The sequence below is a fragment of the Saccostrea echinata genome, unplaced genomic scaffold (assembly GCF_033153115.1).
Source record: "Saccostrea echinata isolate AGI-Se365-2 ecotype Australia unplaced genomic scaffold, CSIRO_AGI_Sech_v1 ptg000030l, whole genome shotgun sequence".
NCBI classification, from domain to species: Eukaryota; Metazoa; Mollusca; class Bivalvia; order Ostreida; family Ostreidae; genus Saccostrea; species Saccostrea echinata.
The window spans coordinates 3,463,846-3,534,930 of NW_026889779.1; the positions used below are offsets into that span (position 1 = coordinate 3,463,846).

General features: G+C 33.5%; 8 protein-coding genes across 10 annotated transcripts in view; 5 read left to right on the forward strand and 3 right to left on the reverse strand.

The window, feature by feature from the left end:
• Positions 1-387: 387 nt before the first annotated feature.
• On the reverse strand, positions 388-8,368 carry LOC133196111 (uncharacterized). Its single transcript, XM_061332050.1, has 8 exons — positions 8,210-8,368; positions 7,282-7,467; positions 6,588-6,644; positions 2,115-2,320; positions 1,784-1,982; positions 1,242-1,331; positions 986-1,099; positions 388-724 (listed from the first exon to the last, which is right to left on the reverse strand). The coding sequence occupies exons 1-8, from the start codon at positions 8,366-8,368 to the stop codon at positions 461-463; spliced, it is 1,275 nt and encodes a 424-aa protein (XP_061188034.1). The 3' UTR covers positions 388-460.
• Positions 8,369-9,411: 1,043 nt separating this feature from the next.
• On the forward strand, positions 9,412-16,437 carry LOC133196220 (heat shock 70 kDa protein 12B-like). Its single transcript, XM_061332133.1, has 4 exons — positions 9,412-9,732; positions 10,980-11,210; positions 11,347-11,503; positions 15,129-16,437. Exons 1-4 carry the CDS (start codon positions 9,412-9,414, stop codon positions 16,196-16,198), a joined length of 1,779 nt encoding a protein of 592 aa, XP_061188117.1. The 3' UTR covers positions 16,199-16,437.
• A 3,532-nt stretch (positions 16,438-19,969) lies between these two features.
• On the forward strand, positions 19,970-31,138 carry LOC133196112 (neuronal acetylcholine receptor subunit alpha-7-like). Its single transcript, XM_061332051.1, has 8 exons — positions 19,970-20,173; positions 25,458-25,502; positions 25,612-25,721; positions 25,981-26,042; positions 28,758-28,926; positions 29,762-29,981; positions 30,142-30,238; positions 30,386-31,138. The coding sequence occupies exons 1-8, from the start codon at positions 19,970-19,972 to the stop codon at positions 30,826-30,828; spliced, it is 1,350 nt and encodes a 449-aa protein (XP_061188035.1). The 3' UTR covers positions 30,829-31,138.
• Positions 31,139-32,459: 1,321 nt separating this feature from the next.
• Positions 32,460-34,871, forward strand: LOC133196221 (uncharacterized). Of its 3 annotated transcripts, none has more exons than XR_009722296.1 (2): positions 32,460-32,891; positions 34,357-34,444. XR_009722296.1 is itself a non-coding variant. In XM_061332134.1 (2 exons), exons 1-2 carry the CDS (start codon positions 33,953-33,955, stop codon positions 34,742-34,744), a joined length of 450 nt encoding a protein of 149 aa, XP_061188118.1. In that variant the 5' UTR covers positions 33,753-33,952; the 3' UTR covers positions 34,745-34,871. The 3 variants fall into 3 exon arrangements, 1 of the variants encoding a protein (XP_061188118.1); XR_009722297.1 differs by having other exon boundaries at positions 32,460-32,895; positions 34,357-34,422; XM_061332134.1 differs by lacking the exon at positions 32,460-32,891 and adding an exon at positions 33,753-34,014 and having other exon boundaries at positions 34,357-34,871.
• Positions 34,872-40,956: 6,085 nt separating this feature from the next.
• Positions 40,957-44,999, reverse strand: LOC133196222 (small ribosomal subunit protein uS2m-like). The gene is made up of 3 exons (XM_061332135.1): positions 44,921-44,999; positions 44,410-44,598; positions 40,957-42,392 (listed from the first exon to the last, which is right to left on the reverse strand). Exons 1-3 carry the CDS (start codon positions 44,997-44,999, stop codon positions 41,746-41,748), a joined length of 915 nt encoding a protein of 304 aa, XP_061188119.1. The 3' UTR covers positions 40,957-41,745.
• A 1,419-nt stretch (positions 45,000-46,418) lies between these two features.
• LOC133196223 (uncharacterized) lies at positions 46,419-52,332 on the forward strand. Its single transcript, XM_061332136.1, has 7 exons — positions 46,419-46,716; positions 47,719-48,001; positions 48,455-49,024; positions 49,222-49,316; positions 50,053-50,278; positions 50,491-50,670; positions 51,439-52,332. Exons 1-7 carry the CDS (start codon positions 46,480-46,482, stop codon positions 52,305-52,307), a joined length of 2,460 nt encoding a protein of 819 aa, XP_061188120.1. The 5' UTR covers positions 46,419-46,479; the 3' UTR covers positions 52,308-52,332.
• Positions 52,333-53,016: 684 nt separating this feature from the next.
• Positions 53,017-58,374, forward strand: LOC133196224 (uncharacterized). The gene is made up of 10 exons (XM_061332137.1): positions 53,017-53,347; positions 53,830-54,109; positions 54,866-55,025; positions 55,119-55,293; positions 55,552-55,674; positions 55,814-55,925; positions 56,114-56,217; positions 56,394-56,613; positions 57,306-57,395; positions 57,558-58,374. The coding sequence occupies exons 1-10, from the start codon at positions 53,105-53,107 to the stop codon at positions 58,268-58,270; spliced, it is 2,220 nt and encodes a 739-aa protein (XP_061188121.1). The 5' UTR covers positions 53,017-53,104; the 3' UTR covers positions 58,271-58,374.
• An 11,768-nt stretch (positions 58,375-70,142) lies between these two features.
• LOC133197118 (zinc finger protein Gfi-1b-like) overlaps positions 70,143-71,085 on the reverse strand; it is a 4,108-nt gene continuing 3,165 nt past the window's right edge. The window contains exon 4 of the mRNA XM_061332968.1: positions 70,143-70,734. Coding sequence (XP_061188952.1) covers positions 70,484-70,734 — 251 coding nt within the window. The 3' untranslated portion in view covers positions 70,143-70,483. The remainder of the gene's footprint in view (positions 70,735-71,085) is intronic.

Consider the following 71,085-nt stretch of genomic DNA (forward strand, 5'->3'; position numbering starts at 1 on the left):
AAGGATGACAATTGTAAAAACTAAAAAAAAAATCCTTGAATTGATTCTTACAGTTTTAAAAAAATCCACCGAGTATATTTCATACTCTATTTGGATTGAACACATTCTGTAGTCATGAAATGAATCACTCGGACGGAAATTGCGCTAAAAATATTACTATGCAAATTAAATGATATGATTGGTTCACCTTTTATATAAATAAACATCAATTCATATCTTTGTTGATTTTTTTAAATACATGTACTTGAAAAAAAAAATGCAACTACAAACCAAGTGCGTGCAATTTAAAGTAGTAAAAGCTACACGTACTTAGCAGAATATCTGATTTAAAAAAATGGTTTCTTTCTTGCATCAAACATTAAAACCATATGAAATTACGTTAATATTAAATGGGGGGAAAATTGACAAAGTTTTTAATATGGACTTCATATACATTGTTGATTGGCAGTAGTAAAAAGCATTACTGAGGAAGAATAAAGCCTTTTGATACAATTGGTCCACCATTATACAGGTGTAAAGCAGGCCAAACACAAACGAGTGCGACATTGCCTTTCTTGCTGTAGTGTTTGAATGACTTTTCATCTATTTTTTCTCCGTTCTTAGCAAAGTTTAGGGTCATTGGCGGATCCTGTACGACCATGTTCCACGTGAGTTCTACCAGAATGTCCAGATAATCAGTAAGTCTTTTATCACGTGTGTAGCTCTCCTTCTGTTTTCTAAACGCCTAAATGAAGTAATTAAAAGTCATTCTTCATTTAGTCTTAATTTGTGTTTCATCTTAGCAAATACATAAAAACAAAGCGAAAAAGCAAGAAAGTACATGTATAACATTGGAAAGGTTTGTGACGTTACGAAACACAATTATTTGTGTTATCGATATCTGTTTTACTGAGGTATTTCATTACACATAAATATGTTTTACTAATAGGCATGCATACAACTCTACTTCAGAATGAATAAAGAATAATAATCCAGATGTTCTTACTATTTGAAGAGATTTGACTGACTGTTCTCCATATTTTTTCAAAAGGTCATTAAAAATAACATTTGATCCTGTTAAATTGACATCTTTTGGTTCTTCTGCAGTTGACAATGATGACTGAAAGGTTGAAATTAAACTTTACACAATGTAGAGTATAACTTCAATTTAGTAAGATTGAAAAAATATTTTTCTATACCATGTATACACTTTTATAATTGTTTTATTACTTTTGCGCGACATACTGTCAAATAAGACCTACTTGCAACGGGTTCCTGATCACCTCGGCTGTTCTTTTCACTAATTCGTTTCTCATTTTATCTTTAGTCTCATCAGAAAATTTGTAACATTCCTACAATATTGAGATGTATTGTAACTTGTATTGCACATACAGTAATGTCACGTAGAAGCATCACATTTCTCTAGATTATCTTTAGACCATTAAAACTTTTTTTCAAACTTGCTGATGTATATTTTTTCACATTGATGTTTTTATAAGATTTCTATCCTAATACTTTTGGTGAAAATAAACCTCTTCCAAGAGAGACAGAAAGATAAACGATGAATAAAATGATAATGCAACAGAAAAATTAAATTATTTTATTTGAATTTTTTTTTCTCAGTCAACAAAAGTGTGCCATTGATTTTTTGCATTGCTGTTAGAGGGATAAATATTCATCCTTCCTATTGGTACCAGTAAGTAATTATACCTGATAAATAGTCACCCTTCCTATTGGTACCAGTAAGTAATTATACCTTAGATAAATAGTCACCCTTCCTATTGATACCAGTAAGTAATTATACCTTAACTAAACGTGCTAGCTCCGTAACTACGGTTTCCTCTGTCTTTCCTCCTACTTTCAATGCTTCAAAAGCCTCTGACCATTGGTCATCATACACTAAGGAAAACTTCTCTCCAATTTTAGTTGGTCGATTTTTATCACTTAGGTCAGCTATATTTGGGTTTCCCTGTGTTAATTGTTGACTTGCATATCTGCTTAATCTGCAGAATTTTGCTGATATTTAATGACAACCAAATACAAGAACACTAATTTGTTCTTGCTGTAATATACATAAGGGAATATGTATCATTTTAACTTTTTAGTCATCAGATCCTACCTATAATGGTTATTACCTTGTTGTAAGTTCTTCAGTTTGTTGCTTTTGTTCTCGTACTGTTTCTCTGAGTTTTTCGTTTTCTTCCATAAGTTTAATATGTTCAATTTCTTCTCTGAATTGTTGCTTTTGTTGTTGTGTCTCACCATTTTCAATTGTCTGAGATCTAATGCGTTGACTTGGTCCTTTATTATTTCCATTGCCTACAAGTCCTGAGCTTTGTCTCTGAACGTAAAAATTTTTATATATCAGTTATTTAAACAAAACAGACTAGGTCAATCATAGCCCTTAACAACATGACAAGTCAATAAACGTAAACATCATTAATTTATTGTTGTGCATAGTGTACATGTAAATAAAGTTTTCTTTTGCTTCTGATATCAGGATCTAATGTTGACCAATGCTGTAGTAGGTTTGAGGCGTTCTATAACTATTGTATTTTAAACAAATATGTAATTGTATCAGGCCCTAGTTGCAATTCCTTTTATGATGTTGATTTATCTTTGGAAAAAGCTAACTTAACTTTGCAAAAATAAACCCCGTTCTCAAAAACATATTCAGTATTTACAATATTAAAATTCTTTCTTTAGGTGCATGTACTGAAAGAGAAAATAACAGTCGCATCAAACGTTGTATTGAATGTACACATGTACATGTAAGTACTTCAAAAGGTGAACCATAACGATCCTTAGGAGTAAAATACTTGCATGGAATTATGCATTCATCTTTTATACACTGTATATGTATTTGAATTTATTACTATTATTTGCAGATAAATAATGGATCATTTTATATGTCATACCATATTTGATGAGAAGAAATTGGAACTCCTTGGTTGGCCTTGTTTGAGGCTTACCGTTGATGCCTGCATTTAACGTTGGATTTTAATTGTTTTATTCAGCTGGTGCATTGAAATTATCAGAAAAAGCCTTACAATACATTTAATGTTAGTAATCTAATCTTTCATGGCATAAATGTATAAATGGATAACAATTTTTAAAGCATATGAAAAGGATATTTAACCCTTTTGCTGCCGTACATATTTCCAGTTCAAATTACGTACAGTGCCGTGACAGTTTTCTATTACGTTGAATCTATGATGTAACATAACTGTGACGTCACAAACAATGTAGGTAACTTAGGTATTTTAAAATGGGTTTTCGCCTCTGCAGAAAATCGTTAAAATAGAGACATTATAAAAGAACAAATTCTACAACGACAGTCCTCTCCGAAAAAAAAATACATTTACAGAACACACAAAATTTTTGCTCAAATAATATTTTTAGTAGATTAGGTAGAGGGTTATATTTTTTTTAAATAAGAACAATATGTAACGTCAAGTACCCGTGGTTCAAGTATATACTGCATAATATAATGATCGCAACACGAGTAAAGTAAAAAATATACAAATGCAGTGTAATTGAAACACAGTGATTCATAAAGAACTACTTATAAGTTTTAGGGATCTACATGTACCAGTGAAAGTACGTGTGTTCTTAAACATGGAAATTCTATCGGACTTGAAAACGGTTAATTTTGGTTCGTACACCTTAAACATATTTTTGAACGTAGATCGACCTTACATATTATCACATGCACCAGGCCCGTAGCAAGAGTTTTGAAAGTCAGGGGGGATCTTCATCTGACAAGCCCCCCCCCCCCCCCCGAAAAAAAACATTGTTCTGAACGCAAAAATCCTATGTCGTATGTTTGGGGGTGGGGTGGTTCTTACTTTTTTTGGTGCACATTAAAAAAATCATTGAATTCGCCAGTGCTTGACCTTACAGCAAAAAAGGGATGTGGGGCAGCATCAAATAAAGATTTAATATTAAAAAATTTAACTCAGAAAAAAGTGGGGTCCCCCCCCCCCGCGCGTTATACGGGTCTGTGCACACTCACACCTTTCCCTGAACCATTTGTATTGTTTTAAATTATTATTATTTTATATTTGTTCAAACGTTTATATGTTGATCTTTTCCTGTCACATTTTGTAATCGTGTTATAAATAATAACCTGTAATACACCGAATAAGACGTACGTTACTTCCAATAGTAAGTTTTCTTCGTCCTTACCACCCTTGAACGGCAACTCGGATGCAATCTGTGGATTGTTTGAGTCAATCAAATGAAAAGACTTTGATTTATTAAAACTTATTTTGTCCTTTATTGTGATTTTATTACAACATTTTTCTACAGTGTTTATGACTTGAATCACAGGCATTTGTTTCTGTAATAATTTTTTGACCCATGGTGTAATAATGTTATTTTTATGCTATGGGTTAAAAAAATAAAGAAACAAGTGCCAGTGCTTTGAATTTGGTGCAAGATATATAAACACCTTCAAGGTCCTTAAAAAATTAAGAAGCATTTCATTTGTTAAAACTAAATATTCCGTCAACATGTAACTTACAATGTGCGTCTACATGTACATGTAAGTAGAAATTGACCTTAAAAAGTATAAAAGTTTTCATATATTTTTAAAACAGAGTACACGATCATGCCAAACATTTTGCCGATCGGCATCACTTAATGTGCGATCCTACAACTGAAATAACATGGTTGATAAATAAAGGACAAGGTTACTATGTATATATAAGTATATTATGATTTTTCAAAATTACAACGGAGAGGTGAGGAACATTTGAGCAAAGGGAAACGTTAATTGACATATCTAATTCATTAGAAATGCCACGCACAGCTGTTAGAAAATGAAGAAATATATTACTACTAGTTTAAGTTACGTTGAGAGGAAATCAAGATATTAGGGGTATTTGCCTGGGGTGGGGGGTGGTACTTGCCCCAATTTCGACCGACAAGATATTTTGCCTACCCTCTGATTGTAAATACCTACCACAATTCTTGCATTAATTTAATCACGAGAAGCATGCGAAAAAAGTATGACCCAGCTAATACCCCCCCCCCCTCCCCCGGCAGTTAAAATCAATAATTCGTGCCTAAAAGAAACGTATCGGTCATTTGAACAAACAGAATGAATGGAATTAATTGGATGGGGACATATAAACATGCAGAGGTTCTATGTCACAGTTGTTTCTTGCAGAAATAAGAGCCGTAATTGCTCAATGGACATAAGCAATCTTCTCCGGCAATTGGCGATGTCATGCACTGACTACATGTATTCCAGAATAGAAGGTTTATCTGTGAAGTTCCTTGTATCTTTGCCGAATTTCTTTGATTATGTGACATGTAATCTGTTGTAATCTGCATTTCTCTGTATAAAATAAACTCTTTGTTATGCTCCTGAGGTTAAAACTTTTTAAAATCGGTCAAATGGCTCTTCAAGGCTTAAATGTTACATTGTTAAACTGTATACTATACAATGCCGGTTTAAGATAAAAAAAAAATATTTACAAAAATTACAATATGATATTGCATTACTAGTATTTTCACGATCAAAACACTAAGTTCTTGTAGGTGATGGTAAATTATTCTCGTGTTTCATTGGAACTTTGATTGCTTGTATAGTTCAGACTAGGATTTAAATCTTGAAAAATTGCTTAATTTCAAATCAGAATGCATTGTTTACATTTTCTAAAGATCAAGACAAATGATTGATTGATTGATTATTATTGTTTAACGCCAAGTCGGCAATATTTCAGCCATATTTCGGCGATCAAATTAAGTGTATTTGCCCATTTATGAAGTTTTAGGATTCTCTGGCGGCCCAAGTGAGCCTACTCTTTTTCGAAAACCAGAGAAACGATCTTTTATGTGCCATGGGGGTTGTTATCCTTGACACGGGGCACCATTTAACGTCCCATCCGATGGACTCAAAAATTTAAAAGTATGTAAACAGTTAAAATATATATACAAAATTCTTAAGTTATATCATTTTAAATTTTGCAGTAAAAATTAGTTTCATGTAAAAATTCTAAAATTGTATAAACATTTATATTTGTAAAAAGTTCATGCATCGTTTGCACATTTTTAAAAAGTCTACTTCGAGAAGGAGAAAAATCGGTACATTCCAAAAGAATATGACTGATAGTTAACGGACATTCGCATGATATACATTCTGGTTGCAATTCTCGAGTGAGTAAATATTCATTTGTTATTTTTGAATGACCAATATGTATTCTAGAAATAATCACTTCGTTTTGACGTTTCATGCCGAAATCAGATGATTTGTTGACTTTGTTTTCTATAGCATAAAGCTTACTTGCATCACAAAATTCCCAATAAATCAAGACAAATGAAATACCCATTTAAAATTCCTTTTCTTTCAGATAATTTTCCAGTAAAAGAATGGTAAAATGATTGATTGTTTTCTTTAACAAGAGGCCAAAATGGCGCGAAACTCCGAATGATGACGGAACGTCATAATCAGTTTTACCTGTGACGTAATGAGTTAACAGTAGGCCCAAAATAGGCCCATGGCACTTAACGTAGTTTTTGAAAATAGGCCCAAAATAGGCCCGCGGCACAAAGAATGTTAATTGCAATGTCGAGTGCAATTATTTCTTAAAACCACGTACCTTTCCTGCGTTAGTTGGTTTTCTTTGCCTTGCAGAGTTAACAACAGATCTGTTATTCTACATATTTACACAATAAATTTATTGTTATATGGGTTAAATTTAGATAAATCATAATTTGTTTTTTTCTTATCTTTATTACTTTATTCAAGAAATAAGGTATCATTTTTAAACATCTATCGGGATATAAATACGAGTTGGTCACGAGATCAAATTCTATAAAGCCCGAAGGGCTTTATGGTAAATTTCATCTCGAACCAACCCATATTTATAGCCCGATAGATGTTTTAAAATGATACCTTATTACTTATATTTACATTTGTGACTTATTCATATTATATATTTGCCTGATTATAATCTTTAACGCGTGAAACGTTTTATTTTTCAAACCTAACGGCACGTGTTTGATCCTCTGATTGCGCGTCGACCCTTTATGACGTCACTGAGAAATTACGTCGAACGTTTATGACGAGAGGAACCCGTGTTTATACGGATATAGATACGCGTTGCTTTTAATAGTGTTATAGAAAAGAAAACATTTGCAAATGTAAATATAGAAAATTAACATCCTTCAAAAAGATTGCCGAATAACTAAATCAATTTAGATCTAATGTAGATAATGATATTTTGATTTACATGTACGTTTAATTGAACACCTTTACTTTACATCACATTTGTTGAGAGAACATGAACTAACCTTAGCAGGTGAAGATTCTAACTTGTGCTTTCGACATTCCAATAACAGTGCATAACTTTTCCATACATCTATTTCTTTGTTTTGAGATACTAAAAAGTCATGTAGACTGCCGAAGTCTTTGGGTTTCTCCAGCCTTAAATGCAAACTTCCTGGCATTTTTTCTATTCTAGTCTTCATTTCTTCGTGCTGTTGAAAAGTTTGAATATTTCGAATACGATTTAAAGAATGCTTCTTGGAGAAGACATGTATAGGCAACGCCTGATGTCCAATCCAGTTATGTAATTGACTTAACATAATAAAATACTGATTAAATTAAATTAATTCGATTTAAAAAAAATACATGTGCATTGCATTTTTTAAAAAAATTATAATAAGAAAAAACAACAACAAAACAAGTTTCTTGATCCGTTCAAACATGCCATGTTAAGATCACATAAATTTATATATTAATTGCAATATGTTCAAACCAGAGAGATCGGAGAGCTACTGTGCCATCCATAGAAAAAAAATGTAATATATTTATTGCGCAAAAAAAGTTGCTCCCGGTTCTATGTTACTTCCCCAAATTCTTCACAAACGCTTGATTTAGTATTGGACCCCTGTAATTGACATCTGCACAAGGCGCGCTGGACCGAATTGTCTTGCCACCCAAAATAGCAGTATAAATGGGCGAAATTTTGGATGGTCTTAATTCAACGTCCAGGAGGGCTATCAACAACGATTATGGGAAATGTTTTGATGTGTAAAAGAATATGTTAGGAACACACGGTAAGTAATATTTTAAGATGGCAACTTAAATATAAGGAGAAACAGTGCACTTTATATAGAATTTTTACAATGGGAGGCACTGTCTCTGGTCGTCCATCCCAATTTTTTCAGACTAGCGAGGTACAGATCTGCAGCTAATTCCATACCACAGTATACTTACAACATCTGGATTGCTTTCCTTCAGCAGTGTAGCGTGATTTGCGAGGTCTTCGTATTCCTGTTTAGCTTTCTTTATTAGCTGTTGATGAACACCTTTTTTATTATGAAGCCTCTCTGCTTCCTCGAGGACGGATTTTATCGTTTTTCTACTCCTTGGCATATTCACTTGAAAACAAAAGTACATGCACCTTTTTACCAATAAGCAATTCACGTATGCATTTTAGAAAATACTTTGCTTGTGCATAACTGTATATGTATATATACGCATGAAGCATTCTATGGCATATAATGATTTCACAAAAAATTTAATAAAATAAACTGATTGATTCTCGATTGCTTAATGCTTAATACCGTTGAAAACAGAAGTCAAATAGATTGAATAGCTTAATAAATTCGTAAATCTGTATTCAGTAGAGAAAGATAATGGGCATTTTGTAAAATTTGCAACTAACAGTGACTAAAGCTTAATACTTTACATCTAGTTATATAATAGAAGTTAGTGAAATGCTTTGCCATTGACGACTTTATATTCATTTACAATAAAAAAGAACATGGATATAAGGACCTTAGGTAAAATATCGTTATTTTGTTTACCTTCAAATAATGATAGGTATACTGTGCGAAATTCCAGCTAGGACGCCATTTGTAAACAAAAATCAAACCGAAAGTAGATAACCATACTGTACTATAAAAATCTGCGTAGCTGAAAATAAGGTTAAGATTGAAAGATGCATATTTGAAGCTTTTTTAAAAAAAAGTAAGATTTTAATTAATTTCATACTTGCTTGCATTTGGATATTAAATGTTATTTCTCTCATATATATTCCACATCAACTGTTTCAAACTTGACTTAAACATTTTTTGGACAAGAAAAAAAAACAAAGAAGAAAACCTAAACAACTTGCCCAAACCTGGAAATCCTATTTCGGGGAGGGGGAGGGTAGTAAGAGACATTTTCTTCTAAAACGTGACTCTCCCCCGACCCCTCTGTATAGATCCGCCAATATAATTGGTAAAAGCATAGACCTAAAGCATTGCTTTAGGTCTATGGTAAAATTGATTAAGTTATAGCCAAGTGACATTGAAATCAGAAAAGTTTTATTTTGATTCGTATTATGTCTAAATGTATTTGATAGAGTTCCATGACTTCCAAGTTGAATTGTTCTCTATGCTTGTTGAATTGTTCTTTATATCTCTTGTAGAATGGCGGACAAACAAAAACTAGGTATTAAAGTCCTTGTAGCTGCAATTGACTTTGGTACAACGTACTCGGGCTATGCCTTCTCTTTCAAAGATGAATACGAAAAGGATCCCACGAAAATCATGGCCAATACAACATGGGTGGCTGGACACAAGAATTTATTTTCTCAGAAAACCCCTACGTGTCTTTTGCTGAAATCTGACCAAAGTTTTCATTCGTTTGGATACGAGGCTGAAGATACATACACTGATCTTGCCAATAAAGAAAAACATCATTCATGGTACTTCTTTCGGAGGTTCAAAATGATGTTACATAATAATATGGTGAGGAAATTATAATATTAGGAATATATATTCTAGTTGTTTTTTTAAATTTATAACATGTATAAGACAAATTTTACATAATACGAGGGTTGTCCCAAAATTCCGTAGACAAGCGTCGTTTTGTAGTAACCCAGTGTCATAAACTAATGAAACTTTCAAAATAACTAAAACTACTAACAACTAATATTTTTAGTGTAAAACATTGCGTAATTACACACATTTATCCTTTTTAAATGAAATAATTCAATGTCTGATGTAAAGAGGCGGCGCAATCTCAAAACTTGCTACTAAAAATCGGTATATAAAATGTGAAATCTTGCAAAAAAGAAATTTCTTGTCCAAATTTCGTGGGATAAAAATGATAGTTTCTCAAATTACATAAATAACTATCTTTATTCCAATTTTAACGCATATGCCTTCATTAATAAGAATGTTTTAACGTTTATTTGCACTGGCTAGACGCTTGACTGTGTAAAAAAAATGACGCCGCATTGACACAGGCGGCGCAATGGAATAGGATAAATTGTAGATCGGAACTTTAATAGAGGTGCATGAGAAGAAACAAATGTTTGGAACACATAGATATACTCAAGTATGTATTATTTGAATGACATAAGAAGTTTTTCAAGGTATATATGGAAAACGAAGCAAATAAAGAGACCAGCCGAAAGAAATAGACAAAGAAATCGTCGTCAAAGCTACACAGTGCAGAAAGACGAACAAAAAGTCCCTCGGAGATAATGAGATTTTTATAAATTATTAATAGATGCATGCAATTTAAACTTTTTGGGCGTATATTTTAATGTTAAGTACATCATAACAATTATAATATTTCATATTTATTTCACAAATCTTTATGTTAAAGTAGAAAATGTGATTCTGATAAGTAATGCATTTTCCCAAAAAATTCGTACCGGTGACGTTTACGTACTTTTTGACGTCGAAGATTGCGCCGGGTGGTAGGACACGGTAACATTAAAATTCCAATTAAACGTACGTTTTTCAAGTAATGATGTTAAAATTTCGTAATTTATCAGCTAAAAACGCACTTTATACACCCACAAAATTATGTAAAGATACCATGATTTCTGCAATAGATATGAACTCAGTTTACGGAATTTGGGGACAACCCTCGTAATGATTTTTTTACAGGATGAAAAAAAACAGCCTAAATTTTAATAATCATGTACAGGTCAAACGAAATTATTTTTTGCATTTAGAGATGTTTCTTTGTAATTACGAATTAGACTTTGAACCGCGAAACAGTAATAGCAGACGACAGCGGCCAAAAAAAGCTCCCCGCCATGACAGTCTTTGCCCACAGCATACGGTATCTGAAAGATCACCTTCTAACCCATCTTAAAGTCAAAGGATTGGACGCCTTGGTCGAAGAAGATGATTGCATTCACTGGGTTTTGACAATACCCGCAATATGGAACGATAAATCTAAACAGTTTATGAGGGAGGCGGCAAAAGAGGTATGCTTGAAATTGTTTATTGTCAGATCATATTTCTTATAAAACGCATGAAAATAAATGATATATCTATTCTGTACCAAAATATAAGTTCAAATTAAAGAAATTGTTAATGAATATATCGTCTCTAAAACACCAGGCAGGTATTGAGAGCGAGAATTTAAGCCTCGCACTGGAGCCGGAAGCGGCAGCTTTATATTGCAGAATGCTACCACTAGAGAGACTCTCCACAGCAAGTTCTACAAATCTCTCCATGTTTCAACCCGGAACTCGCTATATGGTGTTGGATTTGGGAGGTAAGACTTACCAAGATATGTAAAATACACCATTTTTACAAGTTAAATTTATGATTCACAATTTGTTTGCAATGTTCTTGAAAAATTCTTTGTTCTGTTCATTTAACTGATAATTTTTTTATACACATCGAAACGTACAATATTAACAAACTGACGAAACACAAGTTTGTGTGTGTTTAAGGGATTAAGTGATGGAATCCGGGGAAAGGGGGGGGGGGGGCAGACTCATCAGCGCATGTCACGTTGTGTAACAAATTAAAGAAAAGGAAATAAACTTTCCAACAATGACACGTGTCATTACCAAAACCATAACTTCGGAAGGAACTGTAATACAAAATAATGATGTATTGCCTGGAAAAAAGACCCTAATTAATCTGATTTTCTTTGTGACGTCATATTTCTTAAAAAAAATACGCATGAAAGTAAACCTCACATTAGCAAGTTTGGTCATCTATGGTATAATATTTTGTAAGAATCTCATTTTATTTAAAAAGATCCATAACTGGATCCAAAATCTTATGCCCAGTCACATTTATCAAGCTATTTTTCTACGTTTTCAGTTATACGATATCAAGGTAAGAGGAATTGAAAGTGGTAAATCTTTAATTAAACATAAGTTTATATTAGAGAAGCTATGATGGCATATTTATGCAATCCACATAATTTTTGTAATGATAACATCAGATAAATCTTCACATCAAAAGTGATTATGATCAAGACCCTGAATTACAGTAAATTAGTAAATTGTATAAAAAAAAAAAAATGTTTATTATCTGTAGGTCACAGAGATGATCTTTCTGTTAACCATCGTTCGTTGGTCGCTTACTTTTGAACATTTTTAGCTTCTTTGGAACCACTGAACCATTTTCATAAAATGTTGCTATATACCATCTAATGGGGAACAAAAACAGTAAATTTCATGATCTCTTCTTTGTGCCTAAGAGGTGGAGCCAAATGCAATACACGTATTTAAAATCTTCTTTGCTCTTGGAATCAAGTGTGAAGCATGATTATAATTTACAAGAAGTAAGCACTACCAAAATTATGAAAATCATGAAGGGTCAATGATTGAGGGTTCAACATGCAGGGTGGAGTTAACTTGATCACATATTAAAAATACATTATTTATTAGAAAATCTTAATTATAATAAGTGCTCAACCTCTACCATACATGTAATTGTAAAATTCTTGGCCACGGGGTCAATTCTTCAGACTGTGGGGTGGGGCTTAATTGGTTGAATATTAAAAATCATTACATCTTTGTTCTCTACGCGCTCATGCTCATTAAGCAGGCAAACTGTTTCCAAGATTATAATAATACTAAGCCCTCGGCCAAAATTGGAAAAAACATGGTTCATAGTCCCTAGTTTAAGCATCAGGGTGGGGCTTAATTGGTCATGCATTTGAAATACACTACAATTTATTTTCTCGTGTTTGCATGTTATCCATAGCCAGAATTGTAAATTCATAGCTCTTTGGTTCAGTGTTCAGACTCCTGGGATGAGTTTTCAATATATTTGGTTATATACTGAAAAGAAAAAGAAGCGCAGGGTTACATAATATGCGAAAATTGATCATGTCCATTCTATCAAAGAAACACACTCAGCTAGTGTCAGACTTGAATTATCGTTTACTCTCAATATTACAAAAAGCTATGTCCATTAATGACCATTATATTTTCCTCAGTTTGGGTGTCCGATGCTCTACCGGCCACATCCAACTCGGTTAAGACCTAATTTTGACTTATTAAAGCTATATATGGCGTATCTGAGCCAAAAAATAAAAATACGAGATTGAGTGAAGATAACCATGATATTTGTTTTAAATTGTGTCTGTTATTTAAATGCAGAGTCGGTAAATAAATCGGTTATTGTTTAAAATTCTAATATCTTTGAAACGTGATTGATTTAAATTGTGTAATTTACAGTAAAGTCCTATCTTTATATAAAGTAATAAAACAACTAGAAATATCTTTTTTAATTTTAGTTAGTCCGAACTTATAAAAAATACGCCATATATGACTTTAAGCTATTGTTGAAATTCATGTTGATTGTTATTATAAATTAGAAAACTGATTTTACCAGTTCTTAGACTTTGTATTGGAAGACCATATGGAATACGGCACCTTTCTCGTTTACGTTGCATTAAGGCCCCACGGCGCCGCTTCTTTATTACCTGACAACATTCCCTTTTCCCCGTTTGCGTTAAAACAGCGCAAAATAAAACAGTTGGGTTACTTTTTTACGTATGACCAAAATCTAACTGGTTATGATATAATGAAACTCTTGACATCTTTTAAAATCTTCATCATTACTCATGGACAATTTAGCAGGCAAACGTTTTGCATCAATCTGCAGCTAGCCCTGTAAAATATTGGGAAAAAAGTTTATGTTCCCCTGTACAGGGATTAGTCCAAGGGAGGGGCTAAGCTTGTCTTAAATGCAATATGAAGTTACAGTGTACCCTATCTTCATTATACTCGTGAACCTTTAGAAGACAAGGAGCATGACTAAAGATTATAGAGTCCTCATCAAACTATATAATTTTTGTCACTTGAGACCAGTGTTTCAGTTCCAGGTGGGGCTAATGTGGTCATAAGAAACTTATGATATTCATGAACTGTCATTGCTAAGGACTATTGTTAAGTAAACTTGACAAGAAAGTTTTGATTGATCGAAAAAAAGCACATACACAACTGTGTCTTTTTACACAAGCTGTGTAAACAAGCACTCTGAGAGTATTGCATTAGCAATACTAGTCTCCTACCGGCAAAAGTAATATATTAATGTGGCTCCCATTAAAAATTGAAAATGCCATAATTCTTTCAGAAATCATTGAAGCTGACATGAAATGCAAACGTATTGCGTAACTCATCAAGGTAGACTTATATACCAAAAATCATCTCAATATCTGCAAGTGTGTAGAAAAAAAAGGGCGGAAACCAAGTGGGACAGACTGACAGACAGAGGTCAGACAGACAGCTAGACGGACGGACAGACGAGGAGAAAACTTATAGTTCCCTCCGGTTTCACCGGTAGGGGATTTATAAAAAGGAACTTTAAAATTAAAAAAAAGAAAAAGTAAAGCTAACTGGATCAAAATTGTCTAGTGCTAAAGCTAACATTCACATTGGATGATGGCACAACGAAATAACTAGATCAGAAAATTAAGGAATTAGAAAATGCAAACATGCACACAAGATTTAAATACAAATTCATCAAAGTTTTTTTTTTTAATTTTTAACCATATATTCATTTATATCATCATTTTATAAGCATAAGCACGCGGGGCAAGGCGGTTTGACCCCCTTTTCTGAGTTTTATACATGTATATATATGAAAATTACATACTTAGGCCAACTGCCCCTCCTATTTTTGTACCATAATATTTTTTGCCGAAATAAGTTTTTCCCACTACCCCCTACCCTATCTTTAAAAAAGTGGTCCCTTCCCCTTTTTTTTTGTCAAACTATTTTAGGTCTCTTTTTTCTTGTCATTTTTTTTTAATTTTCCCCCTCCACTCTAATAAAAAATACGATGCTATGGCCGATGCCAAAAGTTATTTTTAAAGTTTGATGACTTAAATTTTATTTTTCACCCCATACACAGCTGTAATTTATTTACAGGAGGGACTGTTGATGTAACTGTTCAAGAGGTACTGTCCGATTATACCCTTAAGGAACTCCACAAAGCCAGCGGAGGGGCATGGGGAGGAACCAAAATCGACGAAGCATTTATCCAAATGATTATGGGAATTGTTGGGAGTCCGGTGATGTTGAATTTCAAGAAAAATCATCCTGCCGATAACCTTGAACTTGTTCGGGAATTCGAAACTAAAAAGCGATCAGTGTCCACTAATGTGAAAGAAAAAATCACTTTTCGAATTCCGGTATCCTTGGTAGACATTTTTGAGGATGAATATGATGAAGACTTAAAATCAACGATTTCGCAGACGAGACATAAGGACAAGCTAATGTGGAAAGGAGACAAACTTCGCATGAACGGAGAAATTGTTCATGAACTATTTAAACATTGTTGTGAAAGTATTGTTAATCACGTCAAGGAACTCCTTGTGCATCCGTTTTGCGATGGGGTAGAAAACATTTTAATGGTTGGTGGATTTTCTGAATGCAAACTTATTCAAGAAGCAATTAAAAACAATTTCAAGAATAACAGAGTCATCATACCAGAAGAAGCGGGCTTGGCTATTGTGAAGGGCGCCGTGCTCTTTGGACATAATCCTAAAACGATTGTTTCCAGGAAGACAAAATGGACGTACGGTGTCCAGTCCAATAGAAATTTTGAATCAGGTGATCCTCCAGAGAAAAGATTTAAAGTTGGTGGCATTGATAAATGCAGAGATATCTTCAGCGTCCATGTGGGTGTCAACGAAACAGTTGAAGTGGGAACGCCCCTTGAACCCCGTTATTACTCACCTTTACACAAAGACTCTGATACTGTGGACATTCCAATTTACGTTTCATCTGAGAGATATCCTAAATATACTACCGATTGCACGTGCTCCTATGTAGGAAAAATGTCGGTAGATTTGGAGAAATCAAACAATGATAGGGAAATCGAAGTCAAAATGACTTTTGGTGGAACAGAGCTGATAGTTGAAGCTAAGGACATGGCGTCAGGGAATCCACGTAAGGCCAAGTTTAACTTCCTGGAAACCGATAACTTAACGAAATAACTCACATCAGGGCTAAATTATTTCAAATTGTTTATATAATTCAAACATATTTCCACTGCTAACCCTCTACATTAATTGTTTTTAAATTTGTGTAACATAGAGGTATCACATAGTGTGATGTGAAGGAGAAATCTCAGGCAAGACTATAGCTTTGGTATATTGAATTGAACTTAATACATTGTACATTAGGGAAAACAGCCCTCTAATAACTTTAATTTTTTAAAAATATTCATTTTAATCACGCAGAAACAATCAACATTTTAAAATAATTTCATTTCATGTAGAAATGAATGATTGAAGAATATTAAATGATTGATTGATTGTGTGTTGTTTTATGTACCATTCGAGAATTGTTCACTCATATAGAGACGTCACCATATACCGGTAAGGGCTTCAAATTTAGACTAGGGCCATTGAGCAGTGAGGGTTCTTTATCGTACCAACGTCTACCGTGACACGGGGTCTCGGTTTTTAAGGTCTCATCCAAAGGACCCGCATCTTTCACTTTAAAGTGCCGAGCGCTTGGCGAAGAAACAGTTGCTACCTATATTTTTTAGACTTGGGTCACTCGCGGCCGTGATTCGTACACACGACCTTCTGATCAAGGAGAGAGCGCTCTACCAACTGAGCTACCGTGACAGCTTAAATGATTGAAGAATCCTTGTTATTATTGTGTGTGTGAGGGTGGGTTTGTGTGTGTGTCACCTGAGCCACTGTAAAAGGTGACCTATTGCTAAAACTGGTGGCTAGTGTCGCACGTTAATTTTTGAAGATTTACAACTTCTGCTTAATGATTGATTACATGTAATCTTCTTTACTAGCAAGCATCTACATGACATACTGAGTGAACAGTTCTAACAAGCAAATGTGTCTCAGAGAAAATTGTGAAATTCATTACCCTGTCCAAGGGGTTTTGGCTCCAGGGCAGGGCTGTATGCAAAGAACAAAAAAATTCAAGAATTGTGTCCCCCTCTTTCGGTGTCCCTGTGGTTGGAATGCTATTTTTTATTATAATTAGAATAGCATATTGTATCTGGGTTTTTTTCTCTGTGTCCTGTCTAACCTTTTCTGTCCATCATACGATAATAGATTTTAAACTTTTGAATTAAAGTTACGGCGAAGATTAAAGTTTCTTAAAACTGCATCAAACTTCAAGGTCAAGGTCACGAGGTCAAATATCACAATACAATCCGAAAGGTTTTATTACAAGTAATGCACATGTGGCGAAAATATGAAAACTTTTCTGAAGTTATGGCCAAACTTGAAATTTTGATAAGTAGGTCAAACTTCTAGGTCAAGGTTATGAAATCAAAAATTATAGTTCTTTCTGAAAGGTGTTGTCAAAGGTAATGTACCATGACAAATATGAAGCCCTATTTTCTCTTATTCAAAAGTATCATTGTATGTTTAACTTTAAGGTCACGAGGTCAAAAACCATAGTATATTCAGAAAAGTCTTGTAACAGGTAATGCAAATGTCAAAATGAATGCCCTATGTTTTCTTATCTAAAAGTTATCACCACTGTTTAAATTTTGAATAGTAGGTTAAACTTCAAGGTCACGTGGTCACAAATCATACTTTATTTGGAAAAGTCATGTCACGGGAAATGCACCTATCAAATACAAAGGCCCAATATTCTCAGTATACATTATAATGCATTTAATCTTTTTTAATCTTCTTTACAATGATATAAGAGACATACAGACAAAATGGTTACTGTTATAACGAGCAAATAAAGTATAAAAAATAGCCCCAAAATATTCATTGAACATTTCTTCAAGAACGGGCTACTAAATGTAGCCTATCGTGAAAATGCATTTTATTTCAAAAATCTTCTTTATTAATAAGTATATTATGATATAGTAATAGAATAAAGTTCATATCATAACAATGCATTTTAATGTATTAAAGAAGTTGAATTAAACTGAAATTACTTACATGTACATGTATTGTATACAAAACTATAAGTATGGTATGAGAAATCTATGGATAGCAATGTTTATCGAAATTTAAGAATTGTGTCATTGATAAGAAATGTGTAAAATGTATGCTCAAATCACTTTCAATGTACATTCAATTCTAAACAATTTGTTTAGATCCTCCAAATCTTTCTTGCCATATTTTTTGCCCAGCTGTCAATTTTAATATTTGATAAAATACCAATTTCTTTCACATGTTCCTTGTTAATAGAGGACCGGAATTAATCTGCTAGTTTTATTATTTTTTTAATTGTCTTTAATTTATGTTATCCAAATTAGATAAATCGGCATTCTTTTTTTAATTCTTCATGCCAGATCTTTGAAGGCTTTCTAACATAAAAACGTATCATTATCGGAAATAGAAATACTGGTCACAACTAAACATCAATACCAATAAGATCTGTCTTAAATCAAACGGTCAGTTAACGCTCTGTAAATGAAAAAAATGCGTGCAAAAACCATTAACTAGGGAAAAAAACAAAAATTCAATTTCTGGCACTGAATGAAGCATGGGCAGAAAATCTGAATCCTCAGAGGAATACACGCTGACAATTGACAGGAACTGGTGGAGAAGAATGCTTTATTAATGATTACAATCTATAGTAAAGAAAATGTATATTATCATGGGTAATTTTAGAAATAAATCCTAAATTCTACAACTTGAGGCAGATACGAGAAGGCTTGATATGAAATGTCGTTGATAATCTAATTGGACAGGCTGAAAACCATCAATACTAGATCCAAATTTTGTGAATTACTGCTTCAAGATCAATCTTAGGATGACAGCTATTGTAAACGAATTCCAGTCCTAACTATATCATTAAATGTGTTAAGCTGCAGAGCCGAAATTCATCAGATTTTTTTCTGACCGGTGAAGAAACATCGCAAAGGTTTTTCTTTTTTTTTTTTCATATTGTGGAGTTAGTTTTCAATGGGATGTATAACCTGTCATTTACCTACGAATTCATTTGGGTATTCATCAAAAATTGAATTCACATTTAGCTTTAATTAATTTAAAAGTATTTCTGTCCTACCTTGCTATTAATTAACGATTCTCTAATGATGATTGGTATTGGATAGGTTATTGAGTAGGAAGCTTAAACTATTGGGTAGATGTTAAAAGTCATTTGCTAGACCATGCCCAACTCATTAATCTTTCGGGAATTGCTCGCTAAATCAGATTTATGCTGCTATCTAATTAACTAGACATAGAAATCAATTGCAAGATAATAACTCCCTCTTTTGTGAGAGGTACGATATAAATTTCCTATTTAAGTTTAAACAAACAATAATTAAAAATCAACGTGCTTTATCTTTTCTCTCTCTTTTTTCAAATAAGAGAATATGATCGTTACAAACTAAATTGGGTCTTGTAGCTTTAATACGTAGAGGAAAGAAACACACTTAGTATAAGCAATACAATTAAATGAACAGACATTATTATTATTAAAATAAGATGAAATCTTTTATCCCCACTTTTATAAAACCGTCAAGATAAGAAACAGACACCAGAGGTATATCAGTTTGCATCATTCCTTTGCACGTCTAGTTAAACAAGCAAAAACAAAAATAAAAGGCTGAAAGTTCAGGATACACATCGTTGCCCTTTTTACGAAAAAAAAACTTTAAGACCAATGGTATATTATTTCCTATCAAATCAATTTACTGCATTTGCATAAAGCATAGCTCGACTAGCGATCAATAGAGAGTGAGTGCTATATATTTAAATCTATTACTCGCACATTGTGGATTTCCCGAAGCTCCGAAGTTGCAAACCCGATAAACTTCTAAAATGTCTATAAGTATTGGAATAAGACAATTGTTTTTGTCCTTTGTTTTGGTTATCTGGGTTTCCTTTTCGTCGTCTTGGAGTTCTTCTGATGTTCAGACAATAAGGAAGAATGGGGTCCTCGGCACCAGCTATGACAGACTGGTCCGTCCGTCTCAGACTACAAATGTCAGTGTGGCTCTGAACCTTATCACCATCAACTTTATGGTATGGAACATTTTTATATCACGAGTTTATAAGAATATTGTCTGTTAGCTCTCATTCTTATTTTTAAATACTTGTTTCTACTTTTTTTCTATATGATTTTCTACAAGATAAAATAAGATTATTTAATATTCAAATAAAGCCCCATAATTTCAACAATACATACATAGTATCCTTTAAACAAGGTATTAATTGTATTATTTTTCTTTAATTTGCCTGACATTCTGTAATTTATTATACTTGTTGTGGAATGAAATGAAAGACGTCTTGATCGTATAGTGGTTTATTTGAGACTTGTTATTATCTATAGAAACAAATGAAAGTATTATGACGTCACAACAAAGTTAACGTTACATGAACTCGCGGATAATCCATGACACTCCGGGCACCAAAATGAATAGTAAAATTTTAAAAAGCTCATATTAAATTAACAGTTCCATTGAAATAAAAAGCAAGTTCATAATCATTAAATTAAGAAGTCCATTCATGGATTCTTTCTTTGGCTTTTGTTTTTGATACTCGATCCTCTTCTGTTCAGACACTTTATATTTCAGGTTTTGTATCAGAGTCTCAGTTTCCGAGTCTTTGTGACGTATTTCTGTGTTAGCTTTCTCCAGCTCCATGTTCCGAGTCTGTAGGTTGTTGTTTTGTTTCTTTATCTCTGCCATGTCCCTGAGATTCTTTTTCTGTGACTTATCTTTTTCCTTCTCCTCGGCCACTTTAAGTTTTTCTATCAGCTGAGTTTTCTCCCTTAGTTCCTCATCACGAGTCTTTACGGCGAACGTGTAATCTCTCTCCCTGCTATCTATGGAGCCCTGTAAAGTTTGCAGCTGATTTTCCAATCTTTGTACGTTGATCTTTAGATCACTTATTTCCCTTCGAGTGTAATCACATCGTGATTGAAGACTGTTGTTTTTAGCCTTGAGATGCTCCGAGTCAGAGGTGGCGGTTTTCAGTATGTCAACTTGGCCCCTTAATTCCTGAATCTCCTTATGCAGACGTCCGTTTTCGTACGCCAGTTTATTTTTCTGTTCCATCATTTCCTTCATCACATTCTCTACACGAGTCTGAAAATCCTTTTGTTGGTCGAATTGTGACACTCTCTCTATCAGGGTGGCATTCTCATGCTCCAACGCGTTCCTCCTTTGTGTCTGTGTCTTCAGCTCTGATTTTAATTTTTGTATCTCGTTAGTCAACTTGTTACGTTCTTCTAGCATGGAGTCCATGGTCCGACTTATCGAAGAGATAGGCCTAGCTGTATTCAGTAAAACACTTGTAGGTCGATGTTCAACGTTCAGTACTGTGGTTTCTGGCTTCTTACTCGTTTCTACGATATTGACACTTGTTGATTTGGTGGGCTCGTCTCTGTCCCTCGTTAGTTTCATGTTGCATATACTTGTGTGGTGTTTTTTCTGACACTTTTTACACCTGTTGCGGGATTTACAATCTGAGGCGCGGTGGTTTCCCAAGCAGTTGAAACATAATTTCTTCCGTTTTAAGATGTCAAATCTTGCACTTACGTCTGTAACTTTCTTACAATCCCCTGGAAAATGATTCTCTGTGCAACAATAAATGCATGGGCGGCTCTTCATCTCTGTTGTTTCAACATGAGGAGTTGACTCTCTCGTTTTCTGGTTATGTGAATAATGAACGTTGCGTTGTTTCTTTGAGGCTCCGGTAAGAAACATTGCTGTTGCGTGAAATCCATCGCCGTTTTCAATCTGGCCTGATTCAAGGATTTTGACTTCTTTGCTGATAGCTTTACGAAGATTTTGTAGTGAAATGTTGTCACCATCGTACTCACGTGCAATGTTTTTCCTAATTTCAGTTGGTAGCTTGTTGATTATGACTGGAATAAGTAATGCTCCAAACATCTCTTGTCTTTGTCCTAGACACTCTAAACTCCTGACATGAGATTCCAAGAAGTCTCCATAATTTCTTAAACTAATGGCGTCATTTATGGGGGCAGGAAGTTCGATGAGTGCTCTCATATGAGCGTTAATAATTTTCTGTGGCTGACCAAATCGTTCTTTGAGCAAGTCTATTGCCGTTTCGTAATTAGCATTTGTAAGCGCAAATCCTGCTATTGTTTGTGCTGCTGTGTCGCGTAATTGAGCTTTGAGATAGCTAAACTTTTGAATTGGCGTCAAAGTATGATTGCAATGAATCGTTGATTCGTAAGAATCCCAAAATGTATTCCATTCTAATACATCTCCGTAAAAATGCGGAAGATCTAACTTTGGTAATCGGTGATTATTACTGGCGTGTTGGGATGTTAATGACAAAACATTTTCCTGGCTACTTTGTGCATTGAGATCAGTGGCAGGAACATTGTTCAAAATATTCTCACAAGCCGTTTCACTTGAGTTAATTGTAGCTGACGTGTTAACGTTATTATCATAAATTTCTGTGGCGGGTGTAAAACACTCAGCATTGGCATTCAAAGTTTTACATGGAATTTTTTCTGTAAATTTTTCAGTTTGCCTAATTTTACAGTCTAATTCATACATGTACTCATCTGTATTTGCGATTTCTGTTTCGATGTCTTCTTCAGATAGGGTATCCAATATGATGTCATTCAATTCTTGTAGGGTCTGCCTTTTCAGCGCGAGAGACTTTCTAATTATGTTGATTTCGTCGGTAATTTCTTCACTGGCTGAATTTTCCTTCAAGTCCAAAAACCGTCCAAATAGCTTTGTAACTGCTGATCTGTTGCCGGCTCGTATAGCTTTTAGTCTTCCTTCCATTGTATGTACTACCTAGAATTCCGTCGGTCACGGCACCAAAATGTTGTGGAATGAAATGAAAGACGTCTTGATCGTATAGTGGTTTATTTGAGACTTGTTATTATCTATAGAAACAAACGAAAGTATTATGACGTCACAACAAAGTTAACGTTACATGAACTCGCGGATAATCCATGACAATACTTATGTTAAAACATTTCCTATATAAAGTTAAGAGGGTAAAATAATTTTTTTTATAATCTGAAATTTTCTCGTCTAGCAAAGATATACCTCGGGGTTTATTATACATTTATTGACTGGGTTCGAGGGCAACATGGTTTTGTCGGACCCAAGAACCAAACTGTTTGCCTGAGGCCGTTAGGCCTCGGTCATAACTTTTGAAGAGTTGGTGCTAGGGCTTTCATATTTCAAATTTGTATTTCTTGTGATAAGTCCTTCCCCAAGATACCAATAGTTGTGACCTTTTATTCTTGACCTTGGAGTTTAACCTAATTTTGAAAAACTTCAACCTCGCCATAGCTTTTAAATGGTTGGTGCTAGGGCTTTTATATTTCACATGTATATTCCTTGTGACAAGACCTTCCCGTTTGCACTATTAATTTTGACCTTGGAGATCAACCTATTTTGAAAAACTTTAACCTTGGTCATAACCTTTGAATGGCTGGTACTAAGGCTTTCATCTTTCAGAGGTGTATTCCTCTGAAAGGAACGTACGGGCTGCCATACGGGGGCATCAGTGTTTCACGAACACATCTTGTGTTCGTACAGAATTAAATAAGAACCAATTTTCAAAGGTATAACAATATGTGTTATTATACTTCTGTTAAAACATTTCCTATGTAAAGTTAAGAAAGTGAAATAACTATTTTTCTATTTATAGTCTGAAAATTTTACGTCTTGCAAAGCTATTTTCATGTTTTGCCTATGAATTTGTAGCATCATGTAACCCAACCCTCAGAAATTATGATATACATCAGCATAAAAAAACGATCACTTGTGGTGAGTGGGATAGCTCTTTCTTCAAAGAAACATTACAAATTACCTGCTTCATTTCTAAGATAAAAATTTTCAAAAAAATATTTTTAATATTCCCAACAATCAAAATGAATTTGAATTACCATACCTTTACTGGATTCCGAAACTCCATAAAACTCCTTACAAACAAAGATATATAGCGGGTTCCAGTAAATGTTCTATATCCAGCCCCTTTCTTTACTCCTCACTAAAATATTTACAGCAGTGAAGGGGAAACTTCACGAGTACTTTACAACAGTATGTTTGAGAATTGGTGTAAATCAGATGTTGATACTTAAAAACTCCAAGGAACTTTAAAAAAATTTGAAATCACAAAATTTTAACAAAATCAATAATATCAAAATGTACGACTTTTCCCCGATCATGACAAGAAGCACACGTACGGCGGATGTGACCAGTCGGCAGGGAATGCTCACTCCTCCATGGCACCTGATCCCACTTCTGATGTTTTTGGAGGTCCGTCTTTGCTCTGCTTCCGATTTGTATTGTCTAAATGGACTTTGAGCTTGAATACTCTTCATTATCTTCGTATTTCATGCAAGCCCTCGAGAATTTGTTCACGATGTGGGTTTGATAAAAGAGCTATCCCACTCTCAACCAGTGGATAAGTGTATATAATACAGCAAAGCATCAAATCGGCCGCAAACAAAATTCAAAAGTACATTCACAACTCAGCATCCAAGGAGAGCGCAAGATATTCAAAACTGAGTGATCATTTTTATTTCAGACTGTCTTCAAAGCAAATAAATAAATATATAAATAATAAAATAAAATAAATAAATGGAAATTTGTTCATCAAACTGATTCATCGATGTAATAAAGTCAGTGATTAATGATAAGAATTCATTGTCATCGAAAGGAAGATGTAGTTCTATTATTTTCAGCATTCGCATCTTCTCGAGTCTTCCCGGTAAGCTCAGAAAAACACAATTTTCCGCTTGCCGGAAAGACCTAAAAGTTGTGATTGTATATTCAGGGAGGACCTATTGTAAACTCTTTTTATATCATCATAAATTAAGAAATGAAAATGCAATTGAAACATAATAACAACAATTAAAATTTTGTTTAAAGCAAGGTTTTAAACATATTTTATTCATGATTTTATACATGTTATCATTAAAAAATTATTTTACTGAACTTATATAGAAATAGAGGAGTAACGTCTCATTTCCCCATGTGCACACAATTAGATCGGCCTCTGCTGCGGCCGATAATAAGGAGAGGCATTATTTAGTTATAAGAACTTGTTTCCAGTCCTTTTGATGTTGTCAATAAAATATATGTCAAAGCAACAAGGAACTAAATCTACTTAATAACCAATGAATTGAAATTAAATTATTTTAATTACGAACTTACTTAATTACCACTGAAATGATTCGTGGAAAGTAAGTTTATTATATTATGTTGTAGAAAAGATAAGTTAAAAGGACCTTTAGATTACATGACAAAGCAGAAAAAATATAAAATTCCACATGTATAATAATTTGAAAAGTCTTAATTTTTAGGATATAAAGAACCAGGTTTTATCAACGACAGGCTGGATAGAGGCGGTAGGTCTGTTTTGAGAAAATATCTGCACAGAATAATTTTACTCTTTCCAAAATAGCTTAAAATTTACTCCGAATACTTTCACTAAAAGTAACACTGTGTTACATTCAGAGTTGGGAAGATCACAGGTTGGCCTGGAATGTTTCTAAATACCCAAACATAACAGATATCTTCGCAGACGAGAGTGAGGTGTGGCGGCCTGTTTTCTTCATAGATAACTCGTTAGTTTCAACTTTATTTTCCTTTCTAATTTTCCTATCTTTCAAAACGTCAAAAGATATTTTTGATCAGCATGCATACATTTAAAAATTCCGAAAAACATGGTAATATTTCTGATAAACATGAATTTCCAATGCCATTTTGTACAATTTTGTAATCTAAAAAAAAGGTTCAAGTATTTTCATCATATCTTGAAATGAAGGAAGATCTTTTTTTTTTTACATGTATTTGAATTTTATATGCGATTTCTCTTAAATACAGGGTTTCTGACCTAAACATTATCTCGGATTCTAATCTTTTGTACCGAGTCACTTATACTCCCAGTTAGCACAACAACGTTATTAAAACGTTATAAAAACGTTATGAAAATGTTATGAAAACATTTTTAAAAACGTTATTACAACGTTATTTTGTGTGGTTTTTTAAACGTTATTATAACGTTTTGCAAAAACGTTGTATTGTAATGTTTTAAAAACATTTTTAAAAACGTTTGGAAAACATTTTTAAAAACGTTTTGAGAACATTTCTTAGAATGTTTTTAAAACATTTAAAAAAATCAATTTTACAACATAATAAACAATATATTTCTTATAATTTAATAAATTTAAATCCATTCATTAATGTTGCCTAAACACTGTTTTTTTAACACCTGCACAATAAAATTACAGTCTTCCTTCAAATGAAATTTGTACTGTTTGAAATACGTAAAGATCACAGCATCCTTATTCCATTAGAAATTAATCTGTTGTACACTTGGACTTCTCTATTTTCATCTGAAAAACAAAAATTTGGACATAAAACTTTGACTAAATGATTACCCATTCATACTCGTACATTTCTTTTTAGTTAAACATATCCATGTATTAGGGCATCTAACAAACTACACATACTAGTATATAAAAATCAGATAATCACAGAAAAAGTATGTTTTGGTATACAGTTGTATTAATAAACAAAAATTTACATGTGTAAATATATCTATATATTTCTGATAACCAACGTCAAACATACCTTATCATATTTAATAAATTCCTACAGGAAGGTATAAATCAAACCTCTTCGTCCCACATCTCATTAAATCGTAAGAGATTGTCTTTGATGCTTTGTAAGCCTTGTAAGCAGCAGCTATTAAAATGTAATGTGAAATTCATTATAAGTGAATGTATAAGCATATTGAACGAAGGCGTCGAAAGCAAATTAAAAGTGGGGGGGGGGGGGGGTAAACCAACAAAAACGGGGTAAGCCCGAATTTTCACTAACTCTATTATGTCTATATTTGCAAAAAAAGTGGGGGGGGGGCTAAGCCCCTCCCTAGACTCCCCGGTTCCGACGCCTATGTTTAATAGTTAAATGAAAACAACACAGCATTACTGGTATTTAGATCATTTTCCTTTTGCTCTATACATTTTCCAATGATTTATAAGTTGATATGTTAACTGAATCTTCATGCATTTTCTTAGCATTAATGGTGAAAAACTTACTTTTAATAATTCTTTAAAAGAGTGCACTTTTCAACCCTCTCTCCAGTCTCAGTGAACTGACCCGTGCCATTTGTTTGTATCATTGTCCTCCTTATATCTCCAACCTGCATGGAAACAATTACATTCACTAAAATGAGTGTTATATTTTATCATGAAGAATGTGGATTTCGAAATCTTTGATTGCTAGCAAATATATAATCAAGCCTGAGATTGATTAATTAATTCCTCTCCTTTCCCTTCCAAAAGAAAATAGGTTTAACATGTTTAACGTGGCATTGTATTCTGTAATACATAAACAAATCTAACAAATCATTTTACATCTCTTAAGGATTATCTAACCCTGTCTTGTTAAGACCCCCTCCCACACCCATTCCTATTCCCAACTATGTTTTAATTATGTTTTAAACCTCGTCACACATTTTTAATATATGTAAATAAACTCAAGTTTTCAAACAATAAATCGCCCGCCTAATTCAAATGCAAATGAACTTAAATCCAACTCAACAAACATATATACACCTAAGTCTATGAGAATGAAAGATCTAAGATTCTAAATACATATGTATTTACAGCTACAATATGATTGCTAAATATACAATATGAATACTATTTAAAATTTAACATACCATACGTTGACATTTGTAAGATATTCCCCTATTCCTTTTCTTTGTCTTACAAGAATGCCGCCGGGTTTTTCAAAACTGTGATTCTGTTGACCTATATAGATCACATGGACATAGTTTGCAACAAGGATCGGCTGCATCAGTCCTGGCCATGGCATCCCGCTGTGTCACTCAATTAACTCTCGATAAACACATTATCGAAGGGGGAACTTAACTCCCATAGCACAAATAAATGACTCCACTGAATTATTTAATTCAGGAACTTTGTTGAACAAATAATTTTTCAGAATTTTTTTTAACTCTCCTTGTTATATATATAAATACTTTTTACAATGGTATAAGAGATAAATATGAACACATTCGTGTTGTTGTTGTTGTTTTAATTTTATTACCACGACTCAAAATCAATCATAACTCACACTTTGGAGCTATTTATAAGAGAATAGAAGTTTTATATATATATATATATATATATATACATATAACGTCTTACACTTAATAATTAAAAAAACTTCTGATGCTTGGAGTTGGTATTTCTGTAACGTTTTTACAATGTTTTGCAAACATTTTAAGACAATCTTGTATTCATGTTGTCTGGTCACATTTGTATTTCATGAAATTTATAATAATTATTACACAAGGTATGATTTTTTTTCAATCATGTATTTAATGTATAGCTAAATGATATTTTATCATTATAGAGATTTATGTTAAATGCTAAATGTTTTCTGAAAACCTCCTTGCAACACTAACAAAATGTTATGAAAAACATTTTTAAAATGATTGTTAAGAACGTTTTCTGATAACGTCTTTACAACCAAAATTAAACGTTTTAAAAACATTTTATAAACGTTTTATTAAAAATGTTTTCAGATAACATCATTACAACGGGAATAAAATGTTATGAAAACGTTTTGTGCTACCTGGGCTGGAGAGGTAGAGTGGGAACAACCCCGGATGTTCACCACCCATTGCAATGTCGATATCACGTTCTACCCTTTTGATACTCAGCTATGTGAAATCAAGCTAACAAGCTGGGGTTATACAACCGACGAAATTGAACTTCAACCAGCAAATTCAGAAATTATCACGGAGGGTTTGGAGTATGTAATATCAACATTTTGTGGCAACATGTTCATCATAAAATTGACCAATGCATGGCTTAAACCTCAAAAATCATTTATCAGTTTTGTTTGTTTGTTGTTAAACGTCCCTCTCGATAATTTTTTATTCATATGGAGACGCCACCCCTTGCTGGTGGAGGGCTGCAAAATTTGTCCTATACTCGGCACTTAGGGCCATTGAGCAGTGAAAGATATTTTTCGTGGCAGCACCTACTGCGACACGTGACCTCGGTTAATACGGTCTCATCCAAAGGACGGTCTCAACGTCCCGCAGTGGATTCGAACACGCGACGTAAGGATCAACTCCTTACATCGCGACTCTAAAACAAACGCTCTAATCACTGCGCCACGCTTAACACATTTGGTATCAATTACATAGATACTATTTTTGGCCTCAATTCTTATATCCTTGAATGTCATTTTTTCTTACTGTAGTTATAAAAATTCACCAGATCTTTACACTATTATATTAAGGTTGAATGTGTACATGTCTATCTCCAACGATAACCTCAAAATACACTGTATATGAAACATGTTTTTTAATTTAATTAACAAAAAATGCTTAAAAAATTTGCTTCTTTTCCTGTTTTATAATAACGAATAATTTCTGATATAAAATGCGTGAGAGATAAAAAGTTGTTATCCATTTTTACAGTATTTGACGTGAGAAATATGTCGCATATTTAAAAATATTGTTCTCCAAAGTTTTATTCTTTGCACTTTTACCATTAAATTACTCACAAAAATCAAGAACAAGAAATCAATCGACATGCAGTGTTCCAATCTTAAACAAATATTATTCTATGTTTCACAGACCTAACGGTGAGTGGCATTTGCTGCACACAAACGTCAAGAAAAACCAATTGACGGAATTGCGAGCAGACGGCGTGATGACGAAACACTGGGAAATTGTGTTCACATTAGTGGTGCAGAGAAGGACGGCATACTACGTCACAGGCATTTTGTTACCAGTGTTCCTATTGTCCTATCTCAATACAATTGTTTTTCTCCTGCCAGTGGAATCTGGAGAAAAAGTATATTTGGGTGAAATTAATCTGATTTATAACTAATTTAAAAGTGTTCATTTAATCCATAAGATACGCTTTAAAAACTTTCCAAATTCATGTTAACATCTTGATACCCATGTGTTCCACATACCTGCTAACTCCTATTTGTGTCATTTTATTGTTGCAGATTGGATTTATCCTTACGGTACTTTTATCTTTAGCCGTGTTACTAACAATCATAACGGATAAAATTCCATCAACTTCTATCGATGTTTCAATTATATGTAAGTATATTTTAAAACTTTTTTACGAAAAATCAAGCACAAGATTTCTTTCCAACTACGGTTTTTGAAATACATATCTGAACAAGCTTCACATTAGTGATCATAATAAGCTGGTATTTAGATTACCTGACTATCGTTTTTTTTCAGCTGTGTACCTGGCCATCACCTTATGCTTCAGTGTTGTGTCCTGCATTCTGTCTGTCTTAGTCATGTCTGTCAATTTCCAGGACGATTCAAAGCCTCTACCAAAATGGGTCAAAAAACTTATAAGGAACGATCTGTTTCCATTCGACTGTTTGAAAAAATGTAGCTACTGCTTAAAACCGAGCAGGAACAAGACCTCGTGTAATAATGATGCGGGGATTCCAGAGGTTAATATGACCGTTGAAGATGTTGACGTAACAGGGAAAGAGGATTCGGGTTCCATCAAAAAGCCTGGGAGGTTTTCCTGGAATGATGCCGCTAGAAAACTGGATGTTCTCTTTTTCTATGTGACATTTATTTTAATCACCATGGAAACCATAGTTTTTATTGTGGTTCTAATGATAGGTGGAACGGCTAATGCACAGAGACTTATAAATCAACTTTAAGTGATATACACGTGTATTCATCTCCACATACTAAATACCAACAGAAGATACACTTATAAATCTAATCGTCCATCTATTTGTGTGTCTATTCGAGTAATTGTCTCTTATAATAAGATATTTCATTTTAATATGAATCTTCATCATTGTAATAATGTAAAGCGTTGGACAGCTGTTGAACGGGTTAAGCAGAGAAACTCTTATCGAGTTAAATTATTCCATTTGTGAAAACTGCTTCAAATGTAGAAACATCTTTTTTAACAAAAGGTGTTGGAACTGTTGATAAGAATGAAATACATACATGTAGTCTACATATTTTCCTCTGACAGTTTTTGTCTGGTTTGAAGGTCAAACAAACAATATGAAAAACAAGTGATAGGTGATTTCTCAGGTTCAATAAACGATGTTGCCACTTTAGGACGCGTCTCTCTATTTATTGTTTTGCAATTTCGACGCTAGTAATGCATGCTGTAAATAAAATAGATCTACCAGTCCTATGGCATGTCAAACGTTGTAATATTAGATCTTTTCCATTTGTATAGTATAATTTTCCATTTATATTCTATAATTTTCCATTTCCATTGTATAATTTTCCATTTGTATTGTATAATGTTTATTTGTATTTTATAATTTTCCATTTGTATTCTATAATTTTTCATTTGTATTGTATAATTTTCCATTGAATTGCATAATTTTGTATTGTATAATTTCTCATTTATATTGTATAATTTTACAATACATATGGAAAAGTATACAATACAAAAGGAAAATTATACAATACAAATGAGAAATTATGCAATACTTATTTGTAAGAATTCGTCAGCTTCCGGGACCCTCACCAGGGCTTTGCCCTGTTCCCAGACGCCCTGCCTTCTACTGCCCCCCCCCCCCCCCTCCGTTATTGAATTCCTGGAGAGATATATATATATATATATAAAAATATATTGCGAAATAAAAATTCGCCACATCAGACTAACCATTCAAGATAAAAGAATGAGGATGCACTCCGTATCTTCCAGTGTATATGACTGCTTAATTATTAAATTGTTAGTTTTGAATAAATATTTACATTGCTGAACTTCATGGATTAGATTCGATATGTTACTATATTAATTCTACATCCTTAATGAAAAGTTTTTGATATTAATTGAGAATTGGAAGATACATTGACCTCCTTTAAGTGGTATCCCTTGTGATTTGTACATGAACACTGCATTCTATTGGCAAAGATATTGGTTTTGGAATTAAATGCAACACATTCCATTCAAACCTTTAAATTATTTCTGCTTAATAATTAATTATTAAATCTACCATTCCGGAACGTTAAATATCCATTTCTAGTTTATAATAGACTGTAGAATCATTTTTAAGCAATCAAAGCTTTTATACAAATTATTTTAATCTCATTCGGATAAGTACGAAGAATTCAAAAATTATGTAATTTGTTCTTTTGTTATTTTCTAAAAGTCCACGCATGTTAATCAGGGTAACTTATCGATTGGACCATTTATATTTACGACTTTAAATATAAAGAAGTCCGGAATCTTTCGAAATAATTAATTGTTGAGATAAAAAAGCAAATAATTGTTGGTTAAAAAATACCCGAGTCTTTTGAATTAGCCTAATCTGTCAAAGATAGCTTCTCGTCCTTTGTAAGTGTCGCTTATGCGATCTTGATAGTTTAATTTTTCAAACACAGCGGTGGCAAAGTGTCTAATTTGTATTTACACGACACAAAACATATACAAAGTGCGTCAGTGGCCTCGGAAAACTAGGTTTAATGAAATTCTTATGTATTCAATAAAGTTTACAAATGCATAAAGGTTTTTGCATGTGCATTAACTGGCGAAGACATCAAAAACAAAATTACATACTTGGTTACTAAGCACGCCGACCCGGTTGCACGTTCGTGTAACAGACTAAGCAATAATCCGCTTTCCTTTTCAAATATTAATCCAGTGATTGAAAACATACATGTTTTTAAGACATTGGATTGTTGGGATTGTGTATTGGAGTGAACACATAAGATTAAATCTGTTATGATATAGATATTTTTACACGAAAACGTAAGTAAGTTTTCTGTTCTATATTAGTTTTTGTTATTTTTATCAAATTTTATAGACATAAAAAAGAAAGGGCATCTTTTCGACAAAAACGTAGTCTATGTAATATTTAGAAAGTTCTTTTCCAGGTAAAAGAGCATTTTTTCTTCATTTTCATGTTAGAACATCTATATTCTTCTTTACATGTACAATTCATATGCATGTTGTAAATAATTCTTGCGGTATATCAAATATCTAAGATGAATAAAGTTAAACTAATTACATAACCATAGTCTAACATGAAAAAAAAACAACAACAGAAAATGGCAAACAAGAGGGAGTTTGATGAAAAAATCAAAACTTAAAACACAGCGTTGTGTTAAGGTTACAAACACCTTAGAAGCCTAGACATCGACCTACATTGTATAGTTGATAAAAACAATGCTTGATTATATGTGTCGATTGTGAACCATTTAAAACTGTCAAACACACTTTATATATGCCTGTCATGCTTCGTAGACGACAGCAAATGACACAATATATACTCCCAAAGATTATCTGGCAAGTTTGTGTAATAAAAACCAAATGAGAGGTGATCCATTTCTAAGATTAACATTCATTGTTTGCTTCTATCGAAGAAAGGCGTCTTTTTCAGTATAAATTCATTTTTAAAGTACTTTCATTTGATAGCTTGATTAAAGACTAAATCTAATATGATTTGGGTTACAAAACACAAGAAGCAGTTCTTTTTAGTTTTACAATACAGGTCTGGATGCAAGCAAAATTATCACTCTGGTCTCAGTGTTTCGATACTGCAATCAGCATATATTGTATGCAGTGCAATCAATGCGTTATGTCTGCAATGGTCCTTAAATTCCCCAGTATTTAGACGGTCTTCAATTCAGCGATTTAACATGGTCTTTGAAACACTTAACCTGTATGGCTTTCCATCTGATCAACGCTAAATTGAGATGTAGGTGAGATAGAACCTATGTTCCCAACAAAAATTGGAACTGCTAGGTCATGCCAATTACCTAGTGCAAACACATGGAAACGAGCAGTTTGAAATTGAGAAAATTCATTTCATGGACAATTTTCATTTACCCCGCCTCTCCTTAAGTGATTTTAAAAGAATTTATACTGGAAGGTATGTAGTTGCAAACGCTAAGAAAGAAAGGACTTTTATTTCCTTGCCAAGTAAATAATGGAAAGTGTTTATGTCCTTAATGTACATGGCTGTATGTACCAGTATCTTTTTTACAAATTTATAAATGCCGTCTCTTACCTGAGACGAAAAGTTAAGGTGTAAAACTCATATGCATATATGATGTATATTAATACGTTTCGAACATTTCACCTAGGTATCTCTTGAGAGTGTATACTTATTGCTCATTTATAATCTCATTACACCTGTACGTCTACACCCGCAAATCAACATTTTTTCACAATACATCAATAGTGACTTACTGACAAACTATCTGTATTTCAGAGACGCAAAATTCAGAATGGCAGCCACAGTAGCAAAAGCGCCATCTATTCCGAATGTGCAAACCACGCCCCCTCAGGTAGCTCAGAACAAAGTTGTCACGTCAAACGGAGGTGCAAAAATCATCTTTAATGGTAGACAAGATACTTCCGGTGGATACCCATCTCAGTTTGTCATTCACCAGAAACTGTCGTTCACAAAGCTTCCTAGCATCGTCAATCGAATGAGAGCAGAGACTCTATCTAGTAGAGCAAAGCGAGGCCGCTTCTATAAAAGTGACTCGTACGTGGATTACCGATTTTACAGTTGGAAAAATCTGGCTCTCTGGAGTGATTACCAGTCCCATCTATGGAATAGGGACGGAAGTGTCAAAACCTCTTTCAGAAAATAAACTTACCTACGTATATTACGTGACAACGAGTGTTTTTTTTCTCCTTTATAATGACTGTGTCTTTCACTACATGGAACAGTATTAAAGTTTATTCATATGAAAATACCCTGTATATAATAAATGATTAAAGGATTCACAAATGTAGATTTATTCTGCATGTACAGTAGAAGGCCATTCCAAGTTTTTTTCTGATATGGGGTGTCAAACACCAAGGCGCACGCGGACGCTAAACATAGAAAAAAAACTAGGAATGGCCTTTTTACTAAATATAAACAGAAAAAAACGCGGATAGACCTACTTTATAATAAAATAGATTAGATCGAGAAGTAATAGGCATAATTACGACTGCGTATAGGCCTACATGTAAGTGCCAATTCAAAAGGCGTACAAGGCGAGGACAATCCCCCGATCCGAGAAAAGACATCTCTCAATTCCGAAACTTTATGAAAAGTTATATTTTTCAAAAAAAATTGTATTGTCCATATAATCTTTTACACATTTGCTTCCTTTATTTTATCAAAAAAATTATTGATAGAAAATTATTTTTCACTTATGATATTTTAAGGTATGTGGAAAGAAAGAAAAATTAAAAAGAGCCTCGCGCATGAATCGAACTATCTCGTGCTTTAAATAAACAATTTTGTTGACATATTTTCTCAGAAATAGAAATATTTTATTTTCATATAGAATGAGCTTTTCTTTTTTGTTTTTAGAAATATAAATGAGATTTTATATTTACATTTTACTTTTCCGTCATTTAACCCTTAATGTAGAATGGATACTTGACCCATTCATATTAAAAAATAATTTATTCAGGGCTCTAATATGCCCATTTTCCACTAAATATGCTTAACTGTCAACTTAAAAAAAAACAACAATTATCAATCAAGAAGTAATTCAATAAAATAAATGAATCAAATGTGTTGAAGATGACAACATAATTCTGAATAAATATAACATTTCCAGGAACTTTGAAAATTGAGAAATATGTTGTCTCAGAGCGGGGGATTGTGAACGCCCCCTTTCTAAGCAGAAAAAAAACTCCTTTTCACGACTTCTTAAGTCGTTTAAACGATTTTTTTTTCCGATCATGCAGCATGACTGTAGATGTGCAACAATAACATTTTTTTGGCGTTGTAGATACTGTTTGTTCCCATTTCGCCTCTACTGTAAAATTTGTTATTCCCACTTTCTAAGGTTTATGAAGGCGAAATTGGAATTTGTGCAAACATATACATGTAATTATGCGTATAAGTATTGTTTGCATTGCATAACAAAATGTCAAAGATTTCAGAGATTTCAAATTATTTGCTTACAGTGAAAATGAGTGATTTTGTACAAATTATGCAAAAATGATACAAAACCTAGCTGAAAATAAAAATAGATGAAAAAAGTGAAGTCAATAGACTCTAAGCATAAAAAAATGTAGAATACTGACTTAATACACTCAAGATTTACATGAAACGTTTAAGATAGTCCGATCCTCAGATTCTGAAAATCAGCTCTTAAGTAACTGAAAATGCTCACAAAAATGTCTCTGATTTCACATAGTAACGTGAATTTACCCATGGAATTTCTTCAAAGTTCATCATTATAGTTAATTATATTATACAGGGAAAATTATCAAATCTCAAACATATTTTCAAGAAATGCGAATAAAAACACCAGCTAAGCATTTTTCTAATTGATAATTGGTCAACAAATAAAATTTAGGATAGGAAAATAAAGGTATATAGGCATTTGGAGAAAATTGCATCTTTTTTATGCGTATAAAGTATTTTAGTTCTTTTTACTTCAATCGTCATATGATACATAGTGTGAAAAGCTTGGGCTATCATTGCTAGACATCACATATCACATCTTACATGATATGAAATAAGTTATTTCATATCATGCTAATAAGCAGTCGTATCTAATGCTAGACTAAACGAAATTCGATTTCTCTAACAATGAATTCATTTTTTTTTCTTTTACGGGGTATAAATGTACAAATACAAGACCGTTTCTAAGACTTCAAAGAACCTTGAATCATATTAAGATGCATAAAATGAAAATTGTTGCACGAAAAGATCTCAATTTTAAGCTTCATTTTTGAGACTTTTTTTAAAATAATAAAGATGGGCGAACAAGGCAGGCGAAGTGCCTACAGTGCTACAAACATGAAGATGAAAGATTAAATCTCGATTATAACTAAATTTTCTTTGTTATTTAATCTAACATTGAAGTATACGTTATGTAAAATCTCCACAATCTGCAAAAATCTCACATAGATAGAATTGTCTATGAAATAGCATACACACACTAAAGAGGGCAAAAAGGATCATTTTCTCATACTATAACACAATTTTTCGATATGAGTGGGTCTTTGCTCCATATTTTTGAAAGTTTATCCTCAAAGTTTGCGTACAAATATACATTTATACATTTATTGGTTAACAAAAACATGGACCCACTATACCTTAAAAATACTTTTATGACACAACATTCGCATATTTCAGAGAAATACTTGAAGTCCATTTAGTCAAGGGTCATATCACAAACATGATTTCATCAGGAGCGTAGTGGTTAGCGCGTTAGTCTCGATCAAAGGAAAAAGATACTCAGGATTTTTATTGCTAGGGTTTGAATCCCACGAATACCACAGCAGTTTTTAATAAAAAAATAATTTTTGCCGAAAAAAATTTCCTCAAAAAACTTTTGTTTATCATAATTTCATAAATTTCAATAATGAGAACTTTACTCTAAATGCTAAATTCACGAATTTAATAAGATTTTTACATATCTAAAGCTAAAGGCATTCTGCACGCCTTCTTCACCCATCTCCTTTAAGAGTTATCCATCCTGGCTGAGAATCGGATCTTAGTATTTTCTGAGACACTACATCCATAAAATAATTCACATTTTCATGAATAATTTTTGCAATTTTCTTATTTTTTAATTGTACAATGACTCTAAAGGCCAATGATAATATTTACATATTACTATTTTTTTTCATTTTACATCCATCATATTTCTTTTTTAACTGTGTAATTAACTTATCGGTAAAACAAACATCTAATTAATTTACAGTTATTGCTTTTACAAAGGAATAATCAAATTCCCACTTCACCTTAGAAGTTTTTCATATTTTCTTACCTATATTTCACAGTTAAGACGAAATAGAAATACACTGATACTTCTGGTCGTTACAGGAAGTAAATTTTTAAAAAATCGTTTTTTCCCCCAACTTTTTTGTCCTCCTTTATTTTCCTGTAATATTCAAAGGGTAAGTAGGGGTCCTTCTAACAAGACTTAAATGTATTACAGGCCCGTAGGAAGCAATTTCAGTTGGGGGGGGGGGGGTACAGCCATACATTTTCAGTTGTGAGGGGGGGGGGGCACTATCAAATACCAAAAATTCCTTGACAAAATCAAAAGCCTGAAAGGCTTCAATGACGTCGAAGAAGAAAAACAATTTCAAAAGATCATTTTGAATTTGAAGATAGCAATAAGTCAAGTGAGTGACTCAGGAAACGTAATAAAAAAATAGTTTAAACAAAATATCAAAATTACAGTCTGGGGCCTTATGTCATGGTCCGAATGGAGCAGGGTTCGAATTGACCAGACACCGTCGAATATGTTCATGTCTTTTCAGTCAGTTGAAGAACTATGAAGGATTTCATGAATTTATATAATATTTTTTTCTAATTGCCAATGTCAATATTAGTGATTGCATCTAAACTACAACCAAGACTCTGTTCTGTTACAATTACGATCGAGTTACGATCGGGCGTGGTATACGGTATACCGGGAAATTGAGGAAATGGAGAAATACAGCAATACTGGTCAATATCATCGGTTTTCAGGATAGAGTTGGTTAGAAGATTGTATAAGTAAAGCTAAGATTTAGAAATTCAATCTTTTCCGTCTTGTAGTATGCGTGTTTATGTAATTTTGTAATTATTTTACCTCCTGTTGTGTTGTCTATGTTACACGGTTATCGTTCCGAAATGTTATTCATGTCATTCAACGCACCCTTTCTGTAGAAATTCATCCGCAACAACCATCACGTTTTTCTTGTGTGAGAATAAAACATAATATTGTTGTTTTGCAATAGAATTAATTGCAGATATAATTGATGCAGTTTTATTTTCAAGCTATTATTCATTTTGAGCGTTTTCAAAGAAATTGGTTTATAGCTATTGCTACTTTCTATTGCGGATGCATCGACTGACACATTCGGTCGCGTACATATCCGGTCACGATTTCAACTGGGCGCTTGCTAGATGACGTTCGAGCTCCAAGAGCTCGACGTCATAAAAAGGTCATCAGACGTTTTTATTGAGGGGGCACAAGCATAAAGTAGCTATGTTTTCTATAGTAATCTATATGTCGGCAAAATTATTGCGCCCCCCCCCCCCGTGGTTCCTACGACCATGTAATACCAGATTGTTGATATGATTAAAACGGAATTAAAATTTCTACTTCGAATTTCCGAAAACGTTGGACCCAAGTTTGCATCTAATCTCTTAAACACTACAAAGTATTCATTTTATTTTCATCAATTTACGCCAGTTACAGAACTGCACTGCTGTAATACACGTAGTAATACAAGTAGCTATACAAGTAGTAATACAAGTAGTTATACACGTACATGTAGTAATACACGTAGAAGCAAAACTTCTCTGGTGACTGAGAAAGGACGGAAAACTTTCATGTTGCCATAGCATGTTGTTTTTATTAAATAATATCCAATATAGGTCTTATATTATATGTATCTTTTGGGTGCATTTTATTTCCCCTTCTTTTTCAACTGTAGATGCCATTTTTTTTATTTAATCAATTTCAATTCGTGGGGAAGTTTTTAACGCTTTCAATAATAAAATTCAGTTCCCCTGATGTGATTTTATATTTTGCCGCCATGCATCCTTCTGTCTTGTCTGTAGAATCAGGAACGTAAATTATTCATTTACCTTGAAAAGAAGCGATTGACGGCATTCGTGTTTATAGTTACGATCGACTTGAAATTGTACAGACAATTTTTAAAATTACACACATAATTTTCAAAATCGTGTAAACGACTTTCTAAATCGTACAAACGAATTTAAAAAATGGACTCATGGTTAAAAAACTTAAACATGGTCACTTAAAACAAATATGAGTCAGATGCAACATCTGAAGCAGGTCTGGTCTGATAGTGTGTATCCATAGAAACCTCATCCATGCCAGTCTGGTTAAGGCAAGTCTTCAATATCTTGGGAATGGATCAGCTCAATAAACTTTGAGCTATTCTCTATCTAACCTGGAAAATTGCTAGGTCAGATGCAGCATCTAGGCAATATGGCAGAGAGCATCCCTATATGTATCATCAATGGAAGTTTGGTCAGAACAGGACCTTTAGTTAGTTGGGTATGCACTTGCTCCAAAAACTTTTAATAATTCATTCACTCATCCAGAAAATTTGGCAGATGCAGCATTGGGAGCATGACTTGTAAATTGATGTATATCCTTAGATGCAAAATTCATCGTCTGAACCAGGTGAGACAGAATTATGTTCAAATGAATCTGCTTTGAGAACTTTTACAAGTTCAAAAATCTGAAAAATGCGTACGTAGATCAGATCCTGCATCTGATGATCTGAAACCATGTCCATGTAAGGTCCAGGTAGATACTTTACTTACTAAGGAATGGACCCCTTCCAAAAGCATAAACCTGAAACTCAGGCCCGGAGGTCCTGCATATAAAAATTTTTATTTAAAAGCTGGTTACTCCCCCCCCCCCCTTCCCCCATTTTTTTTTTATTGCTGTAAGGTCAAACACTGGCAAATTATAGTATTTGGAAAGAAAATGTACCGAAAAGTTAGAGAGAAGTCCTAACACCCCACCACCACCTAAAAAGGGGGAGAGAGTTCTGAGAGTTTTCGGGGTTTTTTGTCAATTTTTTTGGAGCCCCCCCCCCTTTTTCAAATTTTTGCAATGGGCCTGCAACTTTCTTTAGAATAGCATAGAATTGGGTTGTGTGATGTGAAAAAGTTAATAGGTGAACAGATGAACAGATGCCATCTTATGTGCAGAAATGCATGAAGAGAATTAAGTATTTTAAAGATGGACACACAATATGCATTTCATGAATGGATTAGGAAATTCCCCATGGGTATTTTACATCAGATGAGATAAATATAACACACTAAGTGTTACAAGTCCAGTAGTATAGACTTCTGAATGCAGAACATGTCCATCTTTTAGCATCAGATCTCAATACAAAAATTGTTTTACTACTATAACAATTGACACATTTATACCACAATAAACAACATGGTTTTTTTTTTTTTTTTTTACAGGAATTCCATTATTACAGCCGTTGAATAGAATGTTTAAAGAAAAAACGTTCATTTTGTATTTTTAGCTTTTCTAAGGGAGTTTACTCTCATTTATTTTCCAAAAGCTTAATAGAATGGATACTTTAAATACTTACACATAATAACTTTACAGATTTGTTCACAGGTACTTCAAATACTTACATATGACAAGTTTACAGATTTATACACAAAAATGTACCTTAGGCCAAAAAAAATAATAGTCTTGTTTCCTGCTACCTGACCTACCCTATTTTTTTGCACCCGACCCTAAAGGGTTTTTTTTAAGTTTAGGAAGAAAAAAAATCGGGAATTTCCAGAATTTCATCTTTCTATCACTGTAATTGGTTTTCGTGTAAACACAAAACAAGCATTTCATGAAATTCTTGTTTTAAATGTGAACTTTCATAAAATACCACTTGAGTTTTGCATAAAAAGACATGAAATTTAATTTTAAAAGACAATAATGACCTGCGACATGTTTTATTTTATCTTGTATTAGTTCATACCCAAAAAATGTGGTCGGAAAAAAATAAAATAAAAATATAAAATAAAATAATTTTCCTTCAAAAAACTACCTACCTACCCTATTTTTTTCGGGCTGGTAGCAGGAATCAAGACTATTATTTTTTTTGGCCTTACATTATACAGTTCTTTTACTTAGCACTATTTTTGAACGTCCCTTTTTCTGTGTTCTTTTGCACGTAAAATAGTCTGTTCAAACAGTTTACAGTAGAGTTTCACAGCGTCTGGGGAATCATCATTCCCAGGAATGGGATATGTAATAAAGGTAGGGTTACAATTAGAGTCCACAACACCTACAGTGGGTATAAGCATTTTGGCACATTCTGTGACAGCTATATGATCACTTCCAATACTATTCTGTGTATGAAGAAAGATAACAACATCAGGGTGCCTGGTTAGATTACTGAAAAGTCTGTCAATATTGGTCAGAAGACCTGATTTCCAGAAGCGGCAGTGGGAATATTCACCAGCATTGCGAGCTGTTTTTTCCACAAGAGGCATGTGCTGAGCATTTCTGGAAACAAATAATACAATGCCTCCTCTGTACACCACATGAGCTATAAAATTTAAGGCCAAGTGTAAACGTGGTAAAGTTCTGTCCAGATCAAATATATCTGTATTGTGCCGGAGTCCATAGAGAAAGGACACCATATATGGATGTCTACATCCGAAGTGATGACCATAATGCACCCTGTTTCTGTAAAGTGTTTGCATGTCTACCATTTCTTTGACTTGAAAAAAATCTGGATGCTGCAAAGCATTATCTTCAAATGTATCCCCTAGGAGACCTGCAAAATAGTCATTAACTGCAATTTAATGTACAGTAACAGTTAAATATTATTATACCTCTGTGAATTTTTTCTATATAAAAATTTGATGAATAAACATGCTATTTTTTCCAAACAGCTCCTACTGTCGAATAGTTTTTGTGCTATTTGCCCATGGTGAAATAGTCATTAAACTATTCACCGACAGCATTCTGTTTTCCTCGCTTTTCATCTCGGAACTCTTCTGGTTTTATCAAGATTGTGACGTAACACAAGTAAAAACTGCTTCAGTATAATAAAACACCTATTTACTGACTATTCGGACAATAGCAAGTTTATCGTCCCCCTCAACAGCAACTATTTCCCTCAGCTGCGCCTCGGGAAATAGTTGCTGTCTTGGGGAACGATAAACTTGCTATTGTCCTCATAGCCAGGTGTATAATATAACATAGTTAATTAAAAACAAAACTTTGTCAAAAGCCCTTTTTTCTTTCTAATAACTGCATTTTTGTCATCATTGGTTTTTTTTTGGGGGGGGTGGGGGGGTGGTTACTCTCACTCACCACATGTAGTGTTGATAATATAAAAGATTAATGGCTTCACTACAAGTTACTAGGTGGCTGGCTCATGAAAGTCTTACAAGTAAACATCAGGAAATGTAAGAGTCTTCACACTAAAGTCTTAACAATAATAAATGTATTTGTAGTGCATTGCTTTGCAAATGATAACAGTTTCTTCATATTATGAGTCATTACTCATTAGACTTTATATACTGTATGTGTACTTGAAAAAGCAGGCTTCATATTTCAGCTGCTTTGGTGCAGACAGCAATGTGCTAATTCATGAATCCCATTAATAAATCATAAATAAATACAATACATAGCGAGGACATGTGTAATGCTAATTCATGATTACGCCAATCACTCAATACCAAGTGATTGCGCTTAATTTTGAATATGTCAATTTTTGTACACGGACAGTATTTGCACAGGGGTTCAAAATACTTCAAGCCCAACCCAATTCACTGGTCACAGTAGCCTAGTGGTAGGACACTCACTTCATAATTGGGAAGCCCAAGTTTGATTCTCATTCACCACACCACATCAAATCTAAGATGTATACATATGTAGTGACTGTTCCTTCATCACGCCCCCGGAATTAGAAGTGAGAGTCTTTTGAATATGAGACCTTAAAAACCAAGGTCCTGTCAAGGTAGGCATTGGCATGCTAAAGAACCCACAGTGGCCCTGAGTGCCCAGAAAAGTTCTTAATTTGAAGCTTTAACTGGTATATGGTGATATCTCTATAGGAGTGAAAAATTCTCAAATGGTACATAAAACAACATACAATCAATCAATGAAGCCCAATGCCCCTAGACTTTTTTTCTGGATTTAGACTTGCCACATAGAAAAGCCATATATGTGATCCTGGTCAGATATTGTAAATATCAATAATAAACAGAATATTCAATATTGTAAAATTTAGAACTTGATAACAAATTATTTAGCAATTCATTTTACACCATCAAAATCTTGTGTTTTGTTGCAAGCCATTTTCACAATACATCACTGAACATGCAAATCTTTATTTCAGTTTTTTAATTTAAAATATTCATATTTTTTCTTAAGCCTAAAAAGAATTTTTGATACATTTAGATTTGACCAAAATAACAGAAAACTTAGAAATATATCAAAATCAAGAGGAATGATATATTTTAAGGACCCTAGTGTGAAAAACATCTGACTTGTTTGTGAAGAGAACACAATATTGTATGTATATCAATTTTAAGAATTATTTTTGTGATTTGTAAACTTTGTTTTTTTGAATATAATATGTTCAATCAAAAACAAATGTCTTCTAATTAAGGAATAAATTTAATAGCTACCCAATTTATACAGTATAAAGTGGGTTGAGACAGTTTACGCTTTATAAACCGCAAAGCAGGAATCTGAAATACTTACATACACAATATTTCATTTCTGAAATATTAAAGATCCCAGAACTTTATGATACCCATAAAGCTTGAAAATATACCCACGTTTATACTCATTTTCCATTGGTTTGTAATCAACCAGCTCCACTTCTTTTGCCAAAGGCTTCTCTGTTTGGTTTTTAAATACTTTTTCCTCATATATCCTCTCAATTCGGAGTGGTCGGGGGAGAACTACCTTAGCCTTTGTATCTGTCTTGTACTTTCTCTGGGGACACAGATGAGGGATGTAGGCTCCTAAAAATAATTAGCATGCCGTAACAGAGTTATCTTTCTTTCAGTGCGATAGGCACAGGACAGGTTTCGAGATAATTCATTATTACTGTTTACTCATCTCTGTCTACCTTGTTTTTACAAAGTCCATTTTTTTATCGAATAAATCCAATTAAACCAAAAGAAATAAATAAAAGTCAAATTTCTTCACTTTTCTTCGGGTTTATTATTTTTTTAACGATATTGCAATAGAGAAAATTCTGGCTAAGTAAAAAAAACAGTGAATTAATTAATTTAGTTATGATAGAGTTATATATTGTTTCTTGTAATATTGTTTGTGACTTACCTGCCAGAGACTTGGCCTTTTTAATTCTATTAAACATTACTAGAATGGTATCGACCTTCTTAGTGCAACCGGAAGCCATGCTCCTCAACCTTTAATTAATTCGGACGTAAAAACTTTCGATTAACATGTCAATTTTTTCCCCATGCTGCAATGTGTAAAAATAAATGCATATGTAGAAAACACCCAATTTGTTCTTATCTATTTCATTATTCATTTATCAGGCACGTAGCATCGTTTTTGAAAGTGGGGAGGGGGGATTTTAACTTTTCTGAAAGACTTGACAAGCCAAAAAAAAAAAAAGGAAAATTTCCAAACTCGAAAATCCCTTTGCGTTTGGGGTGGGGGTAGACCCGTAGGGAGCAAGTTTAGTTTGGGGGGGGAGGGGGCACAGCCATACATTTTCAGTTGGGGGGCACTATCAACTACCAAATATTCCTTGACAAGCAAAAAAAAGGTCATCACACGTTTTATTGAGGGGACACAAGCTAGTAGTACAGCTATATTTTCTATAGTAGTCTATATATCGGCAAAATTATTGGGGGGGGGGCGCCCCCCCCCCGTGCCCCCGGTTCCTACGGCCATGGGGGTGAGGGTGGTTAGGTTCCAACTTCTTTCAGTACTAAATTTTATCCATACATTACTACATTCCCCTTATTCATCAAATAGTGAGGGGCCAACTGGTCTTCAATGAACATTTTCAATAGTAGAAAGTTATGTTTGGAAAAAAAGTGGGCGGGGGGGGGGGCTGCCCGATGCTACGTGCCTATTTAGTGACAAAATATACTCTTTCTTTTCTGGAAGACTTTTGTAATAGTCCCCAGGGCACAATGACACTCTGTATTGATCAAACAGCTGTCAAAGAGCAAACCCAGAATATCCGGCATAGAGATAAAATGATGAAAATGGGAGACGACTGCTAATAAGGAACATTATACCAAACACGTGGAATAGAGATAAATATGACACAGACTTTTCATCCCCCTTCCCTCCATTTAGGACAACAACCTTCTACCACAACTTCACTCCTACACTCCCAGTCGCTCTTCGTAATCTAGTATCTGATAAACTGACAATGGTTTTTGTTTTAATTTTTCGAAAAATATAATTTTATTTGAAATAAAGTAACTGAGAAATTAGGATGCACTGTAAATTTTATTCAAAAATCTTTTTTTCTTGAAGCCACTTCATGTAAATTACCGCCACGTCATACATGTTACAGATAACGAGACACATATCGAACAATGTATAGTGTTTCTAGAATACTATATGAGACGCCTCAAATACATGTCCGCATGGAATAATATTGGACGTGTGTCTAATCATTTAAGAGATTTTATCTTTAATTTCGAGTTAACATGCAAACTGATAATTGTGAATTGAATATTATTTAAAACTGGTTAATTGGATTTTATGTCTTTTTATAAATGAAATAAAGACAGGTTGCACCTAGTCTTGCAAGGTCAAGTCGAGGTCAAATCGCACCTACACAATGTCTGTTAAGTTATCAAAGTGATTGGAGTGCCTAAGGTTTGGTAAAAGCAAATCTGAGAAAAGAGACAATGAATAACGCATTACGGTTATGTGCAGTGTGTATCCTCTGGACACTTTCTGCAAAAGCTCAGACTGATTTAACCAGAGTCGCAGATAGTTATGGACCTTTGGTTGTTGAAACAACAGTCAAACTACTCCGTGATGCATGTTTAATTAATGACCACTTATTTCTTCGACGAATTGCCTCTTTTGAGACTAATGATGGCCTTGCTATTCTGCCGGGGGACCACGGTGGTATCTGGAAGGTAAACCATACGAAAAACCTTTCGCATCACACTGAATGATTGACAGTCATTTTTTTTTTAAGAAATTGAATTTAAATTTTGAGAGCAAAATACCATGCTGGAAAATAAAAGCGGTCGGTAATTTATTTTACATGTACTCTGGATTATGAGATTTAAAGTACATGTATGTTAGAAATGTTTTCCAAAAGAATTTTGATTTAAATTTTGACACTAATACCGAAAAATTACGCATCGCACAAACAAAATACGTAAACACAGTTTTCATGAATATTTATTATCGTACGAACTCGAATTATCACACTTGCAAACCTACCGACGAATATGTGAAACATGTTGGAAAAACATGTTTTTATTCGTGTCTCTTGTAACATTTTTAATTTTCTTTCACAACTGAAATTTATTTCTGTGAACAATATTCCGTTCAAGCGTATATATATGGTTTTGATGCTTTTTAAAGCTAGAAAATTCTATTTAATTCATTTGATTTCTCCTTTTCCAATGATTCATTGAGATCTGAGGTTCTAAATTCCGTAACCATCAGGAATCGAAATAAATTTGGCTTACATGAAAAAAGAAATGCATTTGTGTGAGCTATTTGGTTCTATCAGTAGTTTCGGACCACATCACTTTAAGGTCATAGGATATTCAAAATCGGGAGAAAGTAGTATTTTACTATAGCTACTTATAACTTGTTGTGTTTAGACTCAAACTGATTTGTTTCAAAATAAAAGTAAGGCTAAATTTTATGTGTTTTTAGGGGAAATAAATTTTTCTCATGATTTTAAATTTCAATATACGCGTAGATATAGAAGTATAGATTTGGGGAGAGTGCAAAAATAAGTGTGGCTTGACAGGAAAACTTCGTTATAAATACTAGTATGTGTTTTAGCAATAATAAAGCCTTCGTGTACTAACTATTTTATATATTTCTTAGTAGAAATATATGTCTTTGAGTATTTTTGTACATAACGAGGTGTCAATATAGCTCTGATTTATATATAGGTGGATGAGGAAATGTTTAACTATACCCAGTCGGGAACGCCCAATTTGCAAAACATTTACAAAGAGGTGTTCAGAACCCTGTTTGTGGTATGGAAAGGAATAACATGGAAAGAATTGAATAAACCCTTATATTCCGGACTTGCTGCTGCAATTTATCTCAGAGCAAAAACCAACGAAACTATGCCCCTTTCAAAACCAGACCAAGCAAAATTTTGGAAGAAGTACTTTCGAACAAATGGAAACGAACAAGCTTTTCTAACAGCAATGCAGGCAATGCCTGAAGGTAATTATAACTATTTTTATTTCTAATGCGTATTTTCAAAGATTACACAGTCTGATTAACTTCCGGCGAATACCGGGGGTGACTACAGTTTTGTACTCGGTCAGTCGGTCAGTTAGTTGAACATTTTTTTTTTTTTTGAGATGCTTGCAGATGTTGAACTAATTTTTGGTACATGTATGTGGGTTACCTTAACTCACGACCTTCTGTAGATATCCATAATGATATTTTTTCCTGCCTTAATTTTTAAGGGGATATATATATATATATATATATATATATATATATATATATATATATATATATATATATATATATATATATATATATATATATATATATACTATGCACCCAGTAGGGAACTCGGTATTGCATTTTCAGTACTCTCAAATTGCTAGTTTGATTGTTGATATTACATGTACAATATAATTTTCTGAGATATATTTTTTTCCGCAGGTTGCAGCGTCCCTACACAAGTAGATCTTACCTTCATTGTTGAGACGTCTACTAATGTTAAATCCGCAGAGCTGAGACAGACAAAAGACTTCATCAACAGGATCGTAAACGGTTTAGTTGTTTCTAGTTCGAAGGTTCAACTTGCTATGGTTACATATGGAAGTCAGGCAAACATTTTATTTCATTTGAATGCCTACTCAAACAAAATAGACGTGGTTTCTAACATTGATTCCATGCCTTTGAGCGGGGGATTGGTTGCTACAAATAAAGCCTTAAAACTAACGAGAGAAGAAGTATTCGTGGCCAAAAATGGTGCCAGAGCTGGTGCTGCACAAGTAGCGATCCTCATTACCAAAAGTCCGCCAGACAACAAGACGGAAACCGAAATCGAGTCCTCTATCCTAACCGGAAGTGATGTAACGCTATTCACCATCGCAATTGGTTCAGCCCTTAATTCAAATGATCTGGTTAACATCAGCAGCCAACCTAACTGTGTTCATTATACTCACATAGACAATTTCTTGGATTTGCAAGACTTTGCTGCTGAAATGGATGAAGTTATATGTCGAGGTAATTATTTGACAAATATATATTTAGAAAATTTCGAAAACCGTACTACTTGTAGAAAGTAAACATTTATAGATCAACAAGAAAACTTTTCTTAAACTGTTTTAATTCTTAACCAAATTACTCTCCATGATTAAGTTATTTGTTCATTATCCAGCTATTATAAAGACCAAATCTTCATAAGTTTGGTATGCATTTAGCGCCAGTCAAATTGTCAAATGGAAGATTTACCCATCCATGCAATGTGGATGCCTTACTTTCCATACCTGACAATCCTTACGGTACCACGATTAAGGTAAGAGCTCAAGATTAATACGCAATTCAAAAATGTAGGAAACTTGCACGTAATAACTTTACAAGGCCAATCCAAAATACAGTCGTTCAAGACTCTTAGTAAAGAATGATACAAACATGTCCATGACTTTTTATCAGATAAGCCTGGTTCAAGTACCAAGGAATATGCTTACCCTTTAACATTTTGCACAGTGTCTCTACAATGTTACATAACATTTGGTTTGTTTTCTTACAACTTGTTTTCAAGACTCTGAAGTACATGTTAACTTTTGAATGATTGTGTCACCTAGTAATACAGTCTAATTCGTACTTCAAAAACAACACTGCACCAAAATTTTTGAAGTATGACTTAAAGTTAAATTGCATGTTGTTATAATTTCAATGAAGAGCCGCATGTAAGGGGTAATGTTACATGTATTGAAAAAAAAAAACAGCGCATGGTTAACATAGTAAACACTTCATGTTAATAAATGTAACGATGATGTGTAGTGTATGAATACTGACCTACCTCGTGTTGCTAATATAAGATTTTTAAACTGAAAGAATGGATCTTGTATATCACAGGAGTTGGGAGTACCTATTATTTTTATCAGCATTTTCAGTAAATTAAAAAAAAGTAATACATGTTCAATTGTAAAATATTTAATGTTTTTAATCATAGGTATTACGTATTATTTTCTTTTCTGAAAACTTCGATAAATTTGATAGGTACCCACACTTCTTTGTTTTATATACAGATTTCAGTTGGCTCTGGATCAAGGACAGTTTATACTTCGTACATGTTTGGACTACCGAACACGGCTAAGAATGACCTAGCCTCCACAGTAGATAACCTCAGTCCTCTGACCTTGTATCTCCATGACAACAACCCCAGTTACTACATCAGTCTGAAAAGTGTTCTAGGATTGAATTGTATGGATAACTATACAGTTGATGTTCATGTGGGACCACCGAGCTCAGTATGTAGGTACCACCTTAAAACAATTTGAACAGTAGATATTGCAATTTACAAATATTAGATAAATTCTGCCCTGCTGTTGAATATAAAGATGGCATACTGCACAAATTCTCAACAGTTCATTTAATATATGTATATCATTGATTTAAATTTGACAAAATACATGAAGTAAATTTTGATTATGCATAATTCTAACTAATTTCAACCTTTATTGTAGCGCCTGGAACTTTTTGCGTAGAGCGAGGGATCAAAACAGATTGTTCTAATGTAACAATGAACTCAACACCAGCGACATCCGCAACCCCAGCTACCTCTGCAACCCCAGCAACCTCCACAATATCAGTACCTGCAACAGCAGCAGTACCTTCCACACCTGTTGTAACCACAGCAAGTACATGTAAGTATGAAAAAAGATAAAGAATCAAAGTACCAAACCTGTATTCTTATTTTTTATGTGATTATTTTTCTCCATCTTGCCAGCATCTGCACCGTTTTGCCACCTTGTCTCATAAAAAAGAGACCATATTTAGAGGTATTTTAAAAATCTATGATTTTGCACATAAAAACCCCCAGAAAAAAAACAGTCTTTTAAGCATAAAAACGATCAAGTTCAAAAATGATCTCGTGTACCATAATTTAAAAAAACCTCAAAATTATTAGGTGACCACTTTGTCTTCCACTGAGAGTCTTGGATACAAACATGTACGTGTAATTCATAGTTACATCATTTTTTCCAAGATGGTTTTCAATGAGATATTGCATATCAATATCATATTGAGGATTTCTGACAAACAATTGTTCATTTTGGGACAAATCTTATATCATGCAAGAGGTCACTTGTATAACAGGATATCAGTATAACAGGATATCTGTCAGGGAAAAGTATGTGTTTGAGAATTTAAAATGATGTAGCGACTTATTATTTCCATACATTGCATATGAATAGATCTACTCTCTTAGAATTTATAATCAACGTTTTGCGAACTTTCGACTATAGAACATGTACTATTGGAACGGACATAATCACTTGAATCTAACACTTAAAACAACTTTAGTTATTCTGGACTGGGCATAACAAACCAAAATTTGCGTTTTGACTTTTTTCACTAAGTGATTCTAGCAAGGTTTCAGACTCCTATTTTTCTTGTTATCGTGTCATTTGTAGATCAGACGACCCCGAATATTTGTGTCGGGAACATAAAAGTCGCCCAACACCCCAATGACCCAACCAAATTCCTGATGTGTGATATTAAAGGCCAGCTTCTTACAGTTCAGTGTCCACATAAGGAGATATTTTGCGCTGCCACAAATCTCTGCGAGGCACATTGCCCTACGACAACTACAATCAGCCAATCAGCAACAACTCCTATTGTGCCGTCTACGTCATTGGTACCAGCTACAAACTCCACAACGCCCAGGAAACCTATCATCATAATAGTTTTTACCACTGGTCCCCCGGTGATCGTGGGTTCGAGAACAGCACCCGCAGCCTCCGCGACAACCACTATTCCCGCCCCAAAGACGACTTTTACGAGTACACCTGTTGGAACAACACAACGCATTCCCACTACCACAACATTACAAAAGGTTATATCAACGAATACTGCATCAACAACAACTCATCGAGCAACAACAAATCAAAACTGTCACCAAAACCCATGCACAGTACATGCTTTCATGAATAGCATTTTGTATTTCCCCGCATGTGATGAACACGAATATTATCAATGTTTGGGAATAAATTCTAAGAAAACAGTACGATGTCCATCAGACAAAATTTTCAATCCTGATATATTGAATTGTGTGAATGAATTCGTTTTTAACGAAGAAACTCAAACTTTTGATAAAACTATTCCAAATCCATGCAAAAATACACGAGGAGATAGATATTTTGTTCATCCTACTGACAAGTCCAAATTCATTCACTGTGACGGGTTTTGGAATGGCTTTATGAGAACATGCCCATCTGGTGAAATATTTCATGAAATGGCACAGTCCTGTATAATGATTATTAGCTCAGCTTTTGGAAAATAAAAGATTCCATTGAGGGGATTTTTGCAGCAAAACGTGAACACTTTCATGAAGACTTTCATTAATATATACAGTATACATGTTTTGAGATGTAAGCTATTAAATTAAATAAATGATCTACAAAAGTTGACATCGAAATTATTTTTGTTTGTTTTTTTCTTGTTTCTGTTTTTTTTTTTTTTTTTTTTTTTCTCGAAGAGTTCTTTTTCTGAAAGAAAATGACGGGCCACACATCTATGATTCGAAGCATTGACACCCACGCAATATCCTTGTGATAATTCCTGTATTCATTTATCATGATACTATTTACTACAAAATTACTAATGCACAGTCTTAATTGGTTATATGTTACAACTAAGTGAGTGTTTTCTAAGTAGATGGACTGCAAACATTAAGTTTTGAATTTATTATGTCATTTAAGTTTAACGTAAGCTGAACAAGGATTATCAAAGACTTTTTGGAGTCATTTTTGAAACAATATTTATTTAAACAAGATTAGATAAATACACATTTATATAGATACGATAGTGAACTGCCGAATGAGAATACCATAAACTAAGGTGGTTGCAGTGGATTTCTCTGGCGCACACCAAGGTGTTGTTATTTACTTTTGGGCTGTGCCTAGTGAAAATGAAATTATCAATTTTTGTAATAGATCTTTGTTTGACAATTGATAACGTATTAATACCCTCCTTCAAGAGTATTTAATGCTGAGTTGTTCGTATCTAACAGCTTTGGCTCAGTTTCCCATGGTGAAAACTTATTCCACTACGCTGTGCATGAAATAAAAACTAAACAAAATGAGGACTCTAGTTATATTATTGAGTGTGTCAGTTTTAGGTATTTTTGGACAATTCACCGACAAAACGCGTACTCCTGGCGCAAAAGGTTCAGATGTTGTTGAGGCAGTAGTTAATTTAATAAAAAATTCTTGCATTTTCCCAAATGATCGAATGTATTTGAGAAGACTCGCCTATGTGGAGACACAAGACGGACTCAATCCAAATACTTATAGAATAGGATACAATGGAGGAATCTGGCAGGTAATGTTGTGTTATATTATCTCTCACAAAGTAGCTTAAAGAACTGTAAATTCATTTGAAACATTAAGCTTTAAAACAATAACTTTGTAAAATCTATTTAGATTTTAAACCAATATATGTTCAGTTAAACAGATTTGAATCTGGAGATTGAACCAATGACAAAGTTGACAACGACTCGATACCGTTATCAAAATTTTAAACTCTGCACAAAGATCCGTATTTCAAACTTCCATCATCCGAGAGATCGGAGATAGAAATTAATATGACGGAGAGGATACTTTGCTTAAATTAATAATTTACTGTTCATATTTTGATTACAAAATAGAAATAATACAATAAAAACAGCGAATTGATAAGATATAGAACTATTTTAATCTTTTTTAATAAACTGTTCATAAAAAGCTGCGAATTTCATGAGAAACAAAATTTTACACAAAAGAGTAAATGATACTGTAGCATGGTTTTTGTATTTTTTACTTGAGGTTGACGAGGCTCAGTTCAGACTCACACAAATATCAAGTACACTCAACAATGAAAAGCAAATGCTGAAAAAACTAGGCATCGACTGGTCCAATGTTTCATGGGCGGATCTAAGAAAACCACTGTTCTCAGGATTGGCAGCTGCCATGTATGCAACGATTCAGGCTGGAACCGGAGGAATTCCTGTTGGTATAGAGTACCAGTCCGTCTTCTGGAAGAATACAACCAGACCCACAAAAGAAGTCAATGTGTTCTACAAAGGAGCCCAAGATTTGAAGACGGGTGAGATACTAGTATTATATGCACTGTTTTTAAAGAAGTTGAAAATAAGACACTATGTTATACTTAAAAGTGAACATTAGACAGTAATTGAAGGAGTATGAGGGCAACATGGACCTAATAACACAAACATGTTGCCCGAAGCCAAAATCCAACAAATGATATTTTGCCCTTAATCACAGCCACTAATTTTTTTATGCAATAATTGCTCGTGTAGTGAATTTATAACGAAAGGATACCTCGCGCGCATGTTCTTCGAATACTGTAAACCAACTTTTATTCGCGACATCTTTTATTCGCGATTCTTCAGTTAAGAATCCAGCCGCGACTACTAATTTTCGCGACTGAGCCAACATTCTACATAGATACAAAGGTGTATAATTGGTTAGCGACGATAATACTCGCGAGTAAAAGAAGATCGCGAAACTCGCGAATTTTTCTCGTTCGCTAATACAAGTTCGTTTACAGTATTTTGTAAACGCCAGAAATTAAGAAAGAAAGCGGTGCAATACTTTAAATGTTGGATCGTTGTAAGTTGTAGTACCTGTCAAATATCAATATTTTGGATCACTCTCCTCAACATCTGGTTTATTGGAGTTATTGTCTTAAGTATTCGTAAATCGAAATATTTATAAGGGAATAACAATGAAAGGTGTATAGAGAACACGTTTTTTTAAAATTACGATATCGGATATAGTGCTGTTTCAATCTCGGTTACCTTTCTTTTGCCCCATGCTAAATGATTTGGTCGACTTGCAGGTTGCTCACAGAAGGATAATCTGGACTTAGCTTTTATTGTCGATGCCTCCTCATCTTTATCATCACTTGACTTTACAAACACTACAATGTTTGTAAGAAATGTTATCAATAAGTTCAACATTGGTTTCAACGAAACTAGGGTTTCCCTCATTAAATACAGGTAATTACTTGAAATTTGATAAAAGCTATATGCCGTTCAGGAATATCTTCCATTTCATTCTTAATGACTTATTGTTTTTTATCATTATCTCAGCACTTCGGTTACAGAAGAGTTCAAACTGAATACGTACGATTCGAACGCCGCCGTAGATAAGGCAGTGTCGGGAGTTCGTTTCAATGGCGGCGGTACCAAGACAGACGCAGCAATCCAGTATGCAGTGGACAACATTTTCCCGGTGGCAGATGGTGGACGTTTGGGGTCAGTAAAGGTATGACTTCCCATAACTCCCTATATCAACATTGAATACAAATCCTTCAGGTTTCGACATGTACATCAAGTCTTTAACTTCAATTTACCGGTGATTTATTTTTTTCTTTCTTGGAAATTACTAATTGAAAGTACAATGAAATATATATATCATAAACAAGTCCATATAATTATATTTGTTACCATCATATAATGCGATTTAACTATATTTTAACTATATATAAAGATTTAACCTTTATATTTTATGTTGTTTCTATAGGTTATTGTATTGATCACAGATGGACGATCAGAGAACAAAATTAAAACATTGACGGCTGCAGAAAATGCCAAAAAGAACGGCATTACTATTTTCACTATTGGAGTTACACCACAAGTGGATTCGGTTTGTACAAAATAGAGTGAAACATCTTCTCGCTCACTTTAACCCAATTTTTTACTCTTTAAATTTTGTTTGGTTAATGATGCTACAAATGTAGTACATCTGAATAAGTGCAAAAATTTATCATACCTTCCACCTACAGACAGAACTTAATGGTATTGCAAGTCAGCCGACCTGTACCCACGTAGAACTCCTCAACAATTTCAATGATTTAGACTCTCTGACAGCAGAAATTGAACAAGTTTCATGTACAGGTATATCACATATATAAATTTCTCATATATGGTGGCAATTTTACCTTGATTTTATCTGTAAAAAACGTTTTTTTAAACAAATATCCTTTTCATTAAAAAAAAAATCAGTATTGAACAAATTGTTAATGTTGACGTTTTGAAATTTAAATGATTTTTTAATGTTAAGATACCATTTGAACACTTTATAGCCCCCGTTGTGCTGACGCCCAGTCCAATTGCATACACCTTCCCGTGTGGTTCTCCCCTCAATGTCGAAGTTCTCCCCAACCTCCAGGACGGGTCTTCAGTCAAAGTGCGTACATTTTTAAAGAATGCAATGAACATGATGAATTAAATGTGTTTATAATCTTTTTAATACTAACATATTACAGAGAAAGAATTAAACTTATTCAGGAAAGTTGAAACTATACACATGTAATTATAATATCCCAAATCGTAATGGCTTATTACCTTTGCATTTTATGTTAGGTAAGTGTTAGAGAAGGATCAGTGACGATTTACGGATCAACCAGTGCCAAAGCCAGTTCAGTTCTAAATGAATTTCAGCGCATAACTACCTTTACCAGACCAATGACATTCTACATCAAGGGAAATAACACTATTTCCTTGGCTTTTGTAAGCAACCTTCCAGCATCATGTAAAAGTAACTTCAATGTTGAAGTCACACAAGGGGTCAACATTAGGCCAGGTAAGTGAAGAAGTGAATGAGTAATAGTTTCAATATTTAGAAATTTTCATGATTAAAAATAGAAAAACTTGAAATTATGAAATTATATCATCTATGATACCATTTCCGACATATGTACATGTTCATTATTGTGTTTCCTTTTACTTCACATCGACCATAATTTATATTAAAGCTTGTTCAAGTCTAAATACGCAAGACTAAGTACTTTCGTGTTGGGCATGTAATAAAGTGTCAACTGTTAATTTTTTTTTTAAATTATTACTTCAGCATTAGAATAAGGCCCCAACCAGGATTTAGTGTTTTGAAAAGAAATATATGTACGTAGGAATTTAGTCTAAATGCTCTTCTACAGAACAACTTTAAATTCAATTCAAATTCCAATGGGTTTTTTTTTCTAATTATGATTCTGGGGTCAAGTTTAAGTTAACATAAATAAATATGTGTGTATTTGTATTTTCCCAAGAGTAACAAGATTATGATATGTGAAAGCAAGGCATCTATGCAGTCTTTAATATATAATGTCATCAGCTTAGTTTGGAAAAGGTATCGTTACATCAGTGTATTTGAGGGGAGAGAAAGAGGGCTGTGTAATCTAAATGAGTACAGTGGTCCATGAGCATTTTCTTTACATAGCTAGGTTCGTGTATATCTAATTCGTCTAAAAAGAGTGACAAATGTCCTTTTATTTACAGACAGTCAAGCTCTTTGTGTTGAAAATGACATTGTCAAGAATTGTTCCACCACAACCCTCTTCAAGAGTCCGTTTTTAATCCAAGGACCTGGTACGTTATCCAATTCTCTATTCACCCTGTGCACGTGAATTAGAATTTAAAATCCAATCCCTTTGCTATGCGATTTATTTATTTTTTTCCATTACAATAATATTATATGTGCAATTATACATTATGGGAATTTAAGCGTCAATAATCAGTTGTATCTTGTAGGTGCTAATTTCTTCAGCCCATGTTCGCCACTCGTTGGACATATACAAATATTCCCATATCCGACAAGAAACGATCGTTTTATTTTCTGTGACGACAAAGGCCACACATTCATTGTATTATGTCCTCTTGGTGACGTGTACATTGCATCTTACCAGACCTGTGTCCCAGGACAGCTTTATATTGCCACAACAACCACCACCCCTGTTGTTACTCAAGCGGTTGTTACCACAGAAAAACCCACCACACCAATCCCTGTCACAATCAGTCCGAGTCCCAGCCCAGGCACTGTCCAGAATCCATGCACCCCCGAAAACATCATCAACCAACATATGTTCTTCCCATATCCAGGCAACGACCAAGCTTATATCGAATGCTACAACTTACCATACGTCGCGTCCGTCAAACTTTGCCCTGAACATCACTACTGGTCGCAAAAATATCTTACCTGCCTCTATCGAGATGTAGTCATTCTTAATCCAACTCCAACCACAGAGTCTTATCACACTAATGCTGCCAACCCTTGTAATACTGTTCCTGGGCTATATTTTTATGCCATTGCCAACGAACCAACCAAGTACATCCACTGCGATGATTTTGGTGATGCTTTTGAGAAGACGTGCCCAGAACATAAGGTGTGGAACCAGCCTGTTCTACAGTGTGTTCCTAAAGGACTTATTATATATGACACCGCTAAACCACCTGTTGTTGGGTAGATCATGCGTCCAATTGTACATTACAAAGAATAAAGTCAGTCGCAAGTAATTTGTCATTTGCACAATATCATCTTTTTGATTTTTATATTCCTGTATGATTTTTAATAAAAAGTTCTTAATATATGATCGTGGTGTTATCATTAAAGGTATTTATATTTTTAGAATAGGGGATTCTCTTTCGAGAAATAAGAATTAATGAAAAAAGAAAGAAATTTCTATCATCAGAATTGACCAATGAAAAGGGAACTTTTGTTAGAAGAGAAATACATGATAGTGGTGCTATCGAGATGGGGATCATTTGACAGAATTGTCAGAATTTTGCAGTAAGTTAGACATGGGAGTAAAAAGCCTATGTGAACTAAGATCAATGAGTCCTTTTATTCAGAATATGTATTAGGTGCTTCTAATCGAGTCCTTATTAACCGTAATCTTGCATTATCAATCTGCCCTTGAAAACAATATTATCCGACATCAAACAAGCTGCTCCGCCGAGACTACTCCAATCCGATCTGATTGGCTATAAACACGAGATTTTACACTCTTGAGATTTCCTACAGGCCAAATGTCCAAATCAAACTAATGTGTCCACGAAGACAGACAGAAATCAGAAATGAATTCCCTGAAACAGTATATGTTGTGATACAAGGTAATAATTGATTTGATGGCTCGAGGGGTCATCGATATAATTGGATTAATGAAGTGGGGTTTTTCTGCCTGTTCAGACGCCGGGATCTGTAAATTTCATTTAGAATGCGACTTGGATGACATTTCGTGAATATCCATCTAGTTATTGCTAGGATTGTGCAGAAAAGTTTGTTTCAGCTACCGGGGGAAAATTGTCTGACAAGTTACTTTTTTAAGCGATGAAAACAAAATACACATTATAATATGTATGTGTCATTTTATTTTCTTTAAAAAAAATATTTCAATATAACGTAAAATATTAAAGAAAAACGATATAATTTCTATATTAATCCTTCGGCTTTATTGATTCTTTATCCACATGGGTAATATGTCAGCATAAAATGGTCTCGATTTGTAAATCTTCTCTCATATTAGAGAAAAGGCGTTGGAAATGATTTAACACCATTTGTCAATGTTGATACAACATCCATCGACTTCGTTTAATATTTTATGTAAATCTTTTCATGATTTCATGCATTTACAACATCGACTTAATATTTCCTTTGAGTGAATGAGAAAATTGCTTTTTCTTAAAGGCATTAGAAAGTTTTCCCAGAAGATCTATTAGCACTAACAAAACCACTTGCACTGTTAAGATTTTGAGAAAACATGTCAACATTTCATTTCAGCCGTTCAGCTCTGTGATTTACGATTTTGTCTCAATATTTTTTCAGTATGCAGGGATTGTAACAATTTACTAGTCTCACTACAATACTCGTCAAAACATGGTTGCCATTAAAGCACATTTTTACATGTGATTTTCCGTGGTTGAAACGCAAATATTTTGATTCCCTGATCTTGTGAACATTGTTGTTTTGTTTTGTTTTGATTTCCTGTAAAATCACAACCAAGAAAAAAAACATTCGAATTTCGGTTATCTAGATTCCTACAAAGTTGCAGATGTAGTTTTCAGTGAGTATGAAGTCCTTGACATTTAAAATTTTCAGAGACGAAGGAAAAAGAATTCCCATTTTTTTAAAATTTATTTTCAAACTATATCTTTTGAAAAGACCAGATGAAAATGACATTCAATAATTGTTTAAGTTAAACTTGTCAAAATATAAAATTTTCATAAATCTGGGTTTTCAAGAATTTATAACCAAGGACATTCTACCAACAAAGACTATTCATTAGGTAGGTGATACTCGATAAAATTTCATGATAATGAATTTAAATTTTCTAGTTTTCATAGATTCTGGTTACAGTGTCACAAAATTGTGTGAATAGAGAACTTCAATAATAATCAGTATATGGAATTTAAGATAATTATGCGTTTCGTACCTGAATCAGTTGTTTAATTTTTCTCATGAGACAGTAATTAAATCTCTATTGTAAATAACTTGCGACTATTGATGCAATAAATGTACAGTGCGGTTGTCGCATTTGGTGTAAAATGAATAAATGATAAATTAAAGCTTTGTAAGTCATCTATGTGGAAACATTGTTAAAATAGTGAAAATATGAAATAATAATAATTTTTTTATAAACAAGCAGAGCATTTGGTTACATTAGTGGCGGAAACTCGATAGCAAAATTATCGTTTAAAACATAAAGATTATGCAGCAGATAAACCTCTATCTAGTCTTACTTTAAAGTCATGAAATATTAAACAGTTCCAAATGGTATTACTATGTTGTTATGATTTGTAGATGTTTGTAATATACATGTACAGCTCCGCGTACTTTTTAAGCTCACATGGTTTTTCGCAGAAATTAACGTCATATTCTAATTCATATTATCGAACAAAAGCATAAAAACATAACCCCGAGATGCATTTGATATCTCATATCAAGGGTACATCCCCTTTAAAAATATCTCAAGTTTTTAAATTGATGTTGAAAAAGGGAGTTTATCAATAAATGGTCAGATGTTACAATTATGATGAAACTACCATAGGTATTTACAAATAGAATTATTCCATTTTTTTTTATAGTACCGGGTATTTTGTTGAATTTTTTGAATTGACTTCTTGAAGGTTAGTATTCTTCTAAATACTTTGTTCATTTATCGTACTCATCGCGATTGTACCGAAAAGGAACATAACTGGAGATTGAAACCATGCCAAAAGTTAGGGTAATTATTTCTTATATGGTAAATTGTTAATATCGAAAGAAACGTTCTTTTTTATTTACGGTTTGAAGCTTTGTAATTTTGCAGTAGGACGGATCTTTCTTGAATCTGGATTTCAGATAGGCAATTTTTAACATGGAAAGCAGTCGAACAGATTAGAAATACTGTGTTATCATCTTACGCTGTACGGAGTCATGTAAATGTACAGAAAATACAAGAATACAAGTAACAGGTACTGTGTCTGTGTAAGGAAAAAAGAATCACCCATGGTAACAAGAGAATCTTCAAGAATTTAGCATTGCAGGAAAGGCAAATCAGTTCGGGGGTTGAGGAAAACGATTGTAAAATGAAACATGATATCCCAAATTAAGTGAAACACAGCTATTCTTTACAAGTCATATGAAGGAGATAAATGAAGAGCTACGATTCTGCTAAAAGCTTCTTCTTTCATAGGTCGGATAAACGGCTGCAAGTGGCAAGAAACCATAAAAACGATTGGGAATTGTTATATTTACAGCCAAGAGTATATCGAAGTCCTACCAAATATTATTTGTGAATTGTTTTTTTTCAAATTAATAATAAAAATGAAATAAAAAATCAAATAACTTAAAAACACACTTTTAAAATATATTTTGTTGTCTCGTAACACAAATATCACATTGTAACAATGTGACTTTAATTTTGTGCGAAAAATCATGTGAGCTTAATAAGCACGCGGAGTTGTATACTTATTGACTCGGTTCGAGGGCAACATGCTTTTTGTCGAACCCAAGTACCAAACTGTTTGCCCGAGGCTGTTAGGCAACCGTTTGGTTCGAGGGTTCGACTAACGCATGTTTCTCGAAATTCCGGTCAATGAATGTTTTGCTAAAATACGAAGGTTGTCCGGTAAAATCGTGGACAAGTTCTCTACAGTGAAAAAAAAATCAGCACTGCGTTCTAAAATTTTCACTACTCTTTAGTACATTTTTCATAAATAAACAAAGCAAATTACAAATTAGATATATGCTCAAATAAACAAAATATGGGATCTTATGTGTGGAATCGCCTTACGGTGTACGGATGATAACGATGTTATTTTCATCCTTTATGACGTCACACTTATTTATAGTATATATGTATAATACATGTGATAATTCTTAGACCCAATAGCCTTGAAAATACTGGAATCTAGGTTAAAATACTGTATATTGTTCATCAAAAAACTGTATAAAATTTCACCCAAAAATCATGTAAAAGTTCATTTTTTATTACAAAATTTCAAATCAACAAATTTACTGCCGCGCGTAGAGTTAATTACGTATAGCAAGCAGCTTCTGCACTTTTAGAATTTCAGCAATCCCAATGGTCAATGTTGAGGTTTGCAAAAAGACTGTCCATAGTACAGCTAGTGTACCATGCGAGAGTCTCTGTCTTCGGTCATCTGCATTTTTTTTAATGATACATATACTGATTAAAGCATTTCTCTTATTCTGTTAGAATGGACTATATGGAAATGTTTAACTTCTTCGATCAAGAGGATTTGTTTACATTAACCAAGCACAGCATAGGCGTTGGAACCGGGGGTATGAGCCCCCCCCCCCCCCCACACACACTTTTTGCCAAAGATAGACATAATATAGTCATTGAAAATTGGAGCTCCCCCCCCCTTCCCCCGTTAGCATCCCCTGTTCGACCGGTCACATCCCCTGTGATCATGATCGTGTAAACGGAAAAATCTGTAGAAAATTCAGTGTGAAAATAGCCTAAAATTTGTATGAAAAATGTCGGTCAACATTCGACTTAATGATAGATTGTATTTGCTGACAAGGTCTTTGCATCGACCATAGAATTTGCGAAAATTTGACTTTAAACGAGACTGTTGATATTCTTGTTTCATCAACATATTTGTCAATAGCTTGCCTCGTTTTAGAAATTGTTCTACGTAGAACATGCTCTTGCGTATCGAAGCAACAGTGAGACATACACTCAATATGCACGTGACACTGGTATATGCTACATAAATAAGGAATGCTAACGATAGAAAAGTTGAACTCATCAAGGTACTGGTGCTGCAGATTAAATAGAAAGAATAAATGTGTTATTGACAAATCTTTATTATACTTTTTACAAAAAAGTTTGGGAGGAGGGCTTAAAATTGTTCTTCACTCCTGAGCACCTCGGAGACAACTTTCATGCAGTAAGATTATGGTAAAGATTTGTTGTCGGGTTACATGTACCATTTATGTATTTTTATAGTAAAATATCCAAATAAAAAATAGATGTGTCAGACTCTGTGGCATCTTTTATTTCAAGTTCAAATGGATATATCGAATCAACTTAGAAATGAAAATAAATATTGTTAATTGATAAAACATCGTCGATATACCTATATGTTGAATTGAAGGCCACAGCAAAAGACTTCTTTTCATGTAGAAGTTTTTGAATAAATTCTGTTTTATATGAATACAAAAATAGGTCTGCTAGGGCGCAATTACTACCCATGGGTATATCAACAGATTGTTGGAAGAAGTGATCTCCAAAACTACATAGATATTGTCAGTCAAAAACTCCAGCATCTTTTTCCCCTTGTCAAAACCCTAGAAATTGTGCAAGACTACAAGGCTGCATGATACCAGAGATTTTATATTTTTCATATACAAGTTTCTATGGATTGTGTCAACGTATTTGTTTGTCTTTTCGAATCCTATTTTTCAATGATTATTGATTTATAACCCCTTTCATGATCAATTTAGGCAACAATGTTCAGCGTTATTCTCGAATCCATTGGGAATTAATTCGAGAACGTGGACTAGCAATACTTAATTATAACAGCGGGAAAAGGTTAAGGTTAAAACTACAAGACACACAAGAAAGTGTTCACAGAGTAATCAAAGATGGCAGACAATTATTAAAATATCAAATCTTGAGTGTTAAACATGAATCAAAACTTCGTTGAATTATTTGATTTTTCTAGATTTGTAATGATTTGTCGTCTGTGTTCAGGGTCTATTAATGGCGATCTCCTGCTAGGATATAGATTATATAATTTTTTTTTTCAAAAAGATATACACGAATTGATCCAAAAGCACATGCTTTCTCAATGGATGTATGGATTGTTCAGAATTACACTTACAATGTATTTGGTGCATTGTTTGTATTGAATTTATTTAAAATTGTCTAATTTTTTTTCGGATGGCGACAACGCCTTTAGAGTACTCTGTATTACTCTCTCTGGGTAATTTGAATGTGGAATCCCAATATTGGCAGGTGCATGGAAAGCGATGTACAACAACAAAAACAGAAGAAAAACAGAAAAATTATGAAAAAATGTTAAAAATCATAAAATATGCCTATTTCTGTATTTGGCATTAGAGGGCTTCTAGAACTTAGTATTTTCCGCACGTTAAAGGTGCTTGGACACAGATTTGAAGTTAATATTTACTCAAATTTTCTGTATAATTTCATGACTTGTATGTTGCTAAAGCATTTCATACGAAAATTTGATAAAAATCTTATTTCATCAAGAAGTTATTGAAACTTTGAATTTCTGGAAGCGTTTGATAGACACATCCTTGCATTTTCACAAATTTTAACTTTATCCTTATTACTTTAGAAAAGTAGCAATTTTGTTGTTTATTAATGAAAACTATTAAAATTGTAATGCAGAAATTTCAGAGTAGAAATGTAGAACGCAAAATCCTCTCACCAGTATTGTCAGTCCGTGCTCAGTGGTGTGTGCAGAGTTTAACAATTGAACACTCCCGGTGAAACGAACAGAGCTCGTGCCCTGTTTACAAAAACAGTTTACGTTTCACGGGTGTATTCAATTTGTTAAACTCTGTACACAACTACACAACACTGAGCACGGGCTGACAATACTTAACTGAGTGGGTTTTGCTTTCGCACATTTTTACTCTGAATTTTCTGGATTATAGATGTAATATTATTCATTAATACACAACAAAATTGCTACTTTTCTTAAGTATTAAGGATAAAGTTAAAAATTGTGAAAGTGCAAGGATGTGTTAATCAAACGCCTCCCAAAATTCGTAGTTTAAATAATTTCCAGATTAAATAAGTTTTTAATTTTATTTTCGTGTGAAATGCTATAGAAACATATAAGTTATGATATTATACAGAAAATTTGAGAAAATATAAACTTCACGTCTGTGTCTATGCACCTTTAAAGCAAGCTTTCGACATGAAATCCCTTTTGTATAGGGTATAAGACTGTATACTTTAACGCTCATTTTCGATGTTTCCTGAAAACATTTGTTGTGGAAATACACATTCCAACAGTTGAAACAGACTTATTTCCCTAATGCTTTGAGCAGACATGATAAAATAGTACCAGGCCTCACTGTTATAACATTGGAGACTCATCATTCTGGCGATTTTCAGATTAGTAAGCCATGTCTTCGTGACACTATCGTATAATGCAACTGAAAAGGAGGAAAGGCGTGATGATTGCGTGACACGAGAAGGGGTATCTAATGCTGTGGATCAGTATAGTTTGTTAACAAGGATTTTGACACGAAACTTAGATTTAATTCAATTAGTAATGGAAACATTGCACTTGTTAATTGTGCAGAGGACATTAACACTCTCCTGCTTAAAATATTGAAAGTCTAGCGAGGTTTCTAAATCGCGTGCAATTTCCAATTAAAAACTGATAAAGTATGATTAATTTTAACAGCAGTTTAATTTCGATATGTTTTTAATTCATTATTCGAGGTTCTTCGTATCCGTCCCTCAATTTCGTCCAAAATGACATTGAATAAGCGATCCAAAATTTTATGAGGCATAAGGTACTTCATTTCATTTTGAACATATGTAAGTGTATCCAAAAAAAAAAAAAAAAAATCAGCTGAATGATTTTACCTTACGTGAACCCAGATGCTATGATGTCAGATGTTAAATCCGACTGAGAATTGATCAGAAGTTGTAGCGAATGGAAGGGACGTTGTCGTTTGAGGTCTGACATTAATGCCAAGGGAAGGCTTGCAGCAACAGCAAACGTGATGAATTCCAGATTTATTCAAATTTGAATTGATGTACGCACTGTAACATTATTTGCATCGGTCAATCAAAGATGCGGACATGGACATGCAGGTCTGACTGTAAATTGATTGAACCTCCACAAGGGAAGACCCTGTCTATTGATTTTAAATCCTAACGGGTATAAGTTATACTCAATGCCCGTTTGGAAATGTGAAAACTGCCTATAAGCAGTAACGTACATATGAATATTGTTACTTAAAAGCAACATACAACATGTATGCAGAAAAGAGTAGTTATATGTGTTTCAATATCTTATTGGGCATAAATGTATGATGGATGAATGATATGATATTGTTGAGGCAAAGCCTTGTTAAGACGTTCGTTCTTGTGGAGACAAATGTGGCTGATTTTTTTGACGAATCGTGTTCAACTTTAAATCTGTTCTCTAAATGTCTTTCACGTTCATTAAACTGTTAAGTTCTAAGGGTTTTTTTTTTTTTTCAAATTGTTGCTTTGTAAGCATTGCCTTTAATGGCTGTTTAAAATATCAAATCGTTCGAACGGTGTTTTCGAAGTAGCGATTCGTATCAACTTTGGCACTAGTAGCTCGAACTCACCCAAGGCTTTGACTAGGTACATGTATAAACAGGACATTGTCAAAAAATGTCACAAGTAGTAAAATATAACAAGACGTATTTAGGTTATGATGCAAAATTGATAATAAATATTCACATATGGTACAATAAGCTTCTCCCAGCAAAAGAATAGAGGGATTGGTCCCAGTGAAGTTGTTATTACTCATAACGACTAGACTTTTTATGACTTGGTGTTGGGGTTTTTGACGGATTCTGACGATTTCATAAAATAACTGCTCCCCAGAGTTATTTTGGCAACGAAAAGATTCCTTAATAGCTAACAAGACAACTTGCAGGTGTTTGTTCTTGCTCACGGTCTCCCATCTTCTGTCTGAAGGAAAGAACTTAAGGAATCATAAAGCAGTAGCCACGAGACTTCCACTGACTGGCGGGTATAGGTGCAGAGGTTTGGAGTTTCTACGAAATGCCTATGCAGCACAATCTTATTTTATTATAGAATCACTTGATACAAGTATCTAAGTAAAATGTACTTTTTATAAATATTTTTTTCTACAATCTTTAAACCAACAAATCTCAAAATTGCACTTTTTAGAGTGACAATCATTATAGATGTTTCTGTATGGTTGTCCATAACCCATTTTGAATGCGTCCTTGTTTAGAGGGCAAGAGACAAATACATGCACACTATATAACTTTAAAATATAGATTATTACCCCATCGCATAATGAAGCTTAGAGGAAAATTTCAATAGTCTCAAAATGCGTATGATTTAAATAACATCAAGCGAAAGTAATAAAATGAGAAGAAATCTGAGGACTTGAGGTACATAAAATCAAGAAAACTTGATTCCTACAGAGATAAGGTGTGTATGTAAAGGTACTATCAATGACTTTCCCCTGGTGAGCGTTAAGTTTGTGAGAAAACAACAGACTGTACATACTAATCAGAGTCCCGTGTCTCTTGACCTTACACAGATTATGGAAACCTTTTCAATGTTTCGTGAGTAAATAGAAGTCCGGGTTGGGGACGAACTGACACGGTTATCAAATGCACAACTTTTTTTTATAATAGCATATATCTATTTCCTTTATTTCGATAAATATCATTGTAAAATCATTTTGGAGTAACCATCTTAAGGAAAACAAAAATGAAAGCGACATGCAGCTTACTAAGAGTCCATCTCCCCTTTGTTAAAAAGTTTATGTAGTCCATCTTTCTTTTTTCGATTTCCTTTGTATTGGGGAATTTTTTCCCAAGCTGGGAATCGTACATACAACGTTGAACTTAAAGTATATAGTTATGGACACCACATTCGTTGTACAATAAATTTGATGTCTTGGCTGAGAATACCCAGCAGTTCCAACAAATTCTGTACCTGCCCTCGTTTGATAGCATCCATTCATAAATACTGAAAAAAACCTCAATATTTGCATGTCATTCCAATTTGGTTTTAATCTTATAAGGTCGCCCATCATGTGATTTAAACAAACAAATAAATAAAAGCAAGCAATGAAAGAATAACTGAGCTGGAGTTACTTTGTTAATCAAAAAGAATTGTTGTCATTTGTTATGATTGGGAAATGGACATTGCGATGCAATGGATTATATAGATACAATGGAACTTTTATATGAATAATAGTTGTCATTTGTTATGACTGAGAAATGACCATTGAGAGGCAATGAATTATGCAAGTAAAATGGGGTTTTTATATGAAGATCAGTCCAAATATATAAATTTCTGAAGAAAAGAAGGCAAAATGAACCATGTGGGTATCCTGGGCACCAGTTCTGTTCTGTCGATATTTAGAATTTGTTGTATCAGTAGACGTTATATTCTTAAAATGGACAACATGAGTCACAGATTTTACTCGCATATTTGTACCATTACCACTTTTGAAATTATCTGCTAAGAATTTCTATAGAGGTAATGTCTAAAAGTTTGTTTTCTTAATAAAAGATATAAAACATCTTGCCTGAAAAAACATCAATTGATTTTTAAACAGGACAAGAATGAAAATCTGCATTAAGACGGAACGTTTAATCCTTGTTTCTCTTTTGATTTAAAACGATTGTCTTGGAGAAATATTCCCGAGGGATTTTTGACCTGTGTAATATTGAACAGGTATGTTTTCCCACCTGTAGTGTTCTCGACACGTGCCTCATTGTTACACGAGGAATAATCCCTTTAAACACAGTAATTAAGATTAGCGGTCTGCATGGTGGGTCTTCCTAAATATTGCGGTACACAGATTTATATTTACCTAAAAAGAACGATGCAAAATGTAGTAAGTTTAATTTACAAGAATAGGTAAAATATGCTTATGTTAACGAAGTCGATATATCTCCAGCCTTTTCTAGGCAAAATAAAAACGTCAATCTTAAGGTCTGACGATACATCCCTTCAATATTTGATTTTGTATCTCTTTGTAACATAGCAGAAATATTTATAATTATTATTATCATGTGGTATCTAAAATGTTTTCAAAATCACTTAAAGTCATATATGGCGTATTTTTGAAAAGTTCAGACTAACTAAAATTAAAAAGATCTTTGTATTTGTTTCAATACTTTATATAAAGATAGGACTTTCGTAAATTACACAATTTAAATCAATCGCGTTTCATAGATATTAGAAATTTAAAACAATAACCGATTTATTTACCGACTCCGCATTTAAATACCAGACACAGTTTAAAGTCACTTTAACTATAGAAACGTGGAGTTATTCAAGTTCAAAATCGGTGAAAATTTTAATTTCAACAAAAATAACGAATAATATGTTCATCTACACTATATCTCGTATATAGCTTTAAAGAATATAAACACCAAAAATTGTGATATCAGCAGTAAAAGTGATATCCAATAGGACTATACATTGTACATCCTCAGGTACCTTGCACAAATGCCTGGTCTTTTATGAGAAAACTTGTTAAAGTAGCAATACTTTAATCACAAGTTCTTGGGGAAAAATTACATATTATTGAGGAACGTGTTCTCTGACCCTAAAAAACATATTAAACACATTTGAGTTGAAAGTCAACGTACAAGTATATCAGAAGATTATAAAAGGTAGGGCACCTCAGTGCAAATGATACCAACTCATTAAGAAAACTTCATACATATTTTAAAATCGATAAAAAAAATCGCAATCAAATTTTCTTCCCAAAAATTAACTGCATTTCGTAAAAGCACACGTCATTGAAAATGATTCCTAAGCTTATCAAATATTTAAGTATTTGGCGCTTATTCCAATTCGCTGCTTTTATTAAGATATTAGCATAAATTCATTTCTAGCGATTTCTTTCATATATGATACTGAAACACGCGTTTCTATTTACACAGAGAGCATTTTGGTTTACAACGAGTTTTAAATACTCCTTTATCTTCAATCAAAGTTGATATTTCATCTGTTTCTTATATAGTAATTACATGTCATTTTTAAATTTCAAAATAAATAATGTTCTTTGCAAAAAATCCCATACAAAGAAAAAAATAATTGCAGGCATAATTTCCAAGTTTCACAATGAATAAAGCATGCATGTCATTTTGTAGCACTGTGCAATTTTATTATATATGCATAAAATTTTTATGGCGTGTTGAGACATATTGATATTTATTAGCACTGAAAGACTAAAAGGTTAATCATAACAATAGTCGAATAATCCCCTACCAAAAATATAACTGTCATTAAATGATAAAATGTTAAAGATTCAAATAGGATTTGTAATTAAGAAGAATTACATAAATATGTACAATATATGTCGATTTGTATAATCGACAAAACTCACACCAAGGTATAAAGCTAATACTGAACATTCACAACATTAAAATAAATAACATCTTAAATTTGAGCAAAAACAGACAAGCGTAAAAATGGGTTCTAAATCGCATCCTCTTCCTGTCTACCGGAAACGTCAATAGTAGAAGACGTCACTAGTTCGTTAGATGAAGTCATTTCTTCAACATGCTGAGTTTCATGATGTCGCCTTAAATCTACTTTTCTTTGAAAACTTCTTCCACATGTTGTACAGGAGAATGGTTTGAAGCCTGTGTGTTTGCGACAGTGAGTGATCAGGTTAGATGACTGACTAAATGCTTTGCCGCAGTGGTTACATTTGTAAGGTTTCTCTCCTAATGAATATAAAATTTAAAAAAAAAGGGAAAATATAAGTTTAACAAAAATCTTTTTGTGTTCTGTGCTTTGGTTAATTAAAGAAATTCATATACGAAATAGGTCTAGTAAAGTTCTGTCACAGATTTAAAAGAATATCTTTCTTCGTTTTCCTTTTCTATTCATCCTTCATTTTTTCGTACTTTATATATATATATATATTCTTTAATCGAACACTAGAGTTGCAAAGTCAATCATAACAACATTGAAGGTGATGATACCTGTACATGTATTTCAGCAAGGAATATTTACCATTGTCTTATTTTAAAATTTAATCAATGATATTTTGTTAAGCTTTACATTAATGATTA

What these genes read in the sequence shown, in the direction of transcription:
- LOC133196111 (XM_061332050.1), bottom strand. Translation starts at nt 8,368, where the DNA reads ATGCCAAGGAGTAGAAAAACGATAAAATCCGTCCTCGAGGAAGCAGAG. An exon ending in TGATCAGGAACCCGTTGCAA is followed by an intron (nt 1,100 to 1,241) that starts GTAGGTCTTATT and finishes TCAACCTTTCAG; the next exon opens with TCATCATTGTCAACTGCAGA. An exon ending in CAGTCAAATCTCTTCAAATA is followed by an intron (nt 725 to 985) that starts GTAAGAACATCT and finishes TACTTCATTTAG; the next exon opens with GCGTTTAGAAAACAGAAGGA.
- LOC133196220 (XM_061332133.1), top strand. Translation starts at nt 9,412, where the DNA reads ATGGCGGACAAACAAAAACTAGGTATTAAAGTCCTTGTAGCTGCAATT. An exon ending in TGATGTTACATAATAATATG is followed by an intron (nt 9,733 to 10,979) that starts GTGAGGAAATTA and finishes ATTACGAATTAG; the next exon opens with ACTTTGAACCGCGAAACAGT. An exon ending in TGAGGGAGGCGGCAAAAGAG is followed by an intron (nt 11,211 to 11,346) that starts GTATGCTTGAAA and finishes CTAAAACACCAG; the next exon opens with GCAGGTATTGAGAGCGAGAA.
- LOC133196112 (XM_061332051.1), top strand. Translation starts at nt 19,970, where the DNA reads ATGTCTATAAGTATTGGAATAAGACAATTGTTTTTGTCCTTTGTTTTG. An exon ending in TTATCACCATCAACTTTATG is followed by an intron (nt 20,174 to 25,457) that starts GTATGGAACATT and finishes CTTAATTTTTAG; the next exon opens with GATATAAAGAACCAGGTTTT. An exon ending in ATTATCACGGAGGGTTTGGA is followed by an intron (nt 28,927 to 29,761) that starts GTATGTAATATC and finishes TATGTTTCACAG; the next exon opens with ACCTAACGGTGAGTGGCATT.
- LOC133196221 (XM_061332134.1), top strand. Translation starts at nt 33,953, where the DNA reads ATGGACAATTTTCATTTACCCCGCCTCTCCTTAAGTGATTTTAAAAGA. An exon ending in AAAAGAATTTATACTGGAAG is followed by an intron (nt 34,015 to 34,356) that starts GTATGTAGTTGC and finishes TCTGTATTTCAG; the next exon opens with AGACGCAAAATTCAGAATGG.
- LOC133196222 (XM_061332135.1), bottom strand. Translation starts at nt 44,999, where the DNA reads ATGGCTTCCGGTTGCACTAAGAAGGTCGATACCATTCTAGTAATGTTT. An exon ending in AAAGGCCAAGTCTCTGGCAG is followed by an intron (nt 44,599 to 44,920) that starts GTAAGTCACAAA and finishes AATTATTTTTAG; the next exon opens with GAGCCTACATCCCTCATCTG. An exon ending in AATGGAAAATGAGTATAAAC is followed by an intron (nt 42,393 to 44,409) that starts GTGGGTATATTT and finishes ACTATTTTGCAG; the next exon opens with GTCTCCTAGGGGATACATTT.
- LOC133196223 (XM_061332136.1), top strand. Translation starts at nt 46,480, where the DNA reads ATGAATAACGCATTACGGTTATGTGCAGTGTGTATCCTCTGGACACTT. An exon ending in ACCACGGTGGTATCTGGAAG is followed by an intron (nt 46,717 to 47,718) that starts GTAAACCATACG and finishes ATTTATATATAG; the next exon opens with GTGGATGAGGAAATGTTTAA. An exon ending in CTTACGGTACCACGATTAAG is followed by an intron (nt 49,317 to 50,052) that starts GTAAGAGCTCAA and finishes TTTTATATACAG; the next exon opens with ATTTCAGTTGGCTCTGGATC.
- LOC133196224 (XM_061332137.1), top strand. Translation starts at nt 53,105, where the DNA reads ATGAGGACTCTAGTTATATTATTGAGTGTGTCAGTTTTAGGTATTTTT. An exon ending in AGCCCAAGATTTGAAGACGG is followed by an intron (nt 54,110 to 54,865) that starts GTGAGATACTAG and finishes GTCGACTTGCAG; the next exon opens with GTTGCTCACAGAAGGATAAT. An exon ending in GTTTTTAATCCAAGGACCTG is followed by an intron (nt 57,396 to 57,557) that starts GTACGTTATCCA and finishes TGTATCTTGTAG; the next exon opens with GTGCTAATTTCTTCAGCCCA.